Source organism: Parus major, chromosome 11, assembly GCF_001522545.3.
Source record: "Parus major isolate Abel chromosome 11, Parus_major1.1, whole genome shotgun sequence".
In the NCBI taxonomy this organism is placed as follows: Eukaryota; Metazoa; Chordata; class Aves; order Passeriformes; family Paridae; genus Parus; species Parus major.
This window is the reverse complement of record NC_031780.1, coordinates 9,413,810-9,485,898: the sequence shown is the minus strand read 5'-3', so window position 1 is coordinate 9,485,898 and position 72,089 is coordinate 9,413,810. Positions and strand designations below refer to the sequence as shown.

Below are 72,089 nucleotides of genomic sequence, written 5' to 3'. Positions count from 1 at the left end.
CTGAGACAAGCGACACCACAGCCCTGAGCAGTGGCGGTCATTCACCAGGATTTATGTCCTTTTAATTGCTGCCTATTAAATGGATACTCTGATGAACCCACTGGAGCCCAAAGCTCTCAGTGCCACCTCCTCAGTTCCTGCCAGATGGGATTTTTCACTCATCTGCCACCTGCTGCTTTGCAGCCCTACCCCTGTGCCAGGATCAGCAAGTGGTTCCAGCATTTGGGTGGTGATCCCGGGAGTACAAAATATTCTCCAGACCAAAATCATGCTCATTTTCTACCCTGTGCTCCAGCAGATACATTTCTAAATGAATACTGCTGTGTTTGCTGATCGTTTTATGGTTTGTTTACTTCTCGAGCATGTAATATTGTTAGGGTAATGTTGTTTTTATTTAGTTGGAAGAGCTATTGTTTCAGAAGGCTGAATGCATTTGCTAGCAAGGGGTCTTTATAAATACAGTGAATATTCCTGGTTATGCCTCCACAGATGGGTACTGACAGCTGCCAGCCAGCTCTGCCCCTGCTCAGAGTTGGGCTGGACCCAAGCCAGTGCCACTTCAGAAGCCACATTAGTTGTGTTAGCACAGTGTTGAGTCCAAAAGCCTCTTGGAAAAGCAAGTCTGAAAAATGGGAGTGCTTCAGTTCTTTGAGGAAGTCTCATTTGTTACAAGCTACTCAACAAATGCACGCTAAGTTTTCACTGTTTCAGCCGTGCAAAATGACAAAACATAGAAAACAACCAGGAAATAAAGAACCAAGTATCAAAAACTGACTGCTATCTACAGATAAAGATACGCTGTAAGTAGATACAGGAAAGGTCATCCCATGTACAAAAGAACCTTATATGTTCACGTCCACATGTGTTAGAGATAAGCACATACAAGTTACATGTGTACATCAAGAGCCATCATTTTTCAGCTGTCCTTTTCTACACCTTTCTGTGGAATGGCATTAGAGGGACAAGGGGAGTGGGATGGCTGGGCCTCATCTGTGTCAGCAGAGGCGACAGGGACCTTCTAGAGCTCGTCACTGCACAGGAGAGCCCTTGGTGACTAAACAGCCTCAGCAAGTCAGGGTGGTCAGATGGAGCTGATAGGGGAGCATTCAATCAGCACAAGAGCAATGCTGTCTGCCCAGGTCCTCTGATAGCACCAGATCACCCCTCTCTCTCTGAAGGGAAACAAGAGATTATGATTCAAGTTTCCTTCCTCTCAGGTCCATGTTGTTGGCTCTGCTATGAATAGTACTTTAACCTAGTTCTCAGAGCAGTTGATGTAAATCTCAGTGCCTGGTTTAGTTTGCAATGAGAAACCAAGCAGCTAGAGACTGACACATGTGTTTTCTCCAGCTCTGAGAGTTGTAACCTCTGCTTGTTTTGCTCTGGAGTATCTCTACAGCAGTGTACATAATTATGAATACATGGAGACCAGAATAAACTATCCCACATATGTGGCTACTCCATTCTCTCAGTAAGGAAATAACCCACTGCTGGAGTCCAGACCTTCCTGGCAGCTTGGAAGCCATGATAATGCAAGGCCTGTCTGAAGGCAAACATCTGGTATCCTCTTTATACAGAGCTTACACTTTTCTACAAAGAAAGAGGAGGCAGAAATATGTCTCCACATGGGAGAGGAACTGCGACTGAACTCCAGCTCTCTCTTTGCAGGTCATCTCTTTGGCAGAATACTCCATGCCAGGACTATTTCTACCAGAATGTGTGCTCACCCACTAAAGGAGAGAGAAGGATCAACAGAAGACACTCTTGAATTAGGGAAAATTAGGAATGCAGGTGGAACCCCATCCTTGGAAACACTATTACACAGAATAAAATATGCATCAGGAGGATTTATGTGGTAGTCTCAAGGTCTCCCCCCTCCATTTAACTTTTGGTGCAGCTATAAATTATCTTCTATTTGTGAAGAAGTTGTTACAAGCATATGCTTCATGATGCTTAAGTCACTTTTTCTGCCCAGGAGACATTATATTATTGTGGGCTGTTGTCTGGAACAGGTATTTCCACTTTGTCTCAGCTAGAATTCTTGTACTGTTGTTAAATTTTTGGTGCAATATTTCCCCAAATCAGTGAGCTGAGAAGAGATAACACAAAGGAGAGTTTCACAAACACATTCTTTAAGAAAAGCAGTATCTTACAAATCCCACAACAAGCCCTTATTGGCACTTCCACTAATGTAAATAAAATCTATTTGGTTCTCGGAAAAACAATCACTTCATTCTTGTTATCAGAGGACAGAATCTGGGTCAACAGATGCGTTTTGGATATGCACCAATTCTTAAATGATTTACTATTCTGATCTGTGGATACAAAAAGCAATTTCCTACATCAGCAGTACCTCAGCACAATGTGCACTTTCATCCTACCACCTACATTGCTATAATCATTAAATGTTATAAAACATCTCCCATAAAAGAAAAAAATTCTGATATATGACTATAATGTAAATCAGTGCTTTGGATTACAGTGTGATACTAGTTCAGTTATTTATATGTGTTTCAACTAAAAACATCCAACTGGATTTCAACTATCACAAGATTAATCTCACTAATACTTTATATATACAGATGGTCAGACAAGAAAAATTAGAAAAATATGAAAAATTAATATATTCTCCTTGTATAATATAAAATATGATTTGTCTCCTAGAAGATTATAACTGGAGCTTCTAGTACCAAGAATAACTAGACTAACCAATATGGGTCCTCTGCTTTATGGGAAGTTTTTCATTCTGTCCCAGCTCAAAACTTATTGTCAGACACAGGAGATCCACAAAACATACAAATACAATACAAAACACAGGCTTGCTTTTGCCTGGATGTAGCTTAGTAACTAATCAGAGTTATGTGTAGCTGGAGCCTTATTCACTTTCATTCAACAAGTTCCAAAGATGGCAGTGAGACAGTTCTGTGAATTACATATTCCAGCACTGTACCTTGCTATTGAAAAGATGCTCCATGTCAACCTACCCTGGCCACCACATTTAATTACTAGTATCAGTGGAATTACATTTACAGTGCTGAATAGAATTTCATCATTGAGCAAAGGCAGAGAACCTGAATTCAGGATTTACATATGCCACTTTTTGTCATGGTTTACAAATTAATATGCATGTTTAAAACCACAGAGTGTTCTGGACAGAAACAGGTGTCTGAGACACACACTCAGAAGTGCATCAAATTAAAAGCCTCCATTCTCACAACCTGTAGCAAAATAGTTGATCTGCTAGAAAGAAGGAGCACAGCCAGAGCAAACATTTCTGGCAGCATGAGGATCAAAGAGGTCTCAGATAGCCAGAAAAAACAAAGGACGCTGACATCAAAATATTGGCAGCTTGCATTGTTTCTTTTCTTTCCAAATAAAATGGGCAATGAAAGGGACTAGCTTTCCCATCCAAGTTCAATTCTCCAGTGAGCAGCATTCTGTAGCTGTAATTATAATCTTGTATTTGTGTGCACACTAACTAATTTCCTGGGCAAGTTATATTTCAGCTTGAACATGTTGGCATGTAGAGACCAACCTCAATAACAAAAATAGCTGCTGAGTTCAGCAACCTGCAGCTTTTTATAGTTGACCTTGCAGCTCTGCAAGATAGTGGCTCTGGGCCACTTCATTATTTCAAAGAAGGAAATGTGGTTCTGGGAGTTTCATGGGGACTATCAAGACTCAAAAGATAAGTGGTTTCCTGGCTAAGTTCTTTTTGCTTGTTTTAACTTGGTCATTCTCATTTCAAAAGTATTCTGGTCCTCTTAATATTCTCCATTCTGGCTGTGATTGGTGGGGCTAATCTTGCTGACGTAGTTTCATTTACTCCATGGACTATTCCTTAGTTTAAGCAGTTTATAATGCAGCTGGTTGCACTTGAACTCTTTGCCATGTTGCACTCTGGCCACAGCCAATAACCATCAGTGTATTAATCATATTTCAGTTTGACTTCCAAAATGACTATAGCAATAAAATTATATAAATGGACTAAGAGCAATGAATAAATGTAAACAGTTGCATGCTGTTAGTCTGCTTCCCTGCCTGATTGAGTGATTCTGTCTATTAGAATACCCAGCTGGCTGCAGATGTGTAATGAGGAAGGAATGTGTGCACTTCGGTACAGCTCCCTCTCATCTGCACTTGAGTAGTAAGGAAGTTAGAGACAACTGTTCTAACTTCCTACGAAAAGTCTGACTGCAGCAGGAGCTGGAGCTGCTGCCAGCTGTTGGCTGGTCCACTGCAGCTGTGAGTGACAGACAACCTGCTGCTGTCCTCTGCCTGTCCACACCTGCAGAAGCTGCAGGAAAACAACAGATTTCCAACAGGAACAGAGCCTGTTCCACACTCCTGCACTCACAATAACTTATTCATTCCCAAACCCTTTTTTCTGCATATTTAAAGAACCCGTGGAGACAACATTAAAACAGCTTTCCAGTCCCATTGATGGCAAATAAAACCACATCCTCAGCCACAGAAGCAGAGATATTCGTTTTTCATCTAATATACATGCTACAGTGTGCTTATGTTACAAAAATTCTTGCTTAGTCTGGACACACCAGAAACTGAAAAGTTAAAGGAGCACCACCTTCATTGCTTTTTTTTGGAGTTATTATGCACCACTGCTGACACCAACACCAGGTTAATTACAGACACACCACATAAAACACAGAGAGAGCTAACTTAGTTGAAAAATAATAAATCTCCATCTTCTCTTTGAGGATTACCATTATGAGAGTCCCAGACAGAAGAGATGTTTATCTAGTGTGCTCTCTGCCTACAGAAGAAGGGCTTCCCAGCTAGCAAGCAAGTGGAAAGGCACATTTCCATTGTCCAAGCTCACAATGTTTCATTTGTGTCACACTGAATCCCAACTTAATTAAATAGCTCCAGAGACCAGGGAAATCTCAATATACACGGGCAAGTGGGCAAGCAGCCCCATTTACATGTGTGTCACAGCTCGCCGGCTATCGCTCCAAAAAGCATCTGTCTCAACAGTCTCATCTGATTCTTGCAAACAAGATACACTTTGCATTTTTGAATTTAACAAAGATCACACAGCTGCCAACATACTATCAAAGCCTAAAGACCAAATAAACGTTTGGCTTCCCTCCAAACGTCCTTCCTGTGGTATTATTACTGACAATAGAGCCAGAGCAGCAAAAGCAATGAGATGGCAAATTTACACATGTGCCATGTTTTTATACGTTGTCTACATTTGCTGCTACAAGATTGTAAGCAGAACACTGGTGAGCATCTTCTGGTTGCAAAATCTGACCTATTTTAAGGCTTTATGAAAGCTGTACAGCATTATTAGTGCATAAAAAAACTGCAGATGGGCAAAATTATCTAAGAAAAACAATTCAAAGGTGTTTTATTTTCCCATGTGGGTAGTAGAAATAGATCAGAACTCTACATTCTCAGAGCTACATTTTGCACTTTTTAAAGAAATTGTGCAACAGCCATAAAACTGGAGATCCAGCAGTTGACATTTCCTTTAGTATCTACTCATTTCACTTTAATCCACATATTCCTTAGTCCTTCCAACAGGAGCATATATCAGAGGGTAACATTTGTATTTGACCTGTGTAGAGGAGCTCTGCTACATTTTTCAGTTCAGTTAATAGCCCAACCACCCTCTCTTCAAAAGCCAATTGCATCTGCAGATAAGAGGCCCTTCCTACAGACAGTAATACAACTTTTTGATCTGTATCAGATGATTAGGGCAGTGGACAAAGACAACTTCTCCTTTAGTACCTTTCCTGTTTGGTGAATTCCCACTGTGTATGGACATCTGCAGGAAGCAAGCAGTTAAGATAACAGGGCAAGAGGATGGAGGCAACCCATGGCATTACCTGCAGCAGAGCCTAGGCCAGGTCTTGCTCAGGCTTTGTGTAAAAGCCTGAACACTCACAGGACCCTTGGAATGGACAAATGTCAAGCTTATTTCACCTTCCTGCTCTGCCCATGTTCTCATGAGCAGCTGTGTTCTGGTCACCTTCCCTTCCCCGAAGTTCAGTCTGGATGCAGATAGAAGAGGAGGCCAAGGCACAGCCAGGAAGGAGCAGTAGAGCAGCATTCCCTCACGCAGCCTCCTCTGCCCACACTCTGCAGAGCAATGAGCTGCATTGCCCCTCCAGCTCTCCTCACTGCACTGCCCCAGGGCTGACACAACAGCAGATCCCATCCCCTCCACTGAGCCACACCTGGCACCTTTCCCCTCTGCCCTTGCATGGAGGGGGCTGCTATTGTTCACCACTGCTCTGACTTCCAGCCCTTTTTATCCCCAGCTCTCCTCCCTTTCAGATCTCCCATTGATGCAAACACAGCTTGCCCTTGGCTAGCAAGCTGTGATTACACACCCTCCCCAGAGAAAAAGGAAGGGCAGGAGCAGCAGTTTTGCCCACAAGGTTGCATTACTTCACACTTCAGGGTCAATTCATTGCATTTTGGGAGGTACAGCTCTTGGAAGGAGGGCAAGTGAAGCAAAACAGACGTGGGTGTTTCTGGAAGCATTTGCTGAAGACAACCCATTGCCACTGTATACTTTCAAGGTTGAGATTTATTTTCCCCCCCTCCAAGGCTTATTTTAATGTATTCTTTCTTCAAAGTTTGTGCTATCTGTGTAATTTTTCAATCAGGGATTAGAGAGGATTAAGTCCTTGCTAGCCTGTGTCTCTCGGGGAGTGTTAGATGTACATGCATACTTTGCACACAATTCCAGTGCAACTGCTCACATTCATCTCAATAGAGATGAGTAATGGCTTATTTCATACACTACAGAATAAAGTCAAGACCTGCCCAATTGTAGAGCTCTCCCCTCTCTGGTCTGTCCTCATGGTCTTTACACATTCTGGGTTTCTTTTCCATAAAAAACCCAACCTCAGAAGTAATTTGCCTGTGTACAGTGCTGGTTGCCCCTGATGCAGGGGTGATTTACAAGCAACACTAAGCTTCAGCTACATGATGCAATAAGGTCTCCCAGGGTTCATCATACACCTATGCCAGAAGGAAATTCCCTATATTACCTAGATTTGGGGATCCAAAAACTCTACTCACTCCTCTTTGATTTGGGCCGTTCCCCCTTCACATCTTAATTTTGTAACAACACCAATCCAATAACAATTGGTTTTACCTCTGTTTTTTTCCTCTATTACATTTTATAACGTTTGTCTTGATTCTGTTGCTAAGTAATACAGAAATAGACAGCAAAGAATATTTACATGGACAAGTTCAGTCTTCTGTTTTGTGTCCCACTTCCAGATCAACACACAGCTCTGCTAGATACATTCACACCAGCTTCAGTCAGCCAAAATAAGTAACAGTACTAGTGACAAGGCAGTCAAAATAATCTTGTTCAAGCCCACCAGAATTGCTGGAGGTATCCTCTAGTCACTAGCTTACATGGAAGCCTGTCCTGGTATTCCTGTATTGCTCTGGTTAGCCATGATGTCTAGATTAAACTTAATGTATCCTTATCTACAGACAGACCCACATTCTCTGTTTCCCTAAGGATATTTCATATTTCACCTCCACCTTAATCACATTCAGCAGGAGTTTATTACTTAGGTGCAATTGGTCAAATAAAATTACATTTGTGTAATATTGCCTCTCCTGACCAAATAAGCATGTACCAGTTCCTGGACTTTGCTTCACATGGAAACTCACAACAGCTAATTGAACAAAAGAAACCCATTTACTGAAAATCACCATAAATAGAAGTTGAATGGCTGACATTAATTCTTTAAAGCAATCATGAAAAACTTGCATTTATCTACAGCGATTGGAAAAGACTTACCATTAAAAATAAGGAGAGTAATGGCAGTAGCAAGAATTAATGATTGTGTATCTCTTCCAAGTTAACTTAAATATTAATTCAAGAACATGATGTCTTTAAAAGTACAGGGAAAAAAATAGCTGTTTAGTCCATAGTTAGGGGAGAAAAGCTTCTCTGGTTATGTTGCCCAGACTTGAATTCCTTTATCATTTGAGATCCTTATTAAGTCACTTGCATGGTATAGATTACAGTTCAATCCTAAAATTCCTCTACATTTATGTTTCTTATGTTTTTTACTTTGATATCCTGCCTGTTTTAATGAAGAACAGGATGTGCAATAGCTTGTTACTTACGGCAGTACTTTGACAAGGAACCTGGATCTTAATAAAAACAGGAAATAAAATCCTTCATATTAAATCAATTCTTTAAAAAATAGGCATGTGAATGTCATATTTAAGATTAAAGGTATTTCTCTTTCCAGGAAAGGATCATAATAAGGTGGGCATGTGGCTATTTCAAAAACTGCACACATTTGGTAAAGAGCTTATAGAAAACAGTGTCAAATCCCATATTGAACCCAGCTGCTGGTACTTACTTTTTGATGTAAGGCTTACTTCCTGCAGATATACATCAAATTAAATTCTTCACTAAGCTCACAATGGTGTTTTCCCTTTAAGCAGAAAGGCAATACTTACCTGAATGAAATATTATATCTCTTTAATGGGTTTCTACAGTGGAGCCACATTCTACATTTAAAAATGTATGGTGACAGTAGGAACAGAGAGAAACTTGCCATCTATTAAACCAGTTTATTTTCTCCAAAATAGCTTTAATGAAGCCAGTTGGGATTTGTTACACCCATGAAATATCTGGTGTCCTGAGAGCAATTCTGATAGGACTGTTCCTCTACTGAGCCAATTGCCCACAGTTCATACCACTGGTGATTTTAAGAGTGCTCCTCTGAAGGGAAGCATGGAGTATTGTACTGACAGATGCACCTCAAAACTAAGGGTAAGGGACAAGAATAATGAAGCAAAGGAAATGGACAGATTAATACAGGCTACATAGTTTTCCAGGCTTTGTTTGGAGGGCTTGAAACATGCAGTGTTTTTGACTGCAGGAAAGAATTCCCACTAGATACAAACCAGAAATATTTTGCTTCTAATTTTGATTCAGTAACATCTGCAAATATCTGTCTGAAGTGATAATACATCGTCTCATATCAAGAAAACAAAGGACTGAGGAATGATGGAGCAGTCAACAAAGAGGTGCAATGTGTTACATGTTAAGCTTCCTTACATTCTACCAGCTTCCTTTGCCTTTTGGATATATTTATCAGTAGGTACAGGATTCTTAGCAGATGCCAGGAAAAAGTCATAAGATTATTCAAATACAAGTTAAAAACAGAGCAGAACTCACCAATCATTGCATTAGTTACTATGCACTCTGAGGCCCTTAAGCTTAAGGTCCAGATTTCAAGGTCCAGATTCTAAATCTAAATTCTAATGATGTGGGAGAAAACATGTAAGCAGTATAACAACGAGCAGGAATAAGCCCAACCACTGTAAGCTTGTTTTCCAAAATTCCAGGCAGATCTCTAAAGGCTAAGGGTGCAGAAGGCACTGGAGAGAGGTCCCTATAACACCATTTTAAACCAGCTCTGATTTACAGAAAAGCAGCTTTAACCAGAAAAAAAATGGAGGCAAAACTCAGTGCATCACATAACTAAAATGCATCATTGACAATTTCCCTCTTTAACAACCAAAGTGTATCCACAGTATTTGAGTCCCAAAGTTTAACTTCAAATCTTCAAATCTCACCAAACTAACCCAGCCTTCCCACTTGAGGATAAACTCAAAACCTCTCTCATTTGGACACTGACCCAGCTGCACTGAAAATCTTCGCTGGACCAAAACTCATGAAAGCACAAAAACAAGCCAGGTCTTTTACATGTTAGTTAACTTCACCATTTCTAGAACTAACTTTTCCAGTAGTGCTGGCTCCCAGTGGCAGTGAAGAAAAATGCCAGCTGGGCACAGGTCTGCATATCGAGCCAGGCAGATTTACAAGGGCCTGGGGGCTTTTCGTGGATGAGTGGTTCTTAGTAGAACCCAGCATCATCCCTCCTTTGCCTGCACAAATTGCTCTGCTCAGACTGCTGTATTTAGTTGTGTTTCTATACAACACACAGCCAGAGAAGAGGTTGAAATCCAGCAAAACTGAACATTGGCTTCACTGCACAATTTTCTTGGGTTGGTTTGATTGATAGAGACTTCTCCCAGCCCTATGGGTGTTTGGCTGCTTTTCCTAGAGGATTTCTGATAACACTTCTCCAGCCACTACTTATCTGCTGCAGCCAGCCATTTTCCATTCTCACAGTTACTTCTTGTATATTTACTTTCAGCAGACTCATGACTTTTACAATGCCAAAAATCCTACATTTTTTTTAATCTCTCTCTTTCTCTGTATATATGGATGGACTAATGCTAAAGCACCAGCCAGTGCCTTCTCAAGGTGGTTCACACACAGTCAGTCCCCCACCTAACTCACAGTGCTTTCTTCCTACCAAGACCCACTTGCTTCAGCTAATCCCATTTCATGTTTCCCAGATAGGCTGCTTGCCATGCACATGCCTGGGCAAAGGCAAAACTTAAGGCTTCTTGTTGCTCACAGGGGTGTAGGCAAAACTGAAGCCAGAGCCCCACAGGGCAGTATTAGGCAGAAGCACGATTAACACAATAGTGCCAGGAAAAGCAAGCCCTGAGGAGGAGCTGTGGTGATATTCACCCAGAAATAAGAAAAAGGCATCATCTACAAAAGGATTGGGAAAAATTGAGCACAAAACAAAGTGGGAGTCCTTGCTAAGCCACAGATGCAATTCAAAATAGTGGAGGAGATTTACAATTTTTTAAGGCCTGACTGTGCCAGAGATAGTACCAAGCAGCTCTGGCAAGTCTTACTCCTGTTGCCTTTTATAGTCACTAATTTCTGCCCTGTGCTTGCAGCTTTTGTGCCTATGACTGTTTCCTGAGCAAGAGAAGCTTTGAACAGATTATGAAGGTCCCCAGAACATCAACACACTCACACCTATAGGCCACACAGAAACCCAGTGGGGAACACCCCTTCCAGGACAAGTCACAGCACAACACTGGCATTGAGGAGCCCTCGCACAGGAGGTTTCTCAGCAGGGACAGGACACTCAAGTTGCTCAGACTCTCTTTCTCCACCACCACATTTAAGGGGGTAGACTTAAAAACTACATAACCAGATGAAAAGTCCCTTACAGCCTACTCTCCAGCATGCATGGGTCAGTTACTTATTTCAACTGATTTCAGACACAATGCAAATGCAAGGGGAGCATTTGATCCAGAGCCACGGTTTCCACAAGGCAGAAGATAAGGGTAGGACTGTGTGCTACCAACACTACCTGGTACAGCTCCATGAGCTGGTGCAGAGCCACATCTCCCCACACACCAGGATTTACTTGTGGGGCTTCGCACGTGAAGCTGCTCAGCTCTGGAGTAGAACCGTGTGTGGAGCTCTGCTTGTGCATCACAGGACTTTGCAGAAATGTTTTCCTTTGGTTCCAATGTCTTCAATATGGGCTTGACATGCTGAAATTTCATGCTGAAATGAATCTAGACATCCAGAGCAGAGCCTTTGACAAAAGAGCTCAGCCCAGAGTCACACAAAGCTGGGACAGTCGTGTAATTTGCAGATGTGAAATGCAGAGTTGGTTCTATACAACAAAGTACACAGGTATTATTCCTTCATTGCTCACCACACAGCACTCTGTACATGGTGATGCTTAGGCAACTTCAAAAGACTTGGAAGCACAGGAGAAATGAAGAACCAAACACACATTTTTGCCAAACACTGTCACCAATGCTACCACTGAAGTGCTAACAAAGCTAAAAAGATGTGGCCCTCTTAGAACACTACAGCTTTACAAATGATTACCTGATCTTTATGAATTTGAGACAAATCCCACTGCTAGCAAGGCAAACCAAAAGAAAAAAAACTACTTTCTTCTTTCACCCATCCCCAAGAAACTAATAGGGGGAAGGAGCACTGCTTTAAGGGTCAAGATTCTCCCTGTTCCCAGGATATTTCACTAAAAAATAAACTTTCTAAGCCAAATTGCCCTGTACCATGACTAAAACTAGTTTTCAAAATAAAGAGTATCTTGGAATCTATTTTCTCTCTTTTTGCAAGAGATGAGCTATGCTAGGTATAGCTATTACTGACAAAGAGCTTTTAACCTTTTAACAGGAAATGATCCTGACTGATTTCTCAGATGTCACAAATAGTCAAATGGTCTACTTTACCTGAGAAACCTTTGAAATACATATATTTCCTCAAAAATCATGCTTCAAAGGAAACTGCTGAAAAGAACATGTGAAAGAAGGACAGAAGAATTAGCACACTGACTTAAATATGGCCTCTGGTTTTCTCTGAGATGAAAAAATCCCTTTATAAGATCCAGTTTTCACCGTAACCATAGAATTGTAACCCAGACTGGCCCTGAGATATTCTACACTGTGGTATTAAAAATACCTCACATTACTGGCTATGATAGCTGCACAGAGTACTTGGGCTTCCTGCAATCTGAATTCAAGGTAGTAATTTACTCAGACAATCCCATACCAGCGACTTCTGTTGTTTATTTCTTAATTAAAAGGTAGATTGAATTTTCAATGCTTTCTTTTACAGAAAAGAAAAAGAATGATTACAGATAAGAGAATGCAGCATAATTACAAAGAGTGTGGTAACTGCATTTGTAAAGTGTTTGAGGATCACTAGATGGGAAGCACATAATTTTTTATAGCAAGACATAGCATGAAACAATGGACCCTCATTAAATATAGAAAACATGTTTTCCTAGTCTGTTGTTCCCCCTTTATTTCTATTTCCACAATTAATTTAGGTGTAATCTATTAACTGATCTATTTTCATCAGGATTTTACATCTTCCGGCAAGTGAGCAAACATAAGAAACATCTTTTTCTTACAAAAACCGTAGGTGATTCCTAACTTCATTTTTATGTGTCTACACTTCAGCAACAGTTCCACTTAAGGATGTTTATGATTTATCACGTTGCAACAGGAATCCCAGCTATCCTCATTGATAGGCAGGTAACGAAAATGTTTTTCTACTGCTACAGCTCCTGCAGAATCCCATTTAGAGGGACACTGGGGAACACACTGCAGGATGGAGCTGCTCCCTGCCTCGGACCACGTCCTTCTAACAGTCAATATTTCGTGGAAAAGACTAAATATTTAAACTTCTGCTTGCCTCTCTCCAGGCACTGGCATCCAAGAGGAGCTCTGCTAGATGCACACACCAGCAAAGGGCTTCGACAGCCCCATTCCAGTATCTGGGTGTTTGTGCCCACTAGATGGTGCAATGGAATAAAAATAAGGGCTGAGAACTCCACTGCTTAATGTCTGCAATCCTTCAAAAATCTGTTCCAAGGATTCTTGGTTCTCATTCTAGCTGATAAACACAAAAAATATTATATAACCATGTAGTTTTATACATCCAGCACTGACTGACTTTGAAAATTCTGCCATTACAGTACATTAAATACTAATATTCCATCAGTGTCATTCACAGTAATAATATGAAAAATAAAATAAGACCTGTGAAATGCATATTTGCTTTGCAAAGTATTTCAGGAAGCATTTTATTGCACTGACAGCTGCTACAAGAGGAAAAAGGGACCTTCAGCATCCCTGTAATGAAGGGTGAGGATACATTTCATTTTACTGTTTTCTGGCACTGTAATATATGCTTTCCCTATGCATCCATTGGCTGGAAGCACAGGACCCCTACACCACCTTAAAGCTGCCCCTGAGAAGAAGGGAATTGAAAAGGAGTAGAAATCAGAAGGGGATAACTTGAGCTCCGATATGTCACTGTCCTCCCCAGTGAACTTCTCTCCCCATGCCTGAATATTTAATTCACTGGTGTCACTTCTCTTTAACCAGTTCTGAAATTACACTTTTCTTAATTCTACTCAGGTGGTGAAGCCCACCTTGTGGCAGATCAGTGCTGGCTTTCCAGACCTGGCACCAGAGGGAAACACGCTCTGGCTTTAGACTCACTGTCCTGAGCAGGTGGCTTTGCGGGAGCCTGGGAGCTGCTCCATGCACACTGTAGGCCACACCACTTCACCTTGCCCAGTCTGATGGCAAATTTCACATACAAATCAAAGTAATATCTTTCTGAACTGCAGCAGAAGATTCAGAAAACACAAAAATTCTGAAGCTGACAGCTGTAGCTTTTATTTAAAAACACCTTCCTCAAGAACAGTCAGAACATGGCTGTGAGAAACCTTTGCACCTGTAGCTGCTCCATTCACACTCTGATTGGTTCTAGCTGCACAAATTTCTTTAGGAGCTTCTTTTCAGTTAATTTCCTCATATCCACAAACTTCACTGGAAGAGTACCTGGCAAGTATTATATATTATACCACATCCTGGTGTACTTCTGCTCACTGTGCTGCCAGAGCAGGAATTAATAAACTAGGGCAACAATGATCATTCTCAAAAGGTGACCTGGCTTTGAAGCCTGCTTTTCTTCCAGCTGGCTTTATCTCAGCTGCCTCATCCAAAATCCCATTTGTCACTAGAGGGCACTTCAAACCAAGCTGTCATTTCATATTAGTGCAGTGTACAAACGTGGAGGGTTATACTCAACCTTCAAAAAAAGTGGCTCTGGCTCCATGCAAGCATGCACAGCATATCCAATATAACTTTTCTTATGTTAGACAGACATGAGTTTTAACAAAAAAAGTTTCCTATGTTTGGAGAGCAAAACTGAATCCAGACATCTTTCTGGCAACTAACAAAGCTGTAGGGAGAAAAAAATGACTTGTTTTGTTTAACATAATTTGCATCAAACCCAAACCAAACCTTTCCAGTCATTGCTGCGTAACAGATTCTGTCCTACTACATTAAGCAGTGCTTCTCTTAGCTTTTAACTTCTGCATTTCAGAGATTAAAAAATATGAATCAGATATGAAAACAGTTTGAAATTAGTCTTACTGAAAGGAAAGCCTAGAACCAGTCAAGTGCTACTAATCTGTTCATGTTAGGTAACTGATACCCTGACAAGTTACTCACCAAAAGATGCCTTAGTTCTTGAAAACTGTAGGTCAACCAGTTTGGCCCCATGTATTTGATGTCATATTTGCCAAACCCTTTAAAAGCTTGGAGCACCAGTGCATGAATGCCCCACCCAAGGTGTGTCCCAGACAAAAGCTAAGATTCGAGGAAAGCAAAGATAATTTTCAAAGTCAGAATAATATTTGACCTCTTGTCACTACATAAAAAAACAGTTAATTAATAAATTTGATTGACAATATGGGAATATTTTCTAAGACCACCTAAATTCTACAGCTGTGTGATTCATAAGCCTCTGGTTTAGCAGTTGTTTTCAAGGCAATTAAAACATCAGTATTTGCAAAAAATTTAAAACATGCATTGTAGTCAATGAAGACCTGGAAACAAGTTGCAAAAAATGTACCCTAAGTTCCTTTAGTATATTTTAAATGACTGTTCAGTATCAAATTTACAGGACCTTTGCTTCCTAATACCACTAGGTTACACTCAGGGGTAGATTCAAATTAAAATTAGCTTCTACAAAACCTGCTGCTGCCAACACAGCTTTCATCAAATTCAAAACCAGTTTTATTCTATGCTGTCTGACAGTGCCCCTTTAAGAGCTGCCTGATCACAAGTAGGAAACAGAGGAATTCCAGGCAAGGAGACAGCAGTCTGCTGCCCCAGTAAGGCTTCATTAAAATAGGCAACTGCATTTTGCTATAGAAAACCTAATTCCAGCTCCAAATTAAGTCATTTTAACCAAAAGGAAAAAAATAAACAAAAACGACTAAACACATAGCTCTCACAGTAAGTTGTGAAATATTTTCTATATAATATCAAATAAATAAAACGTAATTTTGCGCAAAAGTTTGCCAGTTTGCAAATTGGAGGCTGCTGGAAAGGGACAGCTAGAGTTGCAACTGGAGGTGAGTGCTGTCCCCTCAGTGCTGAAGTGCAGCACTGGAAGTGAGCTAAGAGGGGCTGCACTGGCTGCCAGGACTAACATGTCCATTGAAGCTAACCATTTCTTATCTCAACAAAAAGAGAGCAGAGATGAAAAATCTAGAATTTTGATCCAAATTTGAAACAGACCTCATCTGCAGTTCCAAGCTGTCTAGCAAACTACTGTCTTCAATTTCTGTTCATGTTTGTGGCTAACTCTATGAGAAAGAATATCAGAACAGACTACAGAAAATTACCAAATTATTCTGGAAGATCAAAGATATTGATATCTTTCAAGGAGAAATGTTTGTTCCCATAACTTTATTTCAGATAATCACTTGTCATTAGAAAAAAAAAATATCCCAGTAGATGAAAACCTTGCAAAAGATGAATCCTTTAGGCAAAGCCAAAACCCTAAACCACTCCAAGAATGACTTCGCAGATACATTTGTGATTTCATCATGGCTATTTAAGCTGAACCTGTAAATTACCAAGTCCTTAAATTTCGGAAGGAAATCAAGGAACAATAAAAATTGATTTAGTCATATAAACACTGGAAGTAATAAAGGCTTCATGAGAGGTTTGACCTTCTGATAAACTGTGCTGCTAAATGATTCCTAGTATCAGAGCAGTGATAGCATGGTTTGGTAATCAAGAGATTGCTTCTATAGTGTTTCCATGGGTAAAATATTTCACTCACTGCTGTCCAAAGTCAAAATTTTGGGAGAGGAGTCAATACACTTAAAGGGATCAGTCCCACATGTTCTTTCAAGCTTGCATCTGTCCAAAGGATGCAGTGATTCCTCTGATGTGACTCAAGTATGCAAACTGATAAATCCAGTGGACTTTACTCTTTTAAAATTTAACTTAAAATCCCTGTGGCTACTAGATTTTTTACAACACTCCTCTGTCACACAGAGTGGTCAAGTATAGAGGTCCTTCACAATCTCTTACATGACTGGTTCTATTATCTGCCTATTACAAGCCCTGCATCATCTTCTTGACAACATCAGAAAGAAAAATGTTGGAATTTTCTTCAGAGGGGGAAGGGATTGGAATAGGAAAATAAAAAATCAGAAATTTACACCATATCATGATGCCTGACCTTGTAATAAAATCAAGATCAAAAGCCTTCCCAAAACTCTGCCATTTTTCTAGTCAGGCTGTTTACAGTTATTGGTGGAGTCTGAAGATAAGAGTAGGAGAGTGAGAGCAGGTCACAGAAGGGTTTCCCTGCCATCTTTGGGGCTGTTTGAGCCTGCCAGCAGAGCCTGTTCCATCCTGATGCCCTCCTAGCTGTACATGCAGCAGTGCCACTGTCTCAGCGAGTCTTACAGCCACTTCCTAATTACAGAAATTATCAACCACCACTTAAAAAAATCCAAAGCAGCACTTAGTTCAAGATCCATGAAACTTCCACTGTCTGTACCCAGATGGCAATGTGAAAACTAGAGCTGCTCCTACCAGAGTTAATCCTCTCCCAAAGCAATACTGCAGTGCAGTTACCACGAGTTACAACTAACTTCAGCTACTGAGGCACTTTAAAAACGAGCCTTTGGTTTTTCACACTCATTCTTTCATGTTTGTGAATCACTCTGGAGTTGACTGCAGATATCTGACCTTAGGAAGGGCACTTTAGAGCATTTATGATGTGTTAAATAACACTGTACAGACATGCCGAGCCATAGACTTTCTGTGCTGCACTAGCAGGAAACTCCAGAGCGAGTAGCAAAGCCCTAACACTATTTCTTCCTCTCATTCAGCACTGCTTGCCTTTGGTATCAAGAGGCTGTCCATTACAGGACTGCAGACACTAACCTAAATTTCAGAAGAAAAAAAAAAAAAAAAAAAAAAAAAAAAAAAAAANAAAAAAAAAAAAAAAAGGAATTGTGATTGTACTGGCCAGTTACTGAGAATTCAAAGGCATTAAGACATCTCAATTCCTCTACCCCCTTCAACATGAACAGCCATGGCAATGTGTCATTTCATTTCCCTCTGCCTTTTTTTGCTGCTGTGGATGATACAAACTTTTAACACTTGTCCATTTTGCAGGGTGCCCTACATGGCTCAGCACCTTTGGCAAGCATGGGCAGTTTGTTTTGCTAGACACATGTTGCCCAAAGGCTGCTTCCCACCAGGACATTCCTTCTGAGTGAAATAGTGTCCAATGCCTCCCCCCACAAACTGCAGGGCAGAGATGCTGACACCCCAAGCTGCAGCTCTGCAGGCTGTGCACAGGGATGGCCTGCATCAACCAGGGCCTGGAGGAAACCTCCATGCTAGCAACTCTGAAGGGTTTCAATTTCTCATGGACTGAAGGATCAAATTTAATTATGGCTTTCCCTTCCTCTGATTGTGTATGTGGGCAGCTATATCTAGAGCTCAGTTTTACTTGCTAAGAAACATTCAGACTTCCTTAAGTGATATGGCCATTTGACAAATTAACCTTTTTTTTTCCACTCTCCATTTATTCCTTTTTGTCACAAAAAAATAAAAATCTTTAAGACATGTCAGAGCATGTCATGGACACTTAAATTCCTCTGACATGCAGACCAATAATAAAACTGCTGTATAATGTGCAACAATGGAGTGATTTATGTGGAAATCTAAATGGATCCACATGGAAAGAGCAAAAACTGCTAAGGTATCATACAGGTAATAGAAATTGCACAGACTATTATGTAAAATATGAATAAATAACTATTATGTAAAATATGAATAAATAACTATTAGAGGCTCAGCAACAGCAATAAAAAGATGCAAAAAAATCCCAGAGGTCACACCATGTGCTCTGATGTACTAAAAGTGGGTTAACTTTCCCAAACTGGGAAAAGGCCACAATTAACCTTTTAAAACACATTTTTAGAAGTCTAAGTATAGAAAAGCATCACAGGAGAATTGGTTGGGGTTTTTTCTTGTTTTTGTTTTTTTTTTACATGAAGAATGATTTGAAGCATTATTTCTCATGTGATTTCAGTGGACTTTTGATTAATGCTGTCAGAAAAATAATGCAGGAATACAGTACCTTAATGTTTCCAAGCTTTACAATGTTGTATGAAGAATTGTACTCTACACTATTTTTGACAGGCAAAAGGACCAATATATGCCAGAGAAACTGCACTATTTGTTAACAGAATAAACATCCATGTAACAGATCTGTAGATTAAACACAGGAGAAAAAAAATCCCCAGCAGTTACTGAGTTTCAGATGAAGATATCTGTAACCCCTCTGTGCTGGGGCATACCAGATGTGCTCAGGTATAAAATAGAGGTGAATCACAGAAGCTGTTTGTAGTTCCAGGTATGGTCCAGACCTGAATGACCTTGCAGTGTGGGGTGAGGGGATGACATGATAACAATAACACACAATTGAACAAAGTCACCAAACCACCAAATCTACTGACTGACTCCACAGCTCCAACACTGGAACGTTTTTGCCTCAAGATAAAAGAATTTTATAAAACTGTTTGCAACTGTTTGTCAACTTTCAGACCCTGGAAAACTCCCACTCCTGAACTCTCTTCCCTCTCCACCAACCAAGTTTCATAACTTCTGGATTCAGGCAAAACAATTTGCAGCACATCACATTTTAATCCTCTTATTGTGAGTTGCATCTACTACCAAACCACACAGAGAAAACCCCTGAAGTCACTGACAGTTAAACTAAGCAAACTTAGCAGAGATAAACACTCATTCATTGTAAATTATAAATGTTACAGTAACACAATAATTTTCAATACTATTTTTAAGACAATGCCAGAAGGACTCTCAAGACCTTCTGGGTTTCCAACTGAGATGGCACAAAATACTAAATTCAGCTCCACAACTATTGTTACCACACAGTTACTGGCAGTGGTTTAGGCAAAGTTGGCTTCACAAGTGAGCATCTCTTCCCTTATGTGTACATAGTAAAACTGAAAACAGAGGCAGAAATTTTCTTTGTCTTGCTTACCCAGCAATGTTCAGTTAGTTTTGGGAAGTTAGTAGCTTACAGTTATGGACAAATACACATTACATTTATGCTTCCCAAATTCCTGAAGTAATTTATTACCTTCTCTGAACAGAAATCTGAGTCTGGAAAACTGGCTCATAAAGGCACAACAGTCTGAAGGCAGAGGAGTCTATGTTAAGGCTTGAAGCAGTTAGAAAAACAAATTTTAAAAGCCTTTTATCACAGTATCTTTTATATTGTCCACGTAAGCAGGCCAGCACAGATACTCTTCATAATTAGAGGCAACCCAAATAAACCACTTAGAGGAAATGAGGAATTGTTGCTAATCAAAACACATGGGCTGCTTTGACTAAAGTCTGAACTTCTTTATCTTGAGATTACATCAATCCCCACTACAAGATACCTTTCTTAAAGAGGAACAAAACACTTGAGACGTTATATTTTATTAGGAAACATTCCATCCCACACATTTGTTTTCTTTTCTTCTCAAATGTTGAGAAGGCCAGATACACTATCTGTACCTTCAGGGTCTCCTGGCAGAACTACAATACCTAAGAATAATAATCATCCTAGGCTCAATTATAAGTGCATTAAAAAAAAAAAAAAAAAAAAAGGCACAATCATGATTTAACTTTACCCAGACATACACACCTCAAAAGACTCAATTAACCTAATGAAAAAGCCCTGCACATTTTCAAGCTGCCATGTCAGAAGTTTGACTTTATTTTCTGAAGTTTGTTTAAGGTCACCAAATGGTCAGATCAGTTTATTACCAAGACATCCCAAGAGTACATAGGCCCAGAATTGCATAGTTAATCCTCTCTTCTCACATATTTCAGCTTTATCTGTGACATATAAGGTAAGAAAATGGTACAGAACAGACAAACCTGACCCATAAAATACTTGCTACTTTTTGAGAGACAGAAAATTGCTATCAAATCCCTTTGAGTCTGAAACATAGTTTGTTATTCAATAGCCTGAAAATATTAACTGTATTATTGACCTATAAAACTTATCACATCCCATTTAATGAAAGAGCTCTAGTTACTTAATCTCTGTGCTTTCTACACATGCTTAAAACTTTTAACTAATATAACTAGTACAGGGCTTCTGATTTCAATGAAGGTATGTTAGGGAGCTTCATTTTTATAACAGTATTCATTAAGTGTTACTAGCAATAACTGTTCCAAAATATAAACAAATATTTATTCAATAAGCAACTGAACAGGTCTAACTACATATTTAAAATAGAAAATGAATTTCTATTTTAATTTTTTACTAAGAGACTTGTAAGAGTGTTTTGTTTTCTAGTGGAAGAAAGTAAAGAGAAAGCCCATCTGAAAAATTCTACATTACTCACATACTCTTTGAAACACACAGGAAAGTTGAAACCCATTATTGAGCAGAGCTTACTTTGTAGCAGATAATGCCTTAAACAAAGATGCAGAGGCACTGGAGCACTCAGAAAAACTAGCTTCTCCTAAGTGAAAGCAACCCCCAGGGAGTGAGGGAAGAGAAACCTTTGATCCCTTTGAAATACAGATTATCACTTAGATTTTTCAGCTGCTGCAAATCTAGGTGGCACAAGTGATTTCAATTCCCAATGACTTTAAAGAGTTCATTTGAATTACACCAGCTGAAGACATTCCTGTAGATATATTTACTTATGGAGACTTCATGCAGCAATTCATTTAGGCAAGGATGGGCCTGCCTGCACAGCTGTAAGTCAGAAGCCTCTCAGCCACCACAGGGAAGGCCAGGAGCTGGAGTCATTTGTGCAGTTCAGTTCCTGCTTTGTGCATGTCTTGGTTGCTTAAAATCAATGTTTCCCTTGCACTGTAAAAGCACTATTCCATTTCTTCAGAGAACTACATAACAAAAGAATGCATAGAAATTTTAAATACATCTCACCCCCCCACACACACTGGAAGCTAAGGATGCATTGTAGACACCACAACAGAATGTTCTAGGAGATATAAAGCCTCTGTATTGCCTCTGGGAGGTTGCCTGGTCTGGTTTCATGCACCTTGCCAAAATTCCTTGCTAGGAATGCAGCTGCCCTAGGCTTTCTATGATAAAAGTGACTCCAAGAGTGTTTGGTTTGCTCCATCAGATGGCCCTGCTATTCCTTACTCTGAAAATAATTTTCTTGTTTTCTTAAGTGACTTCAGTGAAACTCAAAACACCTAGGTGCTTTTAATGCTCATATGAAACCATACAAATCAAAGTAACACAAAAGATGCTTTGTTACATTTCAATAAACAAGATATCTGAGGCAGAGTGATCCATTCTGCATGAAATTTTCCTGATGCAAATGAAGGAGTTGGGGTATTTGTATGACATGACTAAATGTTAGCCTTGATCTGATCAGATGTAACTGAAAACAGAATTTGGCCTACAGCTACAAAGTATTCAAGTTTAAAACCCTAGCTTTATCCTCCCAGGCAGTCTGCACAGCACAAATGCAGTAACATGTAGATTTGGCAAACAATGTACTGCTGGAGAGGGAAACGTCCCAGAGCAGCCTGCAATAACAAATTGTCACTGTTCAGGCTAATAAGAACGAGCACTTAACAAAGTTGACATGGAGAACTAGACTGATCTTTACATGGTAGCAGGTGACAGCAGCGACAGAGACGTTTATGGAATTTGGAACAGTACACGGAACAAGGGGACCGCTGTTCCTCCCACTGTGAGAGTGCCTTAGGCTGTACACAGAAGCATCAGGCTTTAATCTCCTCCATATTGCTCAGAACTGAGACCATAATCAGTATTAGATGAAGAGGTATTTTCATATTTATTTATATTCTGGATGGCAGATAAACACATGCCATCATTTGAAGCCTTAGAAATCAGATATACTGGGGTTTTTGTGCATGTGTCACCAAGCATTAAAGAAAAGTATCTCTCACTAATTTGTTAAAAGCTATGCTAGGCAGTTATAAAACAACTTTATAATCATCTGTTTATGGTGACTGCTCCTTCTCTCTTTGATGCTGCATCCCAGATAGTACCGACAGCACAATACCTAGTGGGATCATCATTCTGCTGCATACCTAGAGTTCATCTGCTTGCTTTTCTCTCACAAGCAGCAAGCCAAGCCTTTGTTTTACTCATTTCTCACCCATGTTGTCCATTAATTTCACTGTCTTTATAGAGCAGAATAGAAGAGTCAGAAAGAACCTTCATTACCACAGAAGACCTGAAAAGACCATCACTCCTTAATGCCTGAATGAGAAGTTGAAAAAGGATAAGGATGAGAATGTGGGATGGGGGAGGAATGTTTTGTTCATGGTTAAACATGTACAAATGGAATGGCTAGAGGTTATAAATGTTTGCATTTTTTAACAGGGTGCTCAAAGGCATTTTGAAGATAAATGCAGACATAAAACGCATGCTTTGAGGAGCTCAAAACCCAAACATTCAATTCTGGACAATGTTCAGGATGATGTTGGACTGTCCTTCACATTTCCCTAGAATAAAAAGACCCTTCTTAACAACTGTTAGTATGTCCACAAATTAGGAGTTGATCTCTTGTGCTGCCCCTCTGACCTGATCTAGTGAATGCAGCAGAGTTGGATACAGATGTTGTACAAGGCTCTCCCTCAGTGTGTCTGAGGAAACCACACGGACTGCAAATCTCCGAGTGCCCTCTGAAAGGCTGACCCTGTAAGCCAGCCTGAAGGGGACTGGTTAGTGCAGAATGCTTCTCTTGCACCAATACAGAATGGGATATCTGTCCTTTCAGGTCTGCTTCCAATTTACTGATTTGTACATCACCAAATTATCTAGATCCAGAAAGACTAGTGTGGTGGGCTTCTGCTGGGTCTGAGAAACTGAGTCTCTCTCCAGAGTGGTGTCACTCCCAATTACATTCTCTGGGACACACATAAAAAAGTTCCTAAAGTTATGCCAACAGGCATTTCCTGTTTCTCAGGGCTGGTATTCACATTTCTTTTTGGACCAAAAGTTAAGTGTAGAGGGTGCCTTTAGCTTAAGAACATAAGAAAAACCATAATAATTCAAAGAAAATGTCTCTGTTGGGGCTGTCTCTGCAGGTCAGGAATGCATGTTTAGAGAAGAACATGAGGCAGTAAGCCCATAGCATCACTTTTCAGTCATGATAAACTGATAAACTAAAGGCTTCTACTAGTCAGTGGTTCAGGGGCCACCAGAGCAGGAGGTTGTCTTTAGACCACTTTGACAGCAATGGATTGATCTTTGAACACAATAAGTTTAGTATGAACTCAACAGGCTTAGTACTAGAGTTAGGAACAGATCTGACATTATTCACCATGCCAGTATGTATTTTAATTGACATTAATATCTTCTACCTAATCTGCAAACACCAACTGCAGAGGTTGTATTTCACTGCTTAATGCAAGTGAACAACAGATAGTCACACAGCTCACCTTGACATTGTTATTTGGAGGTTGTTCATAATCTTTCTTGCTCAAGAGTTCACAGATCTGTAGCAGAAGAGTTTTCATCACCACATGCTCTAAACCAGCAAGTCAAGCCCCTGAGAAAACAAAACCTACTTGGCAGTTCTAAAGAGCCATGACTCTCAGATCTTCCCCGGGCTCAGTGACGCGGTACTGAGCACACTCAGCACACAGAGGAAGCACAGAGTGCCAGCATAGCACTTGGGTCACAGGAGAGCTTGCAAAACAGGGACAGCACTAGCTGCCCTCCAGATGTATTTCCTTTGCTGTGAGGATTCCTATAAGTACTTCTGCTCTCAGTTTAAAGGGAGTAAAGGTCATGTTTGCCTTGGATTAATTTTAAGTTTGGAACAAGGAGAGCAAATTGCAGTCTCCTCCTTTCATTCTATTTCCCTGTGTCACAATCCCATGCACACTTACCAAGTCTGACAATACTTAGCATGGTTCCTTTCTCCCAGCACTTCAGCAAGGGAACATTTGAGAAGAAAGCCTGACACAGGTACCTCCAGAGTGGGAGCATTAATGCTGTTCACTTACACAGTGCCCAGGTGGTGCCTTCTGCACGAGTGCCTCAAAGTCACTCGTAGCTGGCAGTAGCAAACTTTGATAGACCTTTGTGTCCCTTCAGACATTTGTGATGCCTTCATTAGCACTCACTGCCTGCAGAGAGAAAACTGTCTGCCCCTGGTTGATACAGAAGATCAAAACAGATGACAACACCAAATCTTTAGAATGTCTCTATTTCTGCCATTAATTTAGATCATCTCTGAGTAAATACAAGCCTGGAAAATATATATTAATTGTAACTTCAGCAAATTCTGTTGTAAGATAACAGAGATAACCTTTATATTTTCCAGTTTCACCCATGTGTTGAAAGTATTTAGAGGAATTTAACATTCCAGAATTATTTGGGCTCCTTATTCTTATAAATATTTATACTCAGCATGAATCCAAGAGAGTGTCTCCATCTAAAAATAGCATACTGATTTGTGGCTTTGCAAATATGAGAAGTCAGAGCATCACAAACTAAATACAGCAAGTGTGTGTAATTATCCTCATTAAAACACTTTGAGTGGAAAATTTTCATTACTCTGGGATATAAGAGAAAGCAAGGCAGATATCCCCTGGATCTTGGTTGCAAGACACTTTTATGAAGTCCATGTAAGCCTGCATTTCTAGTAATTTGCTCAGACTTTCAGGGACTTGCTTCCAGCCCTGAAGCTACAAGCTATCCATGCAGAGCTGAGGCAGATGCATGGCCACTTCCTGAGTAAATCCCTGGAAAATTACTCCACAGGTTTCTAGGAGGCTAGTGGGGAAACTCTGGTCTGGACTTCCAAATGGCAGAGTTGGAATTTGAAGAATCCTATGCTAAAGTTTTAAGCAGGACATTTAAAGCTCTGGTGTTCCACTACTTCATTGTTTTAAAAGCAATTTGCTTGACTACAAGCTGAGTATTTCTTGTTTCCACTCAATGGATTCTGCCTGCAAGTGGGATCTGGAAGCAGAAGTATAAATGAAAACATCACTATCCCCTAGTTACAATTTATCTAATATTTGTAGCTCTCAAGAGATTGGACATTTTACTCTCATTCTCCTCCCTTCCAGCTCAGTTTTAAAGCCCAAATCCTCAGCACACATTTTCTCTCCTACCCATTTAGGCTTTTTCCTTTTCCCCTCCAAACACCTTCCTGATGTTTCCCAGTGAACCCAGGACGTTTCTGTCCTACTGAATGAGAGGGACCACAATCCTTTTCATTTCTGCTCTGAATGAAAGCACATCAGGAAAGCACAACATTCCTCTGGTAATGTTTATGCAGCTGTGAAAGTCTTCTAGAGGGAGTAGCAAAATTGCTACCACCTGAGTCATTTTATCACCATACCCAAAGTATTGCAGAATCTGTGACCTCCACTACCAGAGCTGAGTAGAGCTGATAATGCACACTGAGTGAAAACCTCCAAACTCTTGCTCCCTTGTTTAAAGAATGTAAAATAAAATACAAATTAAAAAAAAAAAAATAAATAGAAATTGTGCATCAATTCTTCTTACTAGGCAATAAATGCTTTGTTAAGCTTCTGGTTCTTGTCCTTCTTCAATCCATGTTGTATGAAATGTACTCAGTTTGTCTTTCCTCTGGATAAGGTGTCTGTGCAGTAGATGGACACTGGAGCACAGATACTTATGGAATGAGTGAGGATAATTAAGTAACTGCAATTTAACAGCTTTAACCTCCAATATACTTCCCCTCTAAGTACTTAATTATAAACATAATCTTCTTGGTAAACTACTCTCTCTTCCATTTTCAGGATGTCAGGCCAGTGTTTAACATTTTTACTGATTTCATTGGCACATACATGTACGCACAGGAAACAAGGTACACACAGTGATGCAATCACAGTCCTGGTACACATTTACTGTAGTGCTTCTGCTGTACCACAGCTCTTTGGCCTGCAGCAGTAGAGACAGAAGATGGCAGATAAGGAATCCAATTCACATGGCTCCACAATGCCCCTTGAAATGAGAACATTTTCTCATGTTCTCACCCACTCTTACACATGCATAATAGTACTCCAAAGGAGGGTGCACTGACAGCTCAACCTTTGAAAGTGTTACTGCTCCTATTACTGGGCTGCTAACACTGCAGGGGAAGACATTTTAATGACCTATTCATTAAATCTTCTTAGTTAATTTCATGTTAGTGTGAATGCATGAAATTTAAATTATCTCTTTTTTTTTGTTTGAATCTTCAGAGTAAGAAACATCACCCCGTCCTGCACTTGCTGAACCAATTCAGGCTCCAAATGGTTAAGCTCTTACAGGGAAAAAATAAAAAAAGCATTTTTTTCCTTCTGGGCTTCCTCACTGTAGTTGAAACTGAAAACAGAAGGGCCAGAATACCACAATAAAGGCTGCTCTTTACCGTATTTTTGAACTGACTAGAAGAGACAGGAAGATCAAGAAATCCTGAGAGAGATAATAAAAGACAAGCACTTGAAAACTGAATTGTGATGTGGCCACCAGAAATACCACTCTGAGAAACAAAAATACTTGTAAGTGTATCCCTAGAGGATGGACTGCCAAACTCTGGCTCAGCAGCTCTGCTGGACTTTTTTAAAACAGATTATGCAAGAATCTTCTGTGAGAACAAGAAGGGAAAAGCAGCAGTGGATTTTGTCAAGCGTCAAGCTATCATGAAAATCTAGGTATTACCATATCAGATTAGGCTATGCCTCCTATCAAATTCCTCTTAGCAGTCATTAGCCCCAGATGCTCCAGAGGAAACTGAGACAGTTCTAGTATATCATATTCCCCAGGAGACCTTCCAGCCCAGTTTTTCATAGTGTGAAGCACCAGAGAAGGACTGCCTCTCTGTGTGCTCCCAAGGGCTCCGAGGAAATGCATGTAACTTGGCCCCTAACTGGTAGGTCTCTGGATCTTTTCAGAGTAATTCAGGGCAAGCTCTAGTCCAAAGAATGTTTCATTTGTAAATGTTTTCAATAAAGCAGTGGAAGCCACCCACATCCTGCTGGGACAGCATGGGTTTGTGTTTCTGAGCTCTTGAACAATTTCAGAAAAAAATTATGCACACCAGTCCTTTTAAATGTCTTATCAGGCAGTAAGTGATATTTGGCACAGTGAACTTATTAAGTTTTTAATAAAAAGGAGTCATCCAACTTTTTGTATGAGCACAGAACAGTAGCCCCAACTGAAATGTTTATGCAAGATGAGTACACAGCCCAATTTTTCCCCATTACCTTTTGAGAGGCAGCAAGGCAGCCTCAGGCAGGCCTCTGTCTCCTTGGGAACATCACTAGGGAGCTGTACCACTTCAGACTCCTTCAATAGGAAAGCATTTCAAAACCAACCACACACTTTAATTACTGGCAATTAGAAATTCCTGGGTTTGTGTGTTTACAGCTGAAAAAATGTTAATGTGTGCCAGTTGTGTCAGAAAGTTTGATTAAGCTCTTTAAACTACATTTGAAAATCTTAAAGCACTCCAAAGACTCTGATCAGAGTATCTTGGGGGGCTTTCCAAAGTGACATGTCAGAAGCCAGAACTGCTTTAATGGTCTCCTCACTGGTTCCAGTGGACCTGAGCAAAGGCACTCACTCAACACAGTCAGCAGGAGAGATTTCTATCTGGCACTTTCACAAAGACTAAGCAGCATCTTAATCTTATCTAGGATCACTACCTGAACGCAAACTGGAGTTACCACTGAGGTCCCAGCGACTATCCCTGATGCCAGTGGGACTCATAGGAACAGCTGTGGCATGAGATAAAGGAGAGCAAAACCCCTGCAATTCCACTGTATGGGTTGGCTGGTTTTTCAGCACACAGCACAGCTGTGTCAGACATTTTCTTAGAAACTTAAAGACTGCAAGAAACACCAACAATAAGAAAGTAATGTTAGACCAAGTTCATAGGTGAAATACAAAAAGAACAAAAAGTACTTTTTCCTGGCCTAACAGAGATGATATTTCCATAGACATGTAAAGCTGATGATGAATGCTTGCTACAGAGCTCTCCATGTGTCATAAAATATGAGCAATAAAATAAAGTCAAAGAATTGAAGAGACAAATGACAAGCCTCTGTGCATCATTAATGAATGATGAGGTAGAAAGGCAGAAGATAACCCTCCATGCATATAATAATGATGTCTTTGACTGGTGGTGCTTCTCTATGCCTGCACGTTTAATAGGATGTGTTAGAATTAAAAATTTAAAAATCAAGTCCATGTGCTCCATAAAATATGAGGGGAGAAGCAACTCTAGCCTAAGTTAAGATCTTAGCAATGTACATCCTATTAAAGAAGGAGATGTGTTGATTTATGCAAATACTCATAAATGAAGCATGACAGTATTCTAATTCTGATAACAAACTAAGTTATACAGTCAGTAATCTCATGTCTCATCAAAGGAAGAATTTTGATACTTAGCAAAGAGTCAGCAGTCCACAGGAGATCATTTGTTATTGTATCAAGTGACCTTTCTTCAGCTGCTTTATACCCAAAGCCACTACAGACCCTGGGCTTCTGTATTATTCCCTGAGTAACAGGAATGAGTTCCCTAATATTAGCATTAGTGAGAAGACAATAAGAGTTCATGCTTTGCTCATAACATTGTCCATTGCAAAGGAACTGAGCACACTTGACCATGAGAGCAAGCCTACATTTTCCAGATCTCTGTAGGACAAGTACTTCCTAGTGGAGAAATTAAATTTCTACATGACAAATTTATATCTTTTCCCCCCACATCTTTAGGAAGTGTCTTTATGCTGTGCTCTCTCTATTACACTGGAATATAAGCTAATGCTATCCAATCCAGTATTCCTTTACCTGGAGTCAAAGCTGTATATCAAACTTTTTCCAGGGTTATTGACATAATAGGATTAATAACTGTTCAACTCAACAATCTTAAAAGTCTTTTCTGACACAAATGATTCCATGATTCTGTGATCCATTATGTCCCCAAGTGCATCCTCAGCCAAACATACAGCTGAACCTGATGGCCAAATGGGGTTGACAATTGTTTCGCTTTACCAGGCACAAAAAAGCAAACAAACAAACAAAACAAAAAAACCCACAAAAACTCCACATCTTCCAGCTCTAACTCTGTATATTAAAGCTGTACTGAACAGCAAAGTGACAGCAGATATTTCCTGCCATGGTCAGAATATGGGAATGGCTCATGTCCCTCGAAGTTCTTTAACTTATGTATATTTAGACTTGGGTATTTTGCCAATTCTGCAGCAGTGTCTGCTGCCCACAGGCTGGAGCCTTCAAGGAACATGTGGATTTGAGAAAGATGAGAGATAACTCTGGAAATGTCACATCTGAATGAAACAGTGACATGTTCTTCAGATGCCTGGGATGTGGCTGGAGGGGCACAAGGAGGAGTGAGTGTGTGTAGCCACATGATGGGGTGGAGCTGGAGTCCTGGAGAAGAGGCACATCCTAAAACAGGCAACAGACGAAGGTCATGCAACAGCTTTTGAAAAGAAAGACCCACAAGCCATCATTATATCTCCATACTTTGATGCATCTTTTTCTAAAAACACCATAACAACTCTCATTGCTCCCCACCAACTTTGTTTGGAGCTAAAAAATAAGGAAAATGTGCTATAATTAACCATTTGTGACTCTCAATATCTTCCAGGCTAAGTCTACTCAATTTAAGAGGCAAGGGATTTTCTTTTCTCCCTTTTTTTCCCTTTCCTTTTCCATGCTGCCAGCTGTGCAAATGCAACCTGGAATCAGAAGTCTGATGCTCAGAGCTCAAATATCATCACCAATAATAAAAATCAGTAACTGAGGTTTACCTGAGAGTGATCCTGTTAATGTCCCAGACAGAACAGAAAGCCAGTTCACTTTACCACAATTATACTGTCTTTTAATTGCTAGCAATAATAAAAGCTCAATTTTGTTAAGTAAGCAGATATGTCAGACATATGGGGAGCAGGTCTAGGGGGCAAGTGCCATTGTTTTATAGTCATTTCCCTTTCTGTAATGGCATTTAAGAAATTATTTGCAGCATGTAAACTACAAGACATACATGTGGGCATTGGGTGAGAGACAGATGGACTAAGAAAATACCTGGCTTCTATACAATAAAAATATTAAACCCTAAAGCAAAGATCTTTAAAGTAAGGAACCCTGTCATGTTCCCCAGCAAAGTGAATGACCAACATTCTAAGGTCTACAAGAGGAAGAATCTACTATCAAAATTTCCAGGAGTAAAAGATCAGATATTTGGGGTTGCACTTGAAACACTCCTGGTCAAAATACATAAATTGTAAACTCATCATTTAAAGGTTCTTAGGCAATTTTCCTTATGATTTAGAAATTTCAGTTTTCAAAATAATGAGAAGAACATTACTTTTTGTGTTACATTCTATTCAAAAAGAATGTAAAAGATTCATTCTCATGATTCACAACTGGAAGAGGAGACCCCCCAGGGGCTGGGAGAGAGAGAAGTACACCGAGTTGTGTGATGAAAAGGTTCTACCCATGCAGCAGGAGACTACATTACACATCTTCCAAATATACATTGCTGCATAGCTCTCACAATGAGAAGCATAACAGACTTCACATCTATGATATGCCTGTAGGTGGAAAATAACTTTTCCACACAGCCCTGTTCTCACTATTATTACACCAGTGTCCTAACACTGGACAAGGTGACTTGGCCAGCCCAAACTTTTTGTTTGTGGAAATGGAAAGCAGAATGAATGCAGTAAACTTTAAATCCAAGGCTTGGTGTCATGGGAGACAAAAAGGCAAACTTCTAATAAAAGGATATTGGAGAATGGTGAGCAAGAACTGTACTGAAATCATATTTTTAAATTATTTTTATCCAGTTGAACGACAGAGCTTGTCACTTCTATGTAGTATAAATGACTGAATAGTTCATATGAACAATAATACCATGGCAGATTGAGGCAAGCCAAGATTTGATTCTTAGCTCTGCAACCAATTCATGCAGATAAATCATTCAAAGTCTTTCTGCTCTGACTTTCCCATCTGAGAAAGGAGATATTCAGCTTAGTTCACAGAAGTGTTGAAATGTTGATCATTTTTATGCACACAGCAATGTGAACTCATTGGGTGAAAGGTGCTTTGGAAGTATTAAATATTCTCCTTGCTAATAAGCCTGCTTTCCTCTTCATACTGTTTATGAGTAGTGCTATTCTTTTGAATGAACTTCAGCCCATTAGAATTTGACAGTATAGAATTTACATTCTTTGAAATGATAAATGCATTTAATTTTCTTCAACCAAATATGTTCCAAACCAGCATTTAAGCATAAGACTAATCTCTTTTGTTTCACGTGTCTATTGAGTAAAAACAAGTCCTCAAGTATTCTGTCAAATTGAGACCATAAGAGTTTTTTGCAAGAATGAGCAGCAACTGGCAGTTGAACTCTGTGAACTGAAAAAAGTTCTCTTCCAAATTTTGAAGAAACTATCAATCGTTTGGTTGTTATCCCACCAAAATCGATGTAGTATCAACATACACAGGTTGAAAAAACTCAAACAAATAAGAAAAAAAAATATTAATTTCCCATCATAGACTCGATTCTTTCTCTAGAACTTCAATATTCCCTGTTACACCTTGTTCTGACTTTGGAGGGGAAAACAACACTAATTGCAAGTCTAAATTTGAGGGAAGAGAAATATTCTCTCCTTCACCTTCATCACAGGGACCAGGTTCTCTTCTGCAGTTTTATCAGTTGTGGTGCATTTCTGACATCTACAAGAATATAATATACTGAAAAGGTCTCTGACCATTTCTGCTGTCTTCCTGTTTTACTCACCAGCAGTAGTTATATTTCTTGTATAATCAGGAGATTGATCTGGGATTTAGAGTGGTTTGTGCAGCCTATGAGCTACATCTCCTGAATTCCTCTGGAGTACACACAGTGTATCCATGCATACTTTACCAATTCTGATCTGAATGTTCCCCTTAATAACAAACAACTGCTATAAATCAGTTCTCATGCTATCTGCAATAAACCAGAATGTAACATAAACTGAGCTCACTTAGACTTCTTTTACTGACATGGTGCATTAGGTCAGAGACTCATCATGAGAGGGCTGCAGTTTGTAATCTGCAATGTTACAGATTATTAGGATTTCATCTGATTATCTTCCCTTCTGCATAGGGTATCAGGAAGGCTCCTTGAAAGATCTTGTCAGCTTTACAATAAAGACAGACCTGATGAACTTCAATGAAACAAATGAAAATGGAAGTTTCTGTGCAAAGGACCTGATGTAGCTATGAAACAGCCTGGCACACAGTAAGACTGAATTCACAACCAACATACCTGTAAATATTTCTTGAAATGGTGAATTCTGAGAGGCAAATCTAGGGCTTTTCTGTCTGGAGCAGAAAACTGGAAGAGTTAGTGTATAAAAATCTCCAGTGAACATGCAGTGCAACATACAATGCATACCTACTAAAGCTGAGACACCCGAAGAGCCCTCCTTCCCTGAAACTTAGGTATTATTAAGGTAAGCAAAAATTAATTTCTGCCAAGATGAAAGGTACTGGATCTGTTCTTGCAGGAATTTAGTTCAGATTAACTTGCAGTTGGCAGCAGCAAATGCTGAGTGTTACTATGCTCAGAAATGGGTGCTGGAGATGCAGGACTGCATCTTAGACCAAGAGTGTGCAAAGGCTTCTCAATTTATGAGATCTCTGAATTGAATAAATGGTAAATCATGTATTTAATTCCCCAAAGAAGGCTAAATGTCCTACCTCCCCCTTGGGAACTCAGAGGGTTGGGGGTTTTAAGGTTACAGGTTTCTGCTCTGTGAATTACCTGAGAAAGATTTGTAGACTGCAGGTGAAGCACCAGAGGAGAGGACAAAAGCTCAGTAAAAGCAGCATCCAGAATGAAACCACTGGTGTGGGTAAAACATCATCTCAGGTAACATGTGGACTGACATTCCCAAAGCTACTAAGGAGATCAAGAAGGAAAAAATAATTAGCTACAACTGTTGAGGCTGTAAGGTTCTGAAAGCTCTCAATGTGAAGAGCTGAAAGCAAGAAAACTTGATGCATTTTAAAGTCTGTCTCTTCCTGGAACAGGAACGTGACTCCATTACAGATGGTAATGCTAAAAAAAAATACAATAAGGTAAACTTAGTAATACTGTACAGGTGCTCCAGCTCTGTGAAGATGCCACGTTTCCAGTAATGCCTGTTAATCCATCATTTTACATGGGAGTTCCCCCTACTTATCTTACTATCATCAGAAAAACATGTATTGATCTACTTACGATCATAATTCCCAATTCAAATCTTTGTCCATTACATCACAGCAGAATGGGGAGGGAGGGAGCCTAGGAAGTACAAGGATAAAAACAAAATAAATCTTCATTTAAATGTCAGAGTAAAACCTTAAGCACTTTATTCTTTGAAACAGAGAAAAAAATGCATGATCCAGATTTTGTGTGCCACAGCACTCATATTTTTTAATATCATCTTGAAATCAGGAATAAAACCCAGAATAAACTCATGCAAATGGCCCTAGAACCAGTCTTCCTGACAGGAAAATGTAGACCTGCTGTTTGGTCCATCAAGCTGCCTCTGGAAGTAGTTTAGCCATTTCTTTGCCCTGTATTAATAATGGTCAAGTATGAAAGAAATTAACAGCTCACAAAAAGCATAGGAAGAGTAATAAAAATGTTGAAAGACAAAAAAGTTGTAACTTAATCCCTTTAGAGAAATATTCTCCCTGCCCATTAAAATGCTGCCTTTATTCAGTCATTCCCATTAACAAGAAACTCAGCCTGCTGGACGACGGGCAGGTGGTGCCTCTCCTTTGCCTTTCCAGCTAATGGAAGTTTCCCTTTGAACCTGACACCGCCACAGAAGCTCTGTGGGCCTGTAGGATTTCCTCACTTCTCCCCTGTGGGATTCCCATGGAGCCCTTAGATTTTTCTCCTTTTTGGCATCTTTGAGGTTGTGATTCTTTTCCTGCGATCTCGTGATGAAATGATGACCTGGTGTGACTTGTTAAAGGAAAGAAGCCACTCAATGCCTAATTATACCAGCAGGGAAGGCACGAGTCTGATTCCCTGAGCAGCCTTGCTCCAGCAGCTCCTGCCCCATGAGCAGCAACAGCAACAGGCTGATCAGCCAAAGTGTTTCTTTAGCCATGCCACAAAATACTGCTCAACCAAAGAGCCTGGAGTTCTATGACATGCAGTTTAGTTTAGCAATCTGAAAGCTGAGCCTCCGCTGCCCTAACAATGGTTAGATCTGCAGAAACAGCCTTGTGCTACTAAGACTCACATATAAATATATCTGCCAAACAGCCTTAAATAATACAATATGAGTAACAATTTAATGTAGCAAATTGACAATAAAAACAAAAGAAAATAACTTCAAATAAAATTCCCCCATGATTGTGCCCAGGAATTCCATTTCAACAGTTTCACAAATTGTAGTATTAGCAGTTGATTGAAGTACTACATGAAAAGTTAGCAATATAAAACAAATAAACTTTTTGCAACATTACCAAGAGCAACCACTAAGGAAATCCTTTCCTCCTTTCCAGTAAAGTTATTTTCTATTTACAAGACATATTCCTATTTTTATGTTTATAAATAAGAAATTATTGTTACTGTAAAGATGGTAACTATAGATGACTGAATGGTGATATTTAGCAAACACATTTTTGAACCATATTTTCCTACTGTTAAACCATTTAGGTAGCTACTAAATAAGACAGTTCTGACTTTTTACCAGCTTGCAGTGACTCACTTATTCAAATGTGATTTTTTACACTAAGAACTCCATGGAAGTCATGGTAATCACAGTATAAGTCTCCTAGACAAAAACTCTATTTCTTAAGAAATTTAGGTGAATCCAGTTATTCAGTAAGTCCAAATAAACTGAAATAAATTCAACTGTCATGAGAAAACCATGTTCCCTGGCACAACAGGTTTAATCTACAGCAATAATGCTGCTATTTGCTTAAATCCAGTTATCCCAACATAGGCCAGAAATGCATGTACTCAATCTGTGAACCAGGCTGAACTCCAAAATTCCATGAACTTCTCCTGCATTGTTCAAGAGAAAGCATTTCCTCAGTTTCCCTTTATGTGAAGTAATAATTCTCTTACTGCTTTGCCAAGAGTCCTGGAGTGAATACCTGAACCATGCACAGCACTTTTACTCACCATCTCTACAAATAATAAATGAGTACATAAGCATCACACAGAACAGTGTCCTTTTCCCTACCAATACAGACATTTAAAATACATGAGGATTCCAGAGGAGGAGATGGAGGTAGGAGAGGGAATCAAATGACTGCAGGCCTCTTGACCTTACCAGTTTTCCAATTTATAACAACAGGGACCTCTCTGTTTAAAAAAAAATAAAAAAGAAAAAGAAAAAATGAAGCCCATTCTGTTCTGAAGCTGCTGTGATGAAATGGAATTTGCATTCAGTATCCATCACCAGTGGTCAAAGGGAATCACAGTTACCATCAAAGATTGTGCGCTTTAAATCCTCTGCTAGTTCAACTGCTATATATTTGATTTTAATTAAAGTTCTGTCATGAATTATAAAAGACCATATCTTCAAAGTCATTAATTAAGGCCCCTTGGTGTCTGAATACCAACACTGTAATGACAAGTGAGGTGTACAGTGACTAGCAGCAAGCAGCTGCCCAGCAGCAGCAGCAGCAAAGGAAGCAGAACTATCATTCTGACATGTTCAGGGCCGCACTTGCCCATTGTTACAGCAAAGAGATCTCCCATGAATACAAACAGAAGAGTGAGGAGCAGCCAGGCTTTGGTGTGGCACTGTTTGTGAGTAAAATGCCTCTTCACAGGATTTGAGAAATGTGTCACTCAGTGCAGCATCCCCTAGGGTCTGTCTCTGAAATCTGAACAGCAGAAATGCCATAGCTCTGCGCTATGTGCTCAGGAGCTGATTATGCAATCACATCCATTTAGCTCTTGCTCTTACTATGGGGGTAGGGGTGGCTACCTGGCTAGCAAAGGGCTTGGCCCCATCATCTTTACTCACATTTTACACTGCAAGGTGCCTCACAGAGATACACAGACCCATTCACAACATATGGCACAAAGCAACAACAGTGTAGACAGCAGGATCTGTTCCCAGTGCTACTGAGGCTCATGCTGAGTTTGCCAAGTTTAACCAAACACAGAGTCATCAGGACTTCTTCTGAACCACCAGTACGTGGAAGAACCAGTAGGGAACCACCCCTGTGTTTGAAGACAAATTAGTTCTGCACATCCACTAAGTTCATTATCAAATTTAAAAAATTAATTTCTAATTTAGTAGCAAGATAAAAAATGATATCCACATGTGAGCAGAACTTCACATCCTTAGGATCTAAATTACTAAAACAGAAAGAATGAGAGAAACAAAAAGAAAAATATTATTGCTACCTTAAATGCTGAAAATCACATCTGGTACCAACAGTTGACCCTTTGTACATTGCTCCACTCTCACCCCTCCATGCACACAAACACACACACTGATTTCTAACAGTTTAAAGACTCCCTCATGTGGTGGTCAGATATGGTGAATTAGATCACTGAGGCCTGAGCCAGCTGCTGAGCAGACAGAGAGAATATATAATAAATGATGTGGATGTTTAAAGCTTACGTTCTGTTAGGATCAACCCTTCAACATACAAGGCTTAGATGAGCTCACTTGTCTGAAATATAAATGAGTTCTTGCCGAAGTTATTAATCCTTTTAAACTCAGGGGGGACTGCTGTGACTAACCATTGCTTCCTAGAGACAACCTCAATAAAACAGATAAACTGCTAATATCCCACCTTCCTCTGCTCCTACAGGGCACACATCTCCTTCAGCCAGCTGCAGCAGGCACCCACTATTTCTGTTACAGGCACTGAAAGGCAGGTGCCTGGGGCTTAGTGACCTGCCAGTGTCAAAGCCCAGAACAAATGTAGTCCCTTAGTGTGTCACTGCTGTTATCTGTATAGATGCTCCAGCTTCAGGACAGGTACCACTAAGAAAGAGCAGTGAGTAGATACATGATTCCCATGCACCTCAAGCTCAGGGGAGCCTCAGTCTGGCACCACACTCACAGTGCCCTACAAGTCAGATATGAAGTAAGAAGCATAAAAATCCCTTTTTTAGCATAGCCCAGTCCTGTGCTTTCTTCCATAACTCTTTGTTTTCTTGGTACTTATAAACTTTTCTTCCCCAGACAAGAAGAAAGAAGGCTCTGGAATGCTGATCCAGGAGAAATTGCAAAATGGGAAATCTGAAAAGAGAATGAGTCATAAGGCAACCCTGGAAAACCAAAAAGTAGCCAAAGGTCTGGCTAAACTGGACCTTGGGATATTTTCATTGGCACCTTTCCTGAAGTTCAGGCAAACTTTTCCATCACCTGAGCTTTGGGTTTTCCAGTTCCTTAAAAGTTCTAATTGAAACACTCTGAGAACACTACAGCAGCTCTGACAACTTCAATGAGTTATTTCTTTTCCACAAATCCTGCTAAATTGAATGCAAGTCCATCTACATTAATAACTTGTTTTGCTTCCTAAACCAGAAGATATAAACTGACAGCACATGACCTAGAGAACACATGACAAGAGATTATATACACATACTGCAATAGTTTACTTGCAGACACATCCCACTGCACCCAGTTAGAACCAGCTGAGTTGGTAATCAGAGGATCAGCTGTTTTCTTAAGACCTTAATTGTCCTGATGATTATTTATTTCTTCAGCCTAGCAACAGGTTTCAATTTAAAACATGAAACCCCACCAGGAATATATCTATCATTCTCCCATGGCTTCTGCTCACAATACTCTGCCTGACATACTCTTCTGGAACCACGAGGAAATCATCAGCTTTCGATAAAATTTTGGAATTAGTGACAGTAGGAATTGCTAAAGTATGTTTCTGGAGGGATGACTACTCTGTGAGCAAATTATCTAGGACACCATCTGAAGTATAATCTTGAAACTGCTGAGTGCTTCTGAATCATTTCAAAAATCATTTTCTGAAACAGAAAAATCCTTTGATAAAAGCACCATGTTAATGCATGCTCATGTTTCTCACAGTCAGATCTACCTAGATATGTAGCTTACAGCTCAAAAGACATCACGATTCCCTTTTTACTATTATTGAAGTACTGAAGTATATATATATTGTCCTCAAAAGAGGTATTTGCCTTCTCAGACTGTGTGATGTCTGCCATACAGTAACTATTAATGTACAAAAGCAGACATTTAAAAAGTAAATTTGGCATCTTACGCACAAAGTAGATGGCTTAAAATTTTCAATATGGAGTGGTTCTAACCTGAAACAAACTCAGTAACTATAGAGGAGCCTTTTATGAGTCAGGAGAGATACATCAATGTGTATATCAGATAAATACCTAATATAGAAATTATATGTAAAAGAGAAATTAATTTTTTCTACAAATACATAGAGGCAGTAGTAGGAGATAAAACTGTTCATTTTCTGTAGTTAATCCAGAGGTAGCATCTGTTTAGATATACAAAATAACTTACAGAGGATTAAGGTAAGAGAAAGGAGATTTAGATTACTGCTTCAACTCTTCCAAAAGGCTGGTAGATGGCCTTAGATTCTCTCTCAGCAGGGCTTTTTCTTCTTTCCCCGTGTTTTGTATTGCCTCTTTCCTGAATGTTTAACTTCTAGGAAGTCTATCCAGAAGTCACTAATTGCTGCCAGAGGCAATCTCTTCAGAGAATGGAGGGCTGAGGGATGTCTATGCACCAAACACCAACAGCAGTTAACCCATCAATCTGTCAGTGTCAAAACACATCACTTCAGATCCTTCAGAGTCTGTCTCCCTGATTTTGAGCTTATCTAGTCTGAGATAAGAAAACACATCATTCCAGCAGGGGTGGTGTGGTAATTTGGGCTGTACCAGACCTCAGGAGTCATTTAGCTCAGCCTCTGACTGAAAGCAGAGGCCAGCCAGCAGCAGAATGTCCTTACTGCCAGGACTGTGCACCACTGCATTCCCAGCCTGGAAAAGCAGCACCTCTGCAGCACACTAAGAACAGGATGAAGGCATACAGCTTAAAGACAAACACAAGGAGATAAGAAGCATTTTACCCCAAATCTAGTCTCCTACTGCAATAGGACTTCTACTCTAACAAAGTGTCACCAGAAGTTATTTTGCTTTGCCAATCTGAAAGAGGGCAGCTCAGCCAGGATCTCTGATGTCATGTGCTAATGAAAGAGAGTGTTTTCACTGACTGCTCAGAAACCCAGTCTTTTGGTTCACCCAACACCCATAAATCCAATATTCCATTATGTATTATGTTTCCTAATTGAACATAACTCGCTTAACTGCTCACACACTGAAGTAGTACCAGAAAAGCAATTTACCAGTAAAAATGCAAACAAAGGTGAGAAATAATGCTTCACTGCAGGTCTGCCTAGTTTCTGTGGCTTTGCCAATTTCTTTTACAAAATATATATAAAAGGTGACCTCAACCTACTCTCACTGCCAGCGAAGATAAGAAACAAAGTACAGTGAGATTTTCAAACTGCACAGACCTCACAGTCCATTCAAAAGTTTCCTCATCCATTTCTGATCCGATATTCATTAGGACAGACAGAGAACAGAGCATTCATTAGTTTTCAGTGAGGCTTATGAGTGCAATTGGAATGTGCCAGGGCACATTTGGCTTTAAACAGCTTCACCACAGTATCCTTCTAAACGAAAGCTGCTAAGCTGTCATAAATTACATTAAAATTCTTATGAAAATGACGTGGTTCTCATGCCTTAAGATTTACATCAGCCCTTGACCTAACACGGAGCACAGAGATAATTGCAGAATTTGCAACATGATACATAATGGTCTTACTTGCTTAATTAAGGAGACCTAAGAGTAACTTGGCACACGTAGTGAAGGCTTCTTTTGCCTTTGTTCTCTTGCAGTGTCACATGGCCAGATACAAATATGAACTGTCATCACAAACAAAGCAGAAGAGTCATTCCCCACAAACAAGTACCAGGCGCTGGAAAAACTGGATCATATCTTCAGAACTGCTGTTTATTAAGGCAACACTTTAAATAACCACGTATTTTTGCTGATGGGGAAAAGTTAAAAAAGAATGTGTCATTTCAAAGCTGAACCGTTAGGGGAAAGTTGTTCACAGTAACTCAAGTCACGTCAGATTCGCTCCTGAAAGGATGAGTGAGGATAAATACAAAGCTACTTGCTGACAAAGACAGCTCCATTCATGCACGAAGAGTAACTCCTCTTTCTCTCCTGAGCATCAAGTGTTGTTTCCCGCGGCTGATTCACCCAGCAGCCCTGCACACATCTCCTGTGCTGGGCTCTCATTGGAAGTGTATGGGCAGCAAAAGCCCCTGCAAATGCTTTCTCCCCAAGCCCCTCAGTCCCCCCTTTGAAACCCTTGCCTTTATTGAATACTGTTCACTTCATGGACAATGGGGTGCAGCAAAATAGTTTGATGTTAGCATAAATCAAACAACTGTCAATATTAGATATTTACAATCAATTAGAAAATATCATCAGTAAACACCAAACTCCCATCCTGAAAAATCACGAACCAAACCCCCTAGATTACGGATATTCATCTAAAATAATATTCCACCTGTAATAGCACCTCAAAACCAGCTATATTAGGAATGACAATAAATGGACGGTCCATGACAATGGCCATATTTACACCAAAATTTCAGATTAAGGCAGCTGCACCAGGCAGTCAAACCCCCATTACAAGCAAACACTGAATTTTGTACAATTTCCCTGACATCAGTTATTGAAGTTAATTTCTATTGCTGAATCTGTTTAATTATCTTGTACCCTGTAGGGGTAAGGTGATACCCTGTGTCTGTTGGTGGCAAATCCTCAAGCTGGTTCTGAACCCAGCAAGCCACAATGATCTTACTGAGAGCTCTGCACATTGTACAGAGAGCAGGGAGGGAGTGAGGCTCCCAGGGACCACAGTGAGCCCCAACTACAGACCCACACTCTGTGTAGCCTCAGGAGGGGGACAAGAAGCCTCTCTCAGCTGCACTGCCCTGTGCAGGGTCTGTCTTAAAATCCATAATCAAAATTTTTGCTGCAAGGCGCTGTGTGGCAGCATAAACACACATGACTAAAGCATATCATTATATCTGTGACATAAAAATAGGCTAAAAAAGTAGTAAAAATGCTTAGCCAGGAAAATAATGTTTAGTAATTTCTTTCTTTTTTTCTTTTATTTTAATTTAAAATATATGTGAGACACTTTGTCTTTAAGATTAAGTCAAGTTTTGCTTCTTCCTCTTCTCTGGCTTAAAGAAATGCTTTCATATATACAAATGAGGAGAAAATGTGGCCTCTTTCGGCAATAGTAACTATCTGCCTGTTGCTACCTTAAAATCACAGCAATCACATCTGGTAACTGCCCTTTTCTCATGTTTCCACTAGTTTTCAGACTTCCTCTTGTGGTAGCTTGAGACTGCGCATCTGGATGTTTTAAACATACAAAGGAATTGCTAGAGCAAGCAAAAGGGAAAACGGTGCTGAGAGTTAAGATGTGCAGATAAGTAACTGGTTCACTTTGCAGCTGAAGTAACGGAGAGGCAGTGGGGAAAAGCTTTTTCCAAAGAGGAGAGCAGAAGTTTAGGCAGGATGAAGACTCACATTGGCTGTGGCTTCGTTTTTAAAGTACTATTCATCCAAGTATATCTTTTTAACAAAACTTTAGCCGCACCGTCACCAATCATTAAGTTTCCTGGAGACAGCACTCCCAAAACAGACAAAGAACTAGCAGTGGTAAGTGTTGGTTTCATCTTTGCTTCAGATTTATACTGTTGTTTCATAAGCAGATGTTTCTTTCTTGTTTCAGCTGAGGCTAAGGAATGACTGTAGCATTCTTTCCCTGGAGTCTCTGGAAGTGCTAGCTAGCTAGCAAAGGTATCAGCTTTCAAAAGTTAAAACTGGAGCCAAGTAACGTTTCCTCTCTTAAAACTTTTAAAGCCAGTAAAGTTGGGGTTTTGGATATTTTTTCCCTTAAGTCTCAAGATACAAAATATTTTCATTAAATAATGATGGCTATAATCAAAAGATTGCAATGGTAAGAGGGGAGAGGGGCAAATAAGAGACATCTAATTTTTTAACTTAAATCAAGTAGATGTGAGGGCAGTCAAGACTCCCTTAATGCATGTATCACAGCTTTCAGAAGTGTGTTTTCTAGATTTGCTGTGCGTTGCATAAACACAACTTTAAGGGACACTACAACTGAAAGCCGGCTCAAATTTCAGAAGCCATTGTGACTAGTTTTGACTTTGGAAAACAATCTCACAGAGCTTTAAAGAATCCAATCTGGAACTAAAAATGCTGTTTGGATTTCTGTGATATTAAAAAATTATAGTTATAACTCAACAGTATTTTATTCTAACATTTTTTTTGCCCTGTGTATGTTCATAAAAGTGACATTATGGGGAAGTCCATTTAAAGGGAGATTGAGATGGATTATCCTTATTTTAGCATGTAAATTATAGATTAAATTATTTCCTTTTTTCTGCAGTAAATCCATTTTAAGGAGAATTGAGATAAATTATTCTTATTTTGGGTCATAGACATTTGAAAGCTGGTCACTTTTCTTCAGGAGTTTGTGTGCATTTTGGGAAAGCTTGCCAGGTTAAAGAAGGTCCGGGGGAGGGTAGAGAGAGAATTTCCCGTTGGGAGCTGTGTCAGAAAGTTTAGGAAGAGCAGACAAACTGACCCAAATAGGGCATTCCTCAGTCATTAACAAAACAAATTCACCCAAGGTTTTCCCTTAGCAGTAGCCAAGAGCTGGGGGCAGGGGTGGTTCACTTGGGAGAGGAATGTGGGGTCCCACGTGTCTAAGAGCAATTTAATCGCTCTAAGAGGATCTATTTTCTTAGATACAGCCAGGTTTTTATTCAATAACTGCAATCCACATCTCCCCTCATCTCTGTTTCTTTCAAACAACCTATTTATTATGTGTACTCAGAGGAAAATTACAGGCTGGTTTAACTCTGCAGTTCTTCTTTGTCTGTCTTGGGGTATTCTTGGGCAATGCTAACTGGCTGCCTTTCCTCCTCACACCCTCCACCAGAACAGCCCCAACACTCAGCATCAGAACACAAATTGCTATGTTGCAGCTGGACCCTGTTTCATTAATGGGCTGGATCAAAATTCCAGATCACCACAGCTCCCTGCTGACTCTGGGGAAACTGCATTTCACAGCCTAGGCCAAGATGTGGTTTGCATAGACATGACATTTTTCTTCAGGATTCTCTTCTCATAGAACAGCTGATCATGGTCATTTCTCATCTTCAATAAAATCTCCATTTTAGGAAAAACTGAAAGAGGTTAGTTTTTTATTTAGAATCTTAGCAAGTAACATTCTTTACCATGCCTCAGTTTATATTTTTGATTGTAAAGCTTGCTCTCAAACCTAAAATGGTAAGAGGAGCAGCCTGGTTCTTGAGTAAATGTCAGTCCTGATGTACAGTCTGTATTACACCATGGTACGTCATTGGGGGATGCAAGCAGAAGTGTAAGAAGATCCATCAAACTACATAAAATGACAATTAGGATAAGAACCAAACTGGACTGTTTTATTATTTGATTCTTAATGCATTTCACATAATTTCCACCAGACCCCATTAACTATGTGTGAAGAGTAGTTCAGTGGAAGGAAAGATGAAACCACCTTTACTCGCTAGTGCCACAGTCCCCACTGGAGAAATACCACATCAGAAGTTACAAAAATCACAAAAACTAGCCATAGTCTGTGCTTACTCATGATGGATGGAGGACCTTCTGAAGGAAATAGTGCAATATCTTGATTAAATCCTCTTCTGAGTAATCCCTGAACCATTTCCTATGCTGGGAAGATGAGGTTAGCCTGGACTTTGTGAGGAAGGTGGTGAAAGCTAGGCTTGACCAACCGCAGTTATCAAATGTCCTCTGCTTTATTTTGCTGGTGTTGTGGTTTTATTCCCAGTCTCCTGGGTGAACTTAAGCAATTAATTAGACATATGAGACAAGGTTTTTCTTGCAAATACTTGCTGACCCAAGAATGTAAATGTGCAGTCATTTTGTCAGGCTTCTTGTAATCCTCAGTTTGAAATAGTTCTCCCTGATATCCCTCATATATTTTGGCAAATATACCTTTATCTTATTCAGGTGTTTTCCTCCCTGAGACTTGTAGTTCATATCTGGGATACAATACCTGAAGGGTGTTTCTTCCTCAGCTGCAAATTGCTTTTATTGAAAAGATCAACAACTTGCAACCTTCCTGTCTCACAGCACCATTGGCAAGGGCATCTCTCAGCTCTGTGCAGTGCCAAGCACACATTTGGGTGCAGTTTGGGAATACCTGGATTTCACATGACTGTAGATTTTCTACACAGAGGGGCATAAAACACTGTAAACCCATCCAGCTTTTAGTGAGGGAAGTGGAGGAGATTTTTATGGGTATTATTTTAGGAGATGAAAATAATGTGATCTGTGCCATCTTTTGGGTCCCTTATGACCACTCTCTTTTAATGAGAAAACTTTTTGAACTGCCACCATGGCTGAACCAGAAAAGTCAGTCCGGCCATAATGTGCTGGAGCATTCAATGGCACTTAAAGTATGCAAATATTGATTGGCTGCAGCATCCAAGCAACTGAGATGTTACCAAATACTTTCTTCCCCAGGTTTTTGCAATGTTTGACTCAAAAGCAAACACATCCAACATTCAAACAACTCTGTCTGGTTTGAATAAAGAAAGAGGATTTTCTTTGCAATCAATGTGGTCTCATATGTAGGGTTGCTTTAATTTCTTGAGAAGTTTCTCAATAATACAGATTCTTCCAACAAAACATTGCACAAAATCTAAAACTATAAGCAGTTTATGCATCACAAAGAAACAAATAAAAAGACAAACCCATTTTTACTTTGTAGTTCCACATTAAAGCTCTATGCTCTAATAACTAAAAGCAATTAATTAAATGAAGGTGATATCTAATAGTGGAAATGATTGTTTAATTAGCAACATCATGTGATCGAGGATGCTTTGTGTCAATTCAGGAGATTCTGCTGGTCCCTCACTTACTAGTAACTGTAATTTTGAAAAGAAAATTTGCAAAATACAGGTGGAAAGCTAACATAGAATTATAGCATCTGTTTATTTATAACCATTAACTATTTATTTTATGAATTTTTAAGTCTTTGTTCTGTGCTTTTTTTCCCCAAGCAATACCTGAATAAATACTATGGCTGCCCCAAAGACAGTTGCAATTTATTTGTCCTGAAAGATACTCTGAAGAAAATGCAGAAATTTTTTGGGCTGCCTGAAACAGGAGATCTGGATCAAAATACTATTGAGACAATGAAGAAACCCCGCTGTGGTAACCCTGATGTAGCCAATTACAACTTCTTTGCAAGAAAGCCAAAATGGGAAAAGAATCATATAACATACAGGTACAGACTGGTAATGGTTGGTTCTGTTCACATATACCCTTAGCACTTCCAAGAACTAAAGAAAGGACTTAGAAATGCAGTAGGTGTTTAGAGAGCTAGACAAGATTCCTTGAATTAGAACCCCCTGGTGTTTGAATAACTACCAAATGCTTTAACAAATACCTCTGTCATTTCAAATTGTAATATATCAGGAAGAATCGTCTCAACATCAACTTTTCAGTTCTGGTTGAAGCTAAAGAAATTTTGTGTTTACTCTTTGCTCTGCACCAAGCATCCTAAGGGAGCTGGAGCAGGAGTATCTCACCTATCCATCTGCTCCAGGATGACCAAAGTACTTACTGATTGCAGAGGCCAAACTCCTCTTCATTCTGCAGTCCTAAAGAGGACTGTATTTCAAATCCTAAAGAAGATTGTATTTCAAATGCATACAAACATGAGTTACAACAAGCCTATTGCAATAAGCTTGGCATGTTCTAATTTCATCTTCTTCTGAAGAGTTAGGGACCAATACAGCTCTCATTGTGGTAAAAAACTCATTACTTTAGGTGGTCCATGAACAAACATTTACCAGCAATGGGAAAAACAGCAGATTTGTCTTAGCTGCATGACTTAGTCTTCTGCTAGCTCACAAATTTGGATTCAAAGCATCCCTTGGGCTGCAACTAACCTAAAAAAGACAGAAAAACCTGTGGAAGCTCTTACAGTCCCTACTTGTTGATCTGCTTCCTCTGAATCTTCCTCATCCTCTTTAGGGAAAATGTAGTTTCCCTCACTATGCACAGCCCCAGCAGCAAAGAATTGGAAAGTTGTCTTTACATGGGATATAGCAGGCTGTAAGGACTAAGGCACTAAGAAGTGCCTTACACTTCTTAGTACACAACACACTTAGGAGTTTGTCCCTTTCTCAGGTCAGACCTACAGCTTTATCTTACATGCTTTTTCCTCCTATTTCCCCATGTATCTTATTGCCAATGTATCCTATACACAGGTAAATGATTAGCACTTTACAGAGATTAAACAATATACAGATAGCAACAGAGGTGTGGGAGAAGAGCTGTTTTCTGTTCTTATTAAAACAATCCACATTTGAAACTTTCAGAATGTTACTGAGCTCCTTTTCTGGTCTCAGTGCTGATGCAAAAACCAGAATGTTTTGTGCAAGGCCCACTGCCATGAGGCTTTACAGCCTCTGGATTTATAATTTTCTTCTTGCTGCTGAGTCAATTCCAAAAGAAAATAAACAGCAAGTGCCACATCTAAGTACATCTCTGAATCAAAGGGAGGGGTTTAGATCTCTTAGCAGTGTTACCTCTTAGCTGGTTTCACTGCTGAGCCTGCTCAGTGTGTTGAGCAGTAAACAACTAATACAAAGGAGGATGTTTGTGTGTTAATTAACGTTTGCTTTTACCTCTAAGGATTATAGGCTATACCCCGGATTTGGATCCTGAGACAGTAGATGATGCCTTTGCTCGAGCCTTTCAAGTCTGGAGTGATGTCACACCACTGAGATTTAACCGAATAAATGATGGAGAAGCAGACATTATGATTAATTTTGGCCGATGGGGTATATTTTCCTATTTTTACTTATGTTTTTGGTTTTGTTCCTTTCATTAATCCTCAGTTTAAAATGATCCACCCTCAAAAAGTAGCACTCATGAGCCTTTCTGGCAAACCATGTCCTAGTTCACACTTGGCTCATACAAGCTAAGATCTAATTTCACGAAGACTTTTTCTTATGTATGAGAGAGACAGAGAGAGACAGAGAGAGACAGAGAGAGAGAGAGAGAGAGAGAGAGAGAGAGAGAGAGAGAGAGAGAGAGAGAGAGAGAGAGAGAGAGAGATGTATTTATCCTATATCCTTACAATATATTTATCTTTCCAAAAGAGAATTGCTAGGGGCAACATTTCATTTTTAAATTTACAAATCAGAAATAGAACTGAGACCTATTGGTACAAACCTTCAGATGGTGTGAGCTGGCTTCCTGCCATAGAAGAGAATGGAATGTCATCATACCATTTATTTATAGCTCTGTATGCTGTTTTCCAGTAATAGTGGTAAGGGTTCTAACATGAAAAAGGGAAAAAGGTTAAAAAGTGGGTTTGTGACTTCCAATTTTGACTCCATAGCCAGTTTCCATTCTTTTAGCATGGCAGAATGCAACCTTTCAATGCATTCTTTGGTCTTGAAGAATTTAAAAATATGGATCATAAGCTGAACTATGGTTTGAGTACAGCTGATGATGGGTGACTTGATTCATTTTCATTGTGCATGTCTTCTCAATTACTTTTGGTTTTCCCTGAAAGAATGTTTATGGCTTTTCAGTGTAAACATGGGGTGTTTAACTTCTTCTGGACAGTCACAGAATATTTAATATTAATGAAGATACTTGTGCAGCCAATTACTTGGGAGGTAGGCTTTGGAAGTTAAGTGAACAGTTCAAAGAATAACTGGACTCTTTGTAAAAGTCTTCATTTCAAGCTGGTTTTCCTTGCTTTTGCTACTGATGGGTTGACCTCAAAAGCTGCAGAGATTCTGTACACTCAGGACTTCAGATCCTCATCCAGACTGGCTTGGTTTGCAAAAAAAAAGTCTTACAAAAGCAGAAGTGTTTCTGCTGGTTTTAGTACTTGCTGGCTATAGCCAGCTAAGAAACTGTGGGCAAAGAGCTCTTTCCACACTCAGTCATTCCTATCCCTTTACTGCATTGCAGATTTACAGGGGCTGAGACTTCCACGAGGTTTCTTCATTTTTAACTTTTCTCTTAAGTAAAGAAATAAATGGGAGTACAGCACCTAATATATGTCAAAATCTTGTCCTTCACAAGTGACACACTAGCCCCCTGAAGGGAATTAACTGAACTAGTATTGGGAGTGACACCAGCCTGCAATCAGTGTAACAGAGGAGAGAATCAGGGCTGTGTCTCAGGGCTTCTGTTAAATGCCAAAACATCAGACCAAAAGACCAGAAATGATGCAAGTGGAGATGCTGGCAGCCAGCTTTGATGCACAGGTCAGTGTGGTGGGAGAGCTATGAATACCAGGGCTATGCCTGTGCCAGCCTGCCTTACCCACAAGCGCTGTACTTCCAAGAAAAGCCTACAGTGTAATAACAGGAGAGCTGCTTAACCTGCTGCTGCCCTGTGAGCTGCCTGAGTCTTGGAGTGCTTGAAGTGAAGGAGGAACAGGCTCCTTCAGGGCTCAGAGCAGCAGGAACAAGCTGGCTTTCCAGAGCTCACTGCTGAGACACCCAGCTGTGCCTTCCTGCTGGGGCAGGGAAAAAAGGAGTGAGCACAGCAATCTGAGGTGCAGCAGAAAAGAGCAGCCTGCAAAGTGAAAGCTGCCTTAACTTTTCAATCTCTGTGTCGGAGAGTGATACCAACTACCTGAAAATATCCCTCATCTACAATATTTAAATTACATCCTCCCATCAGCCTCCATAGGGAAATAGCACTGTGCATGCAGCCATACTCCTCATGTACAAAACTTCACCGGTCTTCATGATTTTTGATTTTTTTCCACTATACTTACAAGATATAAAATACCATGCTGTGACATCTGCAGTACTGACACTTCATGTTCCTTTGAGAACTGGCTGCTTCTCCTCTGGATCAGTCTTGCTAGCACAACCCAAACCAGTAAATTCACTCACTACAGTATTCTGCTGCTGTCTTGGATGGGAAAGTACACATGATAATCATCACTCCTGCATAGCCTCTGCCTGAGGTCATTAGAAACTGCTGTTTTTTGTCTGCTTGCCCCTGCAGAACATGGTGATGGCTATCCCTTTGATGGCAAAGACGGTCTCCTGGCTCATGCCTTCGCACCAGGGCCAGGAATTGGAGGAGACTCCCATTTCGATGATGATGAATTGTGGACTCTTGGGGAGGGACAAGGTACCAGACTTTTTCATGTTTCATGTTACAGAACATATGGCCTGCTGCCTGCTCTATTTTAATGCTGCATTAAATGTTTTCATTGTCAGTAAATATTAGGGTGTGAAAACACATTTATACAATTTAAAATTTCTGCCATTAAAAAATACTATGGATAAGTGACTTATCTATGCATTAGTACATATTCCAGGACCAATACATGTGACAAACTGAAATACACCCCAGGATCTGGGTGTGTCTGTGTTTCCACCCTGTCCCACCGTGCTACAGCAAATGTCAGGCAAGGCCCATTGGAAATACCAAAGTAGTTTATGAGGCACAAGGCATGTTCAGCTCATGTTCAGCTGCTGCCTGGAACCTTTGAAACTATACTGAACATTTTAGACCATATTACTTAAGAAACTAAGTTGCTAAATGTATTAACAGCACGTCTTTAACTTTGCCTTGCCATAGTAACAACATATATATTTTTCTGGGCTGATTCTAATTCTTCACCATGAGTAATATCCATGTAATTATTTTAAAATTACCAGTTTATATTTCAGCTATGACCATCTTGCCAATACAGAGACCAGCAACATATTGAATTTCAAAGTAGAAATTCAGACTGCATTTCTATATCAGTATCTTCCAGGAAAAGAAGATGTCCAGAAAGTCTATCTTTTGTATCAGCTGGTGGCTAATTTCACCTCTGCATTTGTTCTCCTTATAGTGGTCAGAGTGAAGTATGGAAATGCAGATGGTGAATATTGTAAATTTCCCTTCTGGTTCAATGGCAAGGAATACAACAGCTGCACAGATGCAGGACGCAACGATGGATTCCTCTGGTGTTCCACAACCAAGGACTTTGATGCAGATGGGAAATATGGCTTTTGTCCCCATGAGTGTAAGTACACAAATGTTCCTAATAGGTTTTTTTTGCTGGCAGACTGTTCCCTTCTTTGCTCTTCCACTTTTTCTTGTGCTTTTCCCACTTCCTTCCCTTTCAGATAAAGGAATTAATGTCTTTCAGAAATCATAACAACATATCAGTATCTGTACAAAATTATTAGAAGTCCATAAAAACTGAGTCTGTACTTGATTTCTACCTTCTTGGAATATGAACAGACTCTCACAAGAATTTTATTTCATATTTGGAAACATTCCTTTGCAGATTAGACAAAGTGTATAATGCTTTCATGTAGCCATAGCTTTTTTTAATTATACACAAGATTATCATTATTATCTTTCAAATGTATTTATGACAATATGTTTCCTGTTAAAACAACAGAAACATATATTTCTGTGCTTGAAAATCTTGATGAGTCTTTACAGCTTGAGGATATAACATTTCAGACAATTTATTGGTATGAGTGTTAATTTTATCTCCTCTGCATCACATGGCAGGAAACCTTTAGAGAAGCAATTAAGTATAATTGGCTGTAGCCTACTGAGGTAATTTATCAGCAGTGAGAAGAGTGGAGAAGGTAAGGTGCTTTCAGCCACTCATTCCACCTCCTGTTTGCTAGTTCCTGGCACATATATTAACAGCCATTCCCAGTACTGCAGTTTTCCACATTCATTTTTTCCCCTTTGTACATAATAGACTAATAGCTTTGGGGAGTGTTTCATCACTCTTTTTACCTTTCATATCAAGCCCTGGGTCACTAAAACACCTACCTGTTACTTCTGGGTCATAACAAACGATAAGAGAGTTTTGAAAGACAAGAAACCAGAAAGCAATGGTGCTTTTTTCCGATTCATGCTAATCCTGCTTGAAACAATAGTACTAAACTTACTTATAATATTATGGCTACATGCAGCCAGTACAAGGAAAGAGAATGCAGATTGCTGAAAGAAAATTAGTGATGCTTAAGCCTCAAGCTAACAAAACATGTTTAGGGATTTTCCAGCCCAAGAGTGCACAAGGAGAGCCTAACTTGTCCCAGCACACAAGTACTGTCACACGTGTACATGTATTAAGATGAACATGTCTGAAAAGAAATGTGTTTTTCAAAAGTTTGCAGGTTTGTGTACATACAAAAAGTTCAAAACAGGATTCTCTGGAATCCTGTTGCAGCCAAACACTAAATGGATTCCTGCTTGACAAATTTTTGGGCTTTTTCAAGCAAGACCATAGAGTTTCAAACACAAGATTACATATTTTCTGCAATGACAATCTATTGTAGAACATATCAGTCTTCCAGCCTTAATGTGGTGAAAAGTTATTATTTAATTTCCAAACCCCTAATTGCCTGTTATAGATCACATTTAGAGCTGGGATCTACCCTGGTGACAGCTATTTAAACAGCTATAGAGGATGAACAAGCAAGAGTATGAACTTTACACGGACTACAATTAATTTTTTTAAAAGTTATTGTTAATGGTACGACTTTCAGAACATTTACTTCAGCAGGCTGTAAGTGTGCACATGCACATAACTGCATAATCTTTTTTTTTTGTGAAACTTTGCCATCTCCTTAATTTCCCATCTTTCCCCAAATCTCCCCTTCCTTGGGTTAATTCTTTCAGACAGAAAAGAGAAAAATTTGGCTCATTTCTTTAAAATACTGCAAGCACTCAGATACAATCAGAAGGAATCCCATCTTACAGGCAACTGGAGAAAGGGAGATCCACATACCCTGACTGATACAACTCTCTAACATCCTGAACTCAGGCAAGGCTGGAAATGTAAGCAGTACTGTCAGGGAGAGATGGCTCTGAAAGTGGAGTTCCTGGAAATGCCAGTGTCAAGGTTTCTGAAATGGAACACAAGGGTTTCAGCCTTTTGTTTCTGATGTAATTGTTTTGCAAGATCCATGAACAGCTATGCACAGATGCTTCTTATTAAACATAGGCTGGCATTGTTCACTCATTATCCCAAGGCACCATTTGCTAAACCCCAGCTAATAAATTCAGATAGGGGAGGATTTACATCAGAGAGTCTGTGTCAGGGGCAACATTCCTGATTGCTGGCCTTTGTTTCTCTCATTTTTAACTCACTGAAGTTAGTTCCAATTTTTCTCATTATACAGCCACAGTGAATACAAGGAAACATCTTTAATGCTATGGTGCTGCACCAGGCTTTTCTAAAGTTAAACCCAGATCTGTAACCCAATTTATTAAACTGACTGAACTATAGTTTGTCAAAGCAGAAGACAAAACAGAAAGTTATCTACCTACTGCACCAATCTCACACAGGTGTGCTGACCTTCCTTGCCAAATGGGATCGAGGGATCTTAATATCTCTCATTTCCAAACTCCACTGACACTACAGGCAGTGTAGGCTCCTAACTTTGCTCCTCCAACATCTGACAATCTGTTCTCTGCTTGTACCTCCTTCACACTCATCCCAGTTCCTGCAGGCTGCTGCTCTCCCAGGCAGAGCCCTCCTGAAGCTGCAGCTTCCTCCACCTTGGATCTGTGCCACAGGGGCTTTAGCAGCCTTCCAGCCTGAGGTCTCCTGACATCACAACTGGTTGGTTTTTCTAGGAAGAGCTAAAAGTGAAGTTCACATATTAGTAATGTCCAGTCTGAATCTGCTCTCATTTCAGTGTATCTTCACCAGTTTTTAAATTGCTGAGCTTACCGTGATGCAGAGCAAGGCCCTTTAAGATCCCCTTAAAAGTAAATTGGGTTTTTGTTTTGGCAAAACTGTCCCAGTCTCCAATTTCCATCTACATTAAAGCAATTTTATACTGGGGGGGGAGGGGGATTGAAAATTTAAACCATTATTGTTACCATCACATGATGCAGCCTCAAGCAAAATGAAAAACTGCATTCTGACTGTGACTCAGAAAGGCTGCATGCAAAGTAAGAGACTGGCTTTCCATATGGTTTTTGCAATTTAGCCACATGTAAACCAATATAAAAAAGGCTATTAAAATGCAGAGTTTGCCAGACCTAGAGCTGGAAGCTGCTCATGGTAAGTGAGTCATCTAAACAACTAAGTTTAATTTTGCTCTCCAATTCTATCATTCCTTTTAAAAAAATATAAAGTCCCTCTCCAATCAGAATAGCCACAGTTTTAGTTAATGCAGCTTTCCTGTATTTAGAACAGTGTCTGAGACAAAAACCAACGTTTGCAGCTTGCTCTTTTGGGGAGGCACAGTGTGTGTTGCAGACAGGACCCCATCCATGCCCCAGATGCAGAAGGAGAGAATGACTCTCGTAGGCAGAGCAGAAGTTCAGCAAACTTGTGTGTGTGAGCCAGGCCTACAAAGCTCCAAGTCCTCTCATTAGTGGGACTGCAACTTCTCTAACTTACTGCTGCATGTCCCTGGTGCTGTGGCCAATTACTGGTTTAAGTGTAAAAAGCAAAATGGACCATCTGTGTCACAACACCCCATTGTCAGAACCCTTTCCCAGAAGAGGTCTGGGCAGGTTATGTCACCTTTAAGCCAGAAGAGGTCTGGGGTGGGGGTTATTTAGTGCTGCCCTAAAGAAGCACACACATAAACAATGCTTCTTCCCACTGATGTATCAGACTAAGCAAAGGCAAACCCCCTCAGATCCTACACAAACACTGTAGGAGGCTGAAATGGCTGTTCAGTAATCAAAAACAACAGCAAAATTAGAACTAACCTGCCAAGCCTTCCCACATACACATTTGGGTTTTAGCTGCAGCTTTAGACTGGATGAGAGGGAAAAGGCCCTTGGACACCTTAAAAAGGCCAAATCATGCACGCTTTACACTGGGAATTTGATAAGTCATTCTGCAGTGCAGTTCTTCAAACTCCAGGGGAATTAGCATATGAATGCATGAAGGATTTTTATCTCTGCTCAGGGCAAGGCCTAGAGCATTTTGTTGCTTTCACAGTTTCCTCTCACCAGCACATGGCACAGCACATTGTCCTGCCACAGAGGATTCCCACTGATAGAACAGCCAGGAGAAGACACAGTCACACTCACAAGATGTCTGATATGAAATGCCACCTGCATTTTCATGGAATTCAATTTGAACACACATTTTTTAAATATCAGCATGTGAGATTGTATCTGTCTTCATCTAGATATTCCAGAAAGTTTAGTAAAATCCTAAAACCAATCCCGGAACTCAAGTCATTTTAATCTGAATCATTTTAATGTCCATCCATGAGAAAGATTTCTGGTTCTCAGAAATCTGGTCTCTCTTTCCAAGGCATTTCAATGCTGGTATAAAACAGGGCTCCTGAGTGTGAAGTACATCACACCTGATGGGTGTCCAATGTCTGTCCAGTCCCGGGCACGTTCCCACGGGCACACTGTGATTCCTCATTGATCCACTGTGATTCTGTGTGATTCTGTGATACTGAGCTTTGTGTATTGACTACTCCTCTCCTTTTCCTACAGCACTTTTTACAATGGGTGGCAATGGTGATGGGCAGCCATGCAAATTTCCCTTCAAATTCCAAGGCCAGTCCTATGACCAGTGCACAACCGAAGGCAGGACAGACGGATACCGATGGTGTGGAACCACTGAAGACTACGACAGAGATAAGAAATACGGATTCTGTCCAGAGACCGGTACGAGGAATGTTGCTTGCATAACACAGTCTAATTGGTCATTGTTTTAACAAGTCTCCTTTGGCATACTTTCACCAGAGCACACAAAAGTTAATGAGTGGAGACAATTTCAAAGAGGTGGCCAATGATGTAACTGGAAGAGGAGCAATCTGTTGGTGTGTCACAGCACAGGTTTGTCAGGAATACACAAATGGCATTTGAACCTACGAATGCATGGCCACCACTGCACGATAATTACAAGCAGATTACAATTTGTTAATGGCCGTGGAAGGGAAGTCTCATTAGACAGAAGAAAGTATGAATAATATTTTAGCTTAATACTTACCATGTACACTTGTAAAAAGAAGTCCTGTTTAGTACTTTAAGCTTGTGTTAATAGATCTTTTCAAAAGAATTAAGTGAAATGGTTTAGCCACAAAAAGAAATTTCAGCTTTCTTCACACTTTTTTATAGTGTCCAACTTGAGTTTTACTACATAAAGGAACAAAAATTAATTTATAGTGTTGAATAGCTTGCAGGTGTTCATTTTTAGGTGTTCATTTTGTGACACTAGAGCCATAAGCATAGAGATGAAGTGAACCATGGCAGTTCTAAAATCTCTGGCTTTTTGAGCCAAGGGAAGCTACATTCAAACCTACATGCATCTTGCTTTTGGATTTTGTGGGTCTCTTGAAAGTGGCCTAACCATTTGCAATACAGCTTTGATGTACTAGTATTTGGCTTTCTATTACTTTTGATAACCAGGTGTAACCTGACCATTTTACATTACAGATTAAAAAAAAAAAAAAAAAAAGGAAACTATCAAATTCATTATAATTTGCTACAAGGTTAGGAAAAGAAAATTCTAAAGGATCATTCAACAGCAAAAAAACCCCAGTATATCTAGAATCAATGTATTCAAGTCCTAGGTAACCAGGAACTAGGTAACCTAGGTTCCAGTTACTATCATTGGAGCTAAGAAATATGCTTAGTTTAAGCTGAGTGTTTTTTCAGCATAAAAGGCTATTAATAAATAATAATGAATGAGAAGTAAATACTAATAAATAATTAGGGACACAACCAGCTTTGTCTCTGTATTGCTGCCATGTACCTTCCCAGAAGACAGACCATAATCTGAAAGGAACTATAATTGCCAGGTAGCAGTGTAAATGAATTTAAATGAGTTTTATATTCGTTTCATATTCTGTTCATGATACCTACTCTTAACACTTATTTTAAATGCAGTTACATTCTCTTCCCTCTAGAAATACTTGTACCTGCACATACAAATGTTATTTCTCATATATTACTGCCATATACTACATAGATGAGAACACAGGGGAAAATTTCTCAAGATTTTGCAAAAAATACTGGTTAGAAAAATGTTATCCCCATTTAATATATTTTTTTCTTTAGAAAATGTTTAAAATCACGTGCTTTTAAACTGTACCCTGTTGTCAGGGTATATAAAGCTTATTCTTCAGTGGGACACCCACCAGCCAGGTGGATGTTCAACAGCTCTTTAACCTTTCTGACACTAACCCTACCTTCCACCTAAACACTTTAAAACACTTTAAAATAACTCCAGGAATGAGCATTAAAAGTTACTTGCTGGGCAATCACCTTCCACAAAACACTGTTATACTGCTGCTTTTCCAGAGCTGTGAATATGAGTCCAGGGCTCCTTCTCACCCCCACCAGAACTATTGGCAAGTCCATTGCAGTGGCAATATGTAGACTTTATCCTTTTTTATTCTGTCAGACAATTTTTAAATATTACTTTTAATCTTACTCTTCATATTCCTAGAAAGATTGCAGTATTTCTGCTTCCTTTCTGCTTTTAGTGAAGATGCTAAGAAGATAGCTAAGAAGATGCAAAAGGGATCCCCTTCTCATTGTGTTTTCCTGTCATTTTCCACAGCCATGTCAACAGTTGGTGGGAATTCCGAGGGAGCTCCTTGTGTATTCCCCTTCATCTTCCTTGGGAACAAATATGAGTCGTGCACGAGTGCAGGACGCAACGATGGCAAGCTCTGGTGTGCCTCCACCAGCAGCTACGACGATGACCGCAAGTGGGGCTTTTGTCCAGACCAAGGTAACACCTCCTGGCAGGGTAACACAGGGCTGACTGAGCAGTGACACCGCTGCCATCACGTGTGCAGTGATTTCACACACATCACTCCTGCTGCTTACAGCGCTTCTCCCCAGCCTGAAATCTGAGCAAAATCCCTATACTGAAGCGTGAGACTACAGCTAGAGAGCTCGTATGAAATATTCAGATTTTCTAAACCTATAGTGATGCAGGATCCTTCCAAAACACAAAGCCATTAAATAAATTAATAAATGAATAGAAGATTTTCTCCCCATCAGCTTTTCCTGCCAAGGCTAAAAGCAACAAGTACTATAGTTCACTTGTATGGAATAAATTATACACAGATACAAATTAGGAACAAACACTAAATGTAAAAAATTAATACATTTGTGACTGATATTGCAATGGATGAAAAACATGTTTAAAAAGTGAGTGAGAGTATAAAGTTTATGTGGTGAATATCACTATTTAAAATTGCTTTGGTTAATATTTGCCATATTTTAACATGGGCAAAAGTCTTTTAACATATTTACAAATAAATACTAGATTTGAGGTGTTATTCTAGGAAGAAAGAAACTTGCCAGATTTCAGACTCTTTGGACATAATTGATAAAATATCATCCTATGATAAAAGGTAATTTCTAACCTAACAATATTTGGTTCAGATTCAGAGCCTGTTCTCAGTGACACATATTTACAGACCTGTTTATCACTTACAAGCCATTTCATGGTGAAAAGATTTGATATCTAGATTGCAAGTTCAATTATTCTGTACCTAAAAGGGATGTCCAAATTCTATTTGCTATGCTTCCTTTTCTCATGCAAGTATTAAGACTGTGCTGAGAGTGGCTTATGTGGGAGACAGCAGCAAAGATCACTTACAAAGGAAGGTTTTAGGATCTCTGCAGTGAAATGTCATTGTTGTTGTTGTTGTTATTATTATTATTATTATTATTATTATTATTATTATTAGTGTGATGTTCACCATGGAGGCTGTAAATACTACTCAGTATTACCTATTGTGAATAACCTATGTGGTACAATTCCATTTAAATGCTAACACTGTCTTACTGTGTTATCCAGGGTACAGTCTCTTCTTGGTTGCTGCCCATGAATTTGGCCATGCTATGGGATTAGAGCACTCTGAGGACCCGGGAGCTCTCATGGCCCCTATCTACACCTACACCAAGAACTTTCGACTTTCTCAGGATGACATTAAAGGGATCCAGGAGCTTTATGGTAAAGTCCTCCTCTACCAGCAGAACTCATCAGAAAATCAGGCAGCACAGGTTCAAATCCGGGACTCAGAATTTGCAGTAAATCACAAACAGCACATTCCCACCAATGCCAGAAGCATCCTCTGCTCCTTTCCCCCTGCTTTCTTCATATTACCAGGCCTCCTACTTCAATCACCACAGCTTAAGGATGACAGGTCATTAAATTTACTGAATGAAAAGGAGCATCAAAACACCCCATAGACAAAATTTTAGATTAAAATTTCCAGTGCCTTTACTGGGACAATGAAATGCCATATTTGTCTCTAGCTTGAAATACCTGATGTGGGTGGGTTTGGATGTTACTTTCTGCAACACTCTGAGCTTCCCAGACTGTGACCCTCTGCAAGAGAGGAAAGTTGTTGTTTCCTGTGTCCCAGCTTGGAAACAATTCACATTGCCTTCCCACAATTCAAGCTGTACCAACACAATTACATTTGTAGAAAGTGTGTGGGAGCAGAAACCTCAGTATAACTGTATTAGGCAGTTTCCTAGAGAAAAAGTGGATTTAAGTATTTTTACGTAGCTACATCTTTAACAATTTTTATTTTCTCCACAGATAGTAAAATGCATAAGTAGTATCATGATTAAGATTCCTTTCATGTATACATTTTCTACCTTGCAGAGGCACCAGTATACTATGGTCAATTAAGCATATTAAGCATATTCGATTTCTCTTTCTGTGCTTTTCACTTTTCTACTGAGATCTTTTTAACTGTGACTATATTCTACAGTATTCCACACCTCAGAAATTTTAATAAGAATATGCCAAAAATATCATCACATGAGACAAAAATCTGATTTGAATCTTCATTATTCCTTGTTCTTAGCTGCTTTAATTAAGAATGGGAATTGAGACATGGTCAAGATTAAGTGAGTTTTCTGAGCCCCTTTGATAGAGTTCAGAAGAGTTTGAAGAGTTCAGAACTTAACCCAGTTGCTTTAAAGCATGCTTCAAGATGCAAGGTGAAACTATCTTTCTTCCTCTTTTTAACTGATATAACCCTTTACAAACTGCTTTCTATGTAAAACAAGTATTCAAAAAAACCTTATTTTCTCACTTTATGATCACAAATCAGCTACACTCCTTTTCTCATACAATAAATTAACTCAGTGTCTGAGAAAAAGAGGCAAATGCCTCAGGACAAGCAGCAGCCAAATAATAATATCAAATAAAATAAACCAGATGGCAAAATGCATGTTCTGAAAAGTACATTTTGACTCTTGGTGAGGGAAGAAAGATCATACAAATGGCTCAAAATGCAGCTTTATAACTTGCCAAATATTGGCACTTCTTTAAAAAAGAGAAATTCACTTTGATGTCTTTCTCAGCAGAGCTGCACATAATTCTGTCATGGGAGGACTTTGAAATCTTTATCTTCTTTTTAGAAGCCATCAAAATAAAAATTGTAATGTTCACTTCTGAACCCAGTATAGTCACTCCTAATTTTCTCTCAGCTTAAAGAGGCAGCTCAGCCCAGACAGACACACACAGGCACTGTGTCTAGAATGAGACACACAGAGGATTAAGGCAGGAGTGGAAGTCAAGGTTTTCTTTTTCTGAAGAGATTGTATTATCAGTTTTTCCTCCTTCAAGAACTCACTCCAAATGATTATCCTTTCAGAAACCATGGCAGCTCTTGTTCTCCTGCAACCTGTGCAGCCCCTCATTCCAGTCTAACAGAATATCTCTGTTCACCATCACAGAGGTGTCACCTGACGTCGGACCAGGGCCAGGGCCAGGACCAGGACCAACCCTTGGACCTGTCACTCCAGAGCTCTGCAAGCATGACATTGTATTTGATGGAGTCGCACAAATTAGAGGAGAAACGTTTTTCTTCAAAGATAGGTAAGTGAGACAAATTGCTTACCAAGAGAGCCTCAAGTGAAGGAATCTGTGAGACCTATTAATCAAAATTTAGAAATTTATTATCAGGCACAACATCCACCCTTTGTTTTGTATGTTCAGATATGGGAAAGTGTCCTAATCAACTCCTAAGAGAAATGGAAATTGTTTAATTCAGGTTGAGTCCAAAGTCATTAAATAACAGCATTTTGTGACTCATGGCTGCTGTAATAACACAAGGACACTGGTGATTTAGATAGGTTATACATGTGCAAAACCTCCAAGACAGAAGGCACCAAAGGCATTTTTGATGCAAAAGCAGAGACATTCCTTATAAAATGAGGTGGATGCTCAACTGTGACTCCCACTGCCTTTGCCATGGCCTGTACCACCCAGGTGCTCAGCAATGAAGAGCATCTCCTAAGGAGTATGGAGCTTGGCAGCACCATTGTGAGAGACACTAAAGCTCCTTTCTTCCCTGTCATTAATCAATACCAATTTGGAATCATTTATCCTAGCTACCCTGGACATTCTCCCCACTCCTCTGAAGATCTGGGTCCACACACATTCAATGAGTGTGCCAAAATCAAACACTGTCTCCTATCACATAAAAACATATACAAGCATCTCAAGCTAAGGAAGTATTGCAACCCGCCTGTTCATTGCTCCTTGCCAGTTGTCACTTGAAATTTACAAGGAAACAGGAACTAATAAACAAGTTCCCCTCGCAAAATAGCAATTTAAAAATTATTTGTATTTCCTGGTGTTTTACTTTATTCCAGCCATCTTCTCCAGATTCAAACTTTCAGCTAGATATATGAATATAATATATGATACATGAAGCATTTACTATGCTGCATGGTTTGACTCTAATCATCAGCTTTTAGTAACAAAAAAACATGGTTTGTTAGTTGATTTTTAAAGACAAATACAATGATTCCATGTATTTCCTTCTAGATCCAATCTATATGATACCCAGAATAATGGTGCTTTAGGTTTGAAGTTGGACTTAATCTTTACCACAGGCTTTGTGTTTTAGCAATGCAGAAAAGGAATTTAAACCTTCTGCTTGTAAGTTGCTTTGATCTGCTCTGTGGCGATCACTCTGATACCTTTTGTATTCTTTCTCTTGGCCCTGTCAGCAGCAGGCTACGATTCCAGTGATCCTTACTGGCAAGCAACATTCTTTCCTTGGCCACCAAATGTCCCCATAGTACTGACATATCAGCCTCACACAAAGCCTCACAGGGCTGGCCCCACGATCCCATGCCAAGTTTGCCAAAAACAGCACCCACTTTTGCTAATTTATTAATCAGAGTGCTGAAGTATTCACCTGAGCTCAGCGCCCTCAGGGGTAAAACATTCTCACAGCAGTGAAACCCCTACCAAGTTCCACACCATACCCAGCTATTGCTCCTCCTCTGCTCACTCGTGGCCCTTGGTTTTCAGCCAGACCTCCACCTCACTTCTGCTCTTGCAAACCAGTAGTCACGCAAAGAACAATGTAAAATCTACTCCTAAACCAGCAGAGTGATCCAATATTCCATATAATCCCAACAAAACAAAAGTATTTTGCATTTAGATAGAGTCGGTCTAAGAACTATGCAAATACCAAAACAATCTGTTCAGACTGGCTCAGCCTTTATCCAGCACGCAGAAAAAGCAGACAACTGTTGAATTGTTTGGCTCTGGAATGGCTTTGCCTGTCAGTCTTGCAGCTTTCCAACTATCAGGCAAACAGCATTGTGACTCACTTCTGGAATTCAAGAAACAACTGTCTATCATGTGTCGTGTGACTTTTATGATTCATGAAAATTACAAGAGAATCCAACTGTCACATGGCAAAGAGAATAAATAGCAAAAAGGAGGTCAGATATGATTAATTCTTTCAAAAAAAAAAAAATTTTTTCCCTCCCTGCCTCAAATCAAGGAAAGGAAATTACCAGGAAAGGGGAATTACTGAAGGTGCTGTTAGCCATAGAGAATAGTTGAGCTTTTCTGTTGGGCACAGAATGCCCAAGAACAGCATTTCCAGAAATGGGTTTATTCTGAGAGTGAACAAAGTTCACACCTTGAAATTTATCAGGACACTAAAAAAGACCCCCTTTCAATAACTACATATAAAAATCATCATCATCATCATCATTGCAAATATAGATTCTGTTAAAATATGATGTAAAATACCTTCTGTAACTAAACTATGAAATCTGCCTATAAATGTAATATAAAGATTTAATATGGATGAGTTAAAACATTTTATTGTGTTCAAACTGAAATGAGAAAGCCAAATAATTAATTTCAGCATTTCCTCAGTAAGTTGTGTAGAAATAGAGATACCTTCTACCCAATTCAAAAACAAAATAAAATTCAGCTTTGACAAAGTTTCCCTTTCCAGAAGAAAACCTCACCAGTTTAACAAGTCCATTTAAATATGTGGTTTATTAAAAACCTGGTGTTAAGTCTCTGTTGGCCCTGGAAAGTTTGAAATTCATGTAGATAGCAATTACTGGAGCTGATTCAGCCATAAATCAGGTCCAAACTTGACTGAGAATTCTGTAACTTGGATTTTTAAATGAACTACTGCATTCATATGCAGTGTTGTAAAGATTTTCTATATGAATTTCTGTTTCATATCATATTGGATCTGCTTTTCTGTCTAAAAAGAGATGCATGAAACTAACAGTATTACTTCTTACAGTGTGTCATATGTGTTCTAACACTTTCAAGAGGAGTAATTAGCCAGATGGCTTATTTGCCTCTTTTTAGTAAATGAAAATTATGAATCATGCTAAGAGATATTTTTGTACATGTTGAAAAATACATCTGTATGCAAAACAAGGATAGGATAACATATTACTATCTTCATTATTGATAAAAATACAGCAATTTTTAAAATTAATTTAGGACTGCTCCTCCAAATTATAGGCAAAAAAAATGCTGTTTAAGATCCCAGGTTCTCAAAGGTATAATTATTCTAGGCAGGAATGGGTAATGACAACTTATACTCTGCAAAAAATAAAATGCCAATAGCACCTTGAGCTTCAGAAACATATTAATGGTAAAAGCAGTTTGACCTCAGAATTTAACCTACAGCTTGGTGCAAGAGCAATTCCACCAGCCTGCTGATTTTTCAGTTTATGACCATGTCAAAACTTTTGTTCTGTTGGGAAAAAAGTTCTTCATTCTATGGAGGATGAAATAGCAGTGCCATTTTTAATACCAAAAGCCCTCAGCACAAAGCTCTGCCATTTAAAGATAATTAGAGCTTTTTAAAGCTTAAATCAAATGATCGTCCTACTTATATATAAAATAGCCAATAAATTACCCTTTGCATTTCTCTAATGAACGTTTTTAGTGCTAGCAGTTTCTTTTACAGCCAAACTCACTTCCAAGCACTATGACATACTGCTATTAAATTTGAACTTTTAGTCACTACAATAGTAATTGCAAGAGCAGTTCATGGAATACAAAACTCTGCTTTTGTCAAATGCTCATCCATCTGCTCCATGCACAGCACCAGGAGGGCTCTAACAGTTTAAATGCTGTGTAAATGAGTTTATTTGTATGCTCAAAGCATTTTATTTGTATACTCAAAGCATAGGATAAATTTTGCCCCGATGCAAAAAAGCAACAGGAAGCAATCAGCACAGGAATTTCACCTGCAGTGCAGCATGCAGCTTATGATGCAGCTCCTCAATAAATGAGTTTGCTTTTCAGTCACTGAAGAGGAGAGTTACGAGTTACAGCGTGCTGCTGCTAGCTCATGTGTGCGCATGTGTGTGTGTGTGTGTGTGTGTGTGTGTGTGCATGCTCACGCCGCCGGTGCCAGAAGTGATGAGAAACAGATGTGCTGCTGAATTAGTTCATTGTAAATCTTGTACAATTTTCTGTTCTGCTCAGATTCATGTGGAGGACTATAAACCCCCGAGGAAAACCCACAGGTCCTCTTCTTGTTGCTACATTCTGGCCTGATCTGCCAGAGAAAATTGATGCTGTCTATGAGGCCCCTCAGGACGAGAAGGCTGTATTTTTCTCAGGTATTGGTTTTAAAGGCTATATTTTTTATTTTTTTTACAGGTATGGGTTTTAAGTTTCAAAATGTAAATAGCCATTTGCATAATGTTGTGTTCAAGCTCACTCTCCTCTGAGGTATACCTGGGACAGGGAAGAGCCTGTCTAAGAGCCAGCAGGTAGGGTGACAGATCTCCCTCTTCCCACTCTGAGGGTTTTAGGACAAAGGCTGCATCTGAAAGATTCAAAACAGCATTCAGCCCCCAGTACAACAAAAGGAGAACTGTAAGCACCTAGAAAGAGACATTCAACAATAAGCAAAACCAAACAAGAATCATTATTTAAAATGCAAACCAATAACAACAGCAGGAGTTCTTTCCTCAGTCACTGCTCTGTTTTTCTTGTTTCCCTCCATTTTAAGCTATTATCTCAGCACATGTTTCTTGAGAAGACTACATTTTATTTTTTCTCCTCATGCCTCTCCATGTCTCCTTCTCTTTTGCCAAAGACTGACTTCCACTTTGGCTTCCAAGCATCTTCCTCGGTGGCTCATCAGGCAGAGGTTACAGGCGGCCGTGCAAGCTGCCTCCACAGGAGAGGAGGAGGACAGGAAGCTCTGCTCTGTCTGTCACATATGGTTCAGCTGCAGTGGCCAAATGAGCACTGTGAGCAGAGCTGTGAGACTGTTTTCAACATGAAGAACTGAGCCAGCAAAACCTAGGCTCCAGTATCTACTAAAAACATGACTAAACAACTCCAGTCATGTAAAAACCATATGGCAAAAGCTGCTGTACGTTTTCTGTACAGGAGAGAAAAAAGCAATGATAATCTATTCCACATGGCTCAGAGGCCATTTGCTTTAGTTTACATGGATGGGGGAAAAAAAAAACTAAAAGAAATCAGGCAAACCAAAACACTTTAAATATTGCATATATTATATATAATCCTATCATAGCTAAACCTCTCTTCTTTATAAACTCCAGGAAACATAGCTAGCCTGCTTTAAAAAAATATAAATAAGAACTATCAAAAAACAAAGATTGGTTTGAAAATAATACAACTGTCGTAAAATACTTAATAGTTAGTCCTACCCTTTGCTCCTGAATAGTGAATCACTAACTTCCAAGAATCTCAAATGCTACACTTTACACTTTTCTCACTTTAATACTTACTTACTTACTTACTTTCCCACCAGCACAGAATCAAAGAAATGTCCTTTCATGAATAAATCTTTCCATGGCTTTCAGAGAATCCAGTCAGGCTATTTACTAAGCACACTATAATTCCATGTAAAGAACACAGAACACTACTACATAGTCCACTAGTACATACCTGGAAAGACATTAGGTAATGTTGTGTGACAAAGGACAACAGTTTTTTCTGAGCAAAAACTTCCTGTTAATCACTCAATAAAATCACTCAACAAAACAAATAAAGGGTGAACATGAGCTGCTGCATTTGAACATCAGGTGCCCTGCCTGGTTTCAGACAATTTTCATCACACAAAAAATTTCCTGTATACACTACCTGTTTTAGCACATAACCCCAATGTACCAAGGCAGTGTCTGCCTCAAAGGTGCATCAGCTAAGAAGGGAAGCAAGAGAAAAGAGGGGTTGTCTTTTTCTGAGGCAAGGAGCACTTCAGTAGCAAAAGCACTGTTAATCCCAGTCCACTTGGATTGTAATCACAGATGGTAAAATACTAGAAAGACTAGTGGTACAGCTAGCACAATAAAAAATGACATGACAAAGCAAAAAAGAAGAAATACCCTTTTGTTTGGGATTAATAAACTGGTTTTATTTGCTTTTTTTCTCCCCTACTTAGGAAATGAGTACTGGGTTTATTCAGCCAGCAACTTGGACCGGGGCTATCCAAAGAAACTCAGCAGCCTGGGACTGCCCCCCGATGTGCAGCGTGTCGATGCAGCTTTTAACTGGGGCAGGAACAAGAGGACATACATTTTTGCTGGAGACAGATACTGGAAGTAAGATGCATTGAGGGGTGGTAGGACTGTCAGCCAAGCTGTCTCTGGGGCTGAATGCACCCTGAGCTGCAGGAGACAGGGACCAAACACGGGGCACATCCTGTGGGAATACAGAACAAGGGCTGCCAGGACAGTGCTGACAGCAGGAAAGTGCTTCAGTACAGCAACTGGAAACTGGCATGTGTTTGAGAAAAAACAGCCTCAAAAACAGCAATGGAAGCGGGTTATCTGGGAGTGTCTGTCAGGCTGCCCACCACTTAACAACTCATCCCTATGCCCTCATGTCCCAGCAACTGCCCCACATCACTCCCTTGATCTTATGAGGGGCAAGATGTCCTTACAGTCAGCTCAGAAATGCTGGGAGAAAACTCTGCAAGGAATTCCTTAAAAATACACTGAGCTCCAATCACTTGAATCCAAAGACTGACCAGATTCCCTAAGAAATTCTTTCACTAAGCCATCAGGTTTAGAGGCACTGGATTTAAAGGAAACAGCAGTGTGACTACCTAAACATGCTGGGGATGACTGTAAATTCTTTCAGCAGCTGATCTACCATCACACCTTTGCTCTACTAATATAGTTGGTACTGAGCAAACCTGAACAAACAACATGTGTATCTGTAAGTACTTTGGGAAAAATCTTAGCTTCAATTCATTTTAACAGTGTCTCAATGCTCTCATGTTTCCAGTGAAACTCAGGTGACCTGCTACCATACTCTTATCGTCCGAGATTAAGAAAGAATGTCCTTAAAATGTCTCAAGGCTATTACTGTGGTAGAAATAAATACCTTGCATTACATCTGATAAGTCTACTAATTGTATAATTGTATTTAATAGAATTTCATTACCATAATTGCCAGGAAGATCTGGCACAAAAGACCATCTTAAAAAGCAGAGGAGGAACTTTTTGAGTTACCTCTGGGCTATCAGAATGGCATTAGAACAAAACAGAGACCCTGAATCCTGCAGTCACTGTCAGAGGACTGTTCCAGGAACAGGACTTAGGAATGCAGATGTTACACAACAGACTGAAAGTGGACCCACATATTAACTTACAATTTAGAGGAAAGTTAACCACCAGAAATAACCACCAGAAATCTAAAAGATTCTCCTGCCTTTAAAGGTTCATTCTGAGAGATGTTCTATATAAGATATCAAAGGAGGTCTCAGTATAATTGAGTCCATTTTATGTGAACAATAATTTCATGTTATGATTAAATGGAATGACTTTCTTTATTTTATCCAAATGGCTGTGGATTCCAGTAAGTAAATAAAATACTCTTTCCATACAATTGCCACTTGATCATAATTTCCAATTACTTTAAGGACAGTAATCTTCTCCATTATCTAAAGAAAAAAAGAGAACAGAACTAAAAACTTAAAGAATGTTATTCATTCTTTAATGTAGTATTGCAGAGACCATTTAAACACTTACAAAATTCTCATACAGCCATTTGCAACATTTCAGACTCCTATTAAACTTACAGAGTATTAATTAAAAAGCTGCTGGTCTCCTCTGTACCAACTATTGTTTTGATTAACTGTATGGCAGGGCCTCCAAGTAATTCATCACTCCAATCACAGACAGTATTTCTATCAAAGTACCTTATCAAGTGCAGTCACTGCAGAATGCATAATTTATTGTTAAGGAAACAAAATAGGATTAAGTGATTTCTATCTGTATAAAGAAAGCAAGCAGTTGAAAAATATTTCAGAAAAAAATGCATCTCAGTTAAACAGACGCTATAACCCTTAAGTATGTGTCTGTTACATTTTATACAAGGGCTCTGTCAATGGAATCAAAATAGTTACATACCATAGTCCTTCCTGTGTCATTATCACACTTACTTTAAATGGATTTTTTGGAAGCCTTCTCTTTCCTTCATTCCAGGCACAAGCTATTTTAGTGTTGTTATAACAAGACTGTTGAGCATAGCAAAGTTTTGTGAGGGAGAGGAAAAGGAGCTGGCTCAGATTCCACAGCTGAAGTTTTAAAGCTATCCAGCAAGGTATTAGAATTTCTTTAAATAGCCCAGAAAAAAACAAAAAAAAACCAAAAAAAAAAACCAGTAAGGAATTTAAATGAATCATTTAAATTGATTTTGACCAACCTACTGCTTGTTAGTACCGGTGTAACTTTGGATATAATCCAAGTAGTTCTGAAGAGCAATGAGGGAAAAGTAACCTGAGATATCTACAGACATGGACAAATAGAAACTGGGAACATAAATGATTTTCTCCCTCCAGTACTGTCATAGACAACCTCTCTGAAGTCTCCTGCTCCTGAAGAGGTGCTTGAGCACCTGAAGGGTTGTTGAGGCCTCACATGCTGTACTTGAAGCCTGGTTCAAACTATGTTGCTGTGCTCAGGACACCTCCATGCCCCCTGCTCAGCACCAATTCCCATCAAATTACATTGCTGGAAAGAACTTTCCTTAGAAAGTATATTTTCAATTCAGCATTGCATTTTTGAAGGAAATATGTAAAATTTCACAGGGTTTTAAAGGAATCAGCAATAATTATAATGAAATAGAAACCATCTTACAATCTCAATTATTATATTTCTGTTTGTTTTATATAGTGACATTTTCTGACAACACCCCAAAAAAATGATATTATAATTTAACATTAAATGCAGATTTGTAATGTAGAGATATAATTTCCTTCAGGTACAATGAAGAAAAGAAGAAAATGGAGCTTGCATCCCCTAAATTCATTGCTGACTCTTGGAATGGTGTGCCAGATAACCTCGATGCTGTCCTGGGCTTTGGGGACAGTGGTAAGCTGTAATTCTGATTTAAGTCACTAACAAACTCTCTTATTTGTTTGTTCCAAAACTCATTGAAGACTTTAACTTCTTGTGGTTCATGAGCCAAAGGAGCCACCCAATGCCTGATGCACAGGATGTCCTACCAGGATGCATGACTGAGCCAGTTCTTGTGGCTTGGACATTTCCCAGCTCCTTGATACTCCCCAGGTTCCTCCACACCAGCACACAGTCCCAGCACCATTTCAGCACCATCCTGCCCTAGCACAACCACAACTCAAGTTTGATAATCTTCCTGATTACAGGCATGAATGGGTTTTATGTTGCAATTTTTCTTAATTTCCTATGCACTCCAGATGAGATCCTGGCCCATGGTTTTAAGGGGCCTTAAATTTTGCACAAATATGCACTAAAGTCTGAAAGCAACACTGGTGTCACATGAGTCTTGACTCAGTCACATTTTCAACATCTATTTTTCCAGCAAACATTTCATCCCAGAAAATTCTGGCTCACAAAGTAATAACCTTAGTAAGACTTCATTTAACAAGAGCTCTTTTCTACAGGATGGGAATTTTAATGTAGTTTTAAAATATATCTTTTTTATAATGCAAATACATATGAAAATTTTCAGAAATGAGTCATTCAGTTAATTAGGTTTCATGAAATCACATACAAAAAATCTTCTATCAAGGATTATGTGGTCCATAATCTGAGCATGTTTATTTATTTATTTTAACAGGATATACCTACTTTTTCAAAGATCAGTACTATCTACAAATGGAAGACAAGAGTTTGAAGATTGTTAAAATTGGCAAGATAAGCTCTGACTGGTTGGGTTGCTGAACCATATGAAATATCAATAACCAAATATTTACTTTTTTGTTATATGCCTTATCTGTAATTAGATATAGATCTGAATGCTAATTACTGGACCAGTCTGGTACTGGCACCAAAACACTAAGTACCAGTACTGTACACATCAGATAATTTAAGAGTGTTTGCCTCCTCAGTATACAAAAGATGTTTACGTATATATTCTGGTACAATTTTTCCCCTGTCATGCTAGTCATAGTAGTGCTATGAACAGAACAGCCATCATTCTTTATTCCCTTGGTGCTTAAACAAAGCCTCAGAACCTTTGGAGACTGGATCATGCCCCTCTGTTATTCACATACCAGATAGGCTCAAATGAGATGTACCAGCAGTGCACTTTGATTTTTATTTTTTATAAATACAACTCTGTTATAAATGGATGGTTTGTTTTGATGTTTTTCACCCTCTTACGAGTTTGATCATTACTTCCATTTATTTACATAATAATACAGAAAGACTGTCAAAGGCACAGGTTGCCTCAGGATCTGCTTTGTGTTGATGCATGATAGAATCATGGCAAAAAAACTGTGTTAAAGTATTGTTTTAAAGTACTTTTTATTTTAATACCTTAGTTGAATTTAGCAATTTGCTTCATGCACTTTGTTACTACTATATAACTTGTTTATATGGATGGAAACGACTCAGATTTTTGAAGACAATGCGTTATACATAAAAGTCAAGTATTGTTTAACGTGTTTTATTCTTCTGTTCTTTATAATATTTGGGGGGTTTTTCAGTTAAGCCTTTTGCTTATGCATTAGGCAACAGAAAATGTTCTTTTCACCATCTGATAGAATGTTTCTCATTAAAAAATAAACCAGAAAAGAATGTCCCACACATGAAGTGCCAACAATATCAATAAAATCAAATTACACTGTCAACACCACTCATGGCCAGGCTCCCTTGTATCACTTAAAATTATAAATTCAGTAGCATGTTTTAGTGCATTACCTATCAAAGGCAGAAATATTACCCTAGAATAGCTGGTTTATTTAGAAACACAGGTTATTTTCTCTGTTGGTTCCAAGGTGCAACTGCAGCAATTTAAGTAAAGAGGTGATTTGGCCCCCTGGCTGCTCCTCTCCTGTCTGTCACCCACACTCTATCACAGGCTACCTCTCCACAGCCCAGGCAGGAAGAGAGGGTGTATGTATCCTATGGGATGTAAGCTGGAGAAACAGAGATGCAAACCCTTATCCTGCCCATGAGATCAGACACCATATGGCCAAGGATCTTATCCAGCTCCATGCACGTGAAACACTTCAAAATCCTCTGTGGATTTCATCAGGCAAGGGGTCAACCTAGCTCCTTATAAAATCATCTCTCACTTTAAGTCCATGATTCACAGACTGACCAGTAACTAATAACTGAGCCCCTGTGCCATTGGTTTCTTCTCATGGCCTCTACAACTTCATGTTTGTTTACACTCAGTGCTTTCCTGTTCTAAGCAGAGATTTTTACTATGATAATCTGAAAATATTTCTTCTAAAATGGCTGCATTTGACAAATCATCTTTTAATTGCATCCATCCAGATATAACTCCACCTTAAGAAGCTGTCCATTACTATAGAAAATCCTCACCTGGATGAGCCAGCACTATTTTTACTTATGCCAAAGGAAATATCTCATTCTCATTAAAAATCATTAATCACTTTCACAATTAGTCTTGCACCAGAGCCAACAAAATAAAGCACAAAACAAAG

At 39.4% G+C, this 72,089-nt stretch overlaps 1 protein-coding gene across 1 annotated transcript; it reads left to right on the top strand.

Annotated features, from left to right (window-relative positions):
- Positions 1 to 42,178: 42,178 nt before the first annotated feature.
- Positions 42,179 to 71,272, top strand: MMP2 (matrix metallopeptidase 2). Its single transcript, XM_015639740.2, has 13 exons — positions 42,179 to 42,516; positions 45,957 to 46,183; positions 47,599 to 47,747; positions 49,948 to 50,076; positions 50,789 to 50,962; positions 55,387 to 55,560; positions 57,461 to 57,634; positions 58,715 to 58,870; positions 60,613 to 60,754; positions 64,652 to 64,788; positions 66,588 to 66,747; positions 69,416 to 69,525; positions 70,253 to 71,272. The coding sequence occupies exons 1-13, from the start codon at positions 42,373 to 42,375 to the stop codon at positions 70,354 to 70,356; spliced, it is 1,980 nt and encodes a 659-aa protein (XP_015495226.1). The 5' UTR covers positions 42,179 to 42,372; the 3' UTR covers positions 70,357 to 71,272.
- Positions 71,273 to 72,089: the final 817 nt, after the last annotated feature.

Coding starts and splice junctions, on each gene's coding strand:
- MMP2 (XM_015639740.2), top strand. CDS start 42,373: ATGAAGACTCACATTGGCTGTGGCTTCGTTTTTAAAGTACTATTCATC. Junction 46,184..47,598: donor AAGAATCATATAACATACAG/GTACAGACTGGT, acceptor TTTACCTCTAAG/GATTATAGGCTATACCCCGG. Junction 66,748..69,415: donor GCTGGAGACAGATACTGGAA/GTAAGATGCATT, acceptor AATTTCCTTCAG/GTACAATGAAGAAAAGAAGA.